Genomic DNA, 72,089 nt, shown 5'->3' with positions numbered 1-72,089 from the left:
ATATATACCTGATATTGTTTTTAAATTGAGTAAGCGCTTTTCACTATAACAAAAAATTCGATACATATCGCGATATATCGATACCCTGCCGAATATCGATACTTTTGCAGCTCTAATTCAACCTAGCTTCAACATGTTCTACACATTTTGTTTTTGCTAACTTGTCGCATGAGGAACATATAGTGGCATATATCATTAAATAGCGATTAGGTTCTAATTGCGAACAAATGGTGGCATGTCGGCTCTTAATTTCGCTATATCATCTATACATATGAATACGCTTGTGTATGTATATATGTATATAGAAATAATAACTATACTAACAATTTATGCAAAGGAGTTGAATACCGCAAAGGCGTTTACAAGTAAGTCCTTATTTAATTCAATTAAAACTACATTATCAAGCATTTATGGCTTCACTGCATCGCAGCCATAAATTGCTTGTTGCGCCTCAAAACACCAAATGCTAATATCTATCCACCTGTCTGCCTGTAGGTAATTTCACTCAGTCACTACTGTAGCCATGAAGTATTTTTTACATATATTTAATATTCGCTATACAAATTAATCATATGTTGTTGTACGACATAGTTTTAATGGTATCGAATACCCGCCAAAACCTATAATTAAACCAAAATCAAAATATTGAAATTCAATTTGCTACCAATTGTTTTACTAAAGCTTTAGTCAATTTCATTTAAAAAATTATTTCAAAATGTTTACTGAATTATTTGTGACGTAGGCAGTGACCTTGCTGCAATATGAAATAACTTATTTTCTTGATTTGGCGGCGACTAAATTAACTCGACACTTTTGAAATTAAATTTATATGCCCAAGGACTTTTCGTAATTTCATGCATACTTTTGAATAAGTGGCTAAATTATTTATCAAAAATGAAATCCCAGGCGCCACATCTGTATGTCTTTAATTCGTTCGTTCGAAGACACACATACCAAGCAACTACTAAGTGCTTAAATAAGCGTAAATGGTAGACGAATAAAGGGTGGTTTCTGAAGCTTTTTTTTTAAACGGTTTTATTTAGCTTGACTTGACAAGCAGGCCACACGGCTGTATGCACGGCCGTTGTGAACGAATTTTGTAATTGAAATTTAAGTAACTTCCCGATAAGCTACAAGCTCGAAACTTGGAATATAGTTCAGACCCCGATGACAATGCAATAATAAGAAAAAAATCGGCGCTAGGTGGCGCAAGGATCGAGATATTCACAAAAATCGTATTTGTGGTGCGATTTGGCTCATATTTGGAACGCATAATACATACAAGAATAGAAAGCTACCTATGGAAAAAATCGCCGCTAGGTGGCGCAAGGATCGAGATATTCACAAAAATCATATTTTTGGGCCGATTTGGCTCATATTTGGAACACATAATACACACATGAATAGAAAGCGACCTATGATGTCCGATTTGGCTCATATTTGGAACAAATATTACATACAGTCCGGTAGAAGTGACTTCAAAATATTTTGGAGTTGGAGGAGGGACAAGCATACGTGGCGCAGAGTCGAGTAAAGTCTTTGGAAGGATTATGTATTGAGGACTTAGATTGTAACAGATTGTCAGAAAGAGTCCTTGTAATAATGAGTCACTAAATGAACTAAATAGAATGAGAAATAATAGGCAATTAAATAAAGACTAAAAACTTTAACTTTAACTTTAATATTTAATAGTCTAATCAATGCCCTCGATTGATGAGGAGTGTGGTGATTTGCACCTAGGACCTACCTAATTATTTTCTAGCTTTTAATATTATTATTACTTCATGTAAGTATTGTTTTCAATAAAACCGTTTAACTTAAAAATTTTTTTTTAATTATTTTATTTACATGGTACAAGCGTACCCAGCACACGTTGTCCTGCGCTGTATTTGAAAAGTGAACTTCCCTTCCCAGTATCACTTTCTATATCATCAAATAGACGACAACTTCACTCAATTTTTTGTTATTTCTCCTTCTTATTCCTCTCCCTTCCTTATTGCCTTTATCTCTACTCCTTTCCCATTCTTATTCTCCATCTCACTCCCAATCCCATTCCCATTTCCACTGCCTCTCTCATTCCCACTCTCACTCCCATTCCCACTACTCCTATCATTTCCACACCCTCTCTCAATCCCATTCCCACTCTTACTCTACAAGAAAAAAATCGCCACCAGATCGCGCACGGATCGAGATATTCAAAAAAAAAAATCGCATTTGTGGTTTGATATGGCTCATAGTTGGAACACATATTACATACATGAATATAAAACGACCTATGAATAAATCGCCGCCAGTTGGAGCAAGGATCGAGATCGTTTTACCTCATTGAACCGTTTAATTTGAATTTTGTTTTTTAAATAAGTCGTATGATTAACAGTCATGAGTGTAAAACCTGGTTTCAATTGATGGCAGTTCATGAAATATGTATTTTTACGTCTTCACTTCTCACTTAAGACTGACAGTGTTAAGGTGGTTTTACAAAAAAAAAAAAAATACTATCCATAAAATTTTCCCGAATAATGATCTTGAAACAAAATCTCTATTCAGCACAACCTTTATAAACACCACTTGATTATTATATTCGGGTGGAGGAAGTGTGCGGATTTTCGAAGAGATGCCCAAGCTCTCAATGTCATTCATTGACTTCCATTCACTTTACTATACATTGACACTATTGCACGTCAACGATTGATCATATCCCCTCCCAAGCGGATTAGGATGCCTACTGTATTTTCGTCGCGTGCTGCACCCTCCTTTGCCAATTAATATGCTTTTCGTTACCTTCTACCCCCGCATATAATTAAAATAATAAAAAAAAGGTGAAAAGATTTTAAAAACGTTTCTAGTTTTCTAATAAACACAGTTATGTAGATCACCCTGTATAAACATATTGGCAATATGCCCCTGAGCTAATGGAATCGCTAAAGCGCTGACAGTGTGCTAAATGTACAATAAAATGATTTATAATAGCCCCACACTCCAACAAGCTATGGGAGTAAATTACATTTTACTCAATCTTCAATTGCTATAAAAAAGAGAAAAAACTAAACACGGGCGTACGATAACTTGCAAACAATTCACTAGGAAAATGTTTATATAAGCTAAGAAGACTGTGAGAAATTATTGAAAATATGTGAAAATTCTGGTAAGTTCAATTAGCTAGTTTACTTGGAAATTTCCAAAAACTCAAGCCATTTATAATTGGTTGAGAGCTACGCTACTGAAAAGGGTGTACTAGCTGTGCCAAAAAAATCGATTAGCCTTACTGGCAATTGACTTTATGAGCTTTCTTAATTTGACTATATGGCCATTTAAAAAGTTTCCGTTAGACCTTACTTCAGCATGTTCTTCTTATTTCAGTGGAATCCTCAAGGGGCCCAGTTTTTAATCCAATTTTGCGCTTTAATGAAATTAGAACTGGCAAAAGTAGCGTCATAGGTGAAAACATAGATCGAAAAATCACACGATTTCTTTATCAAAATTTTCACTAACCCTCATTTAAATAAACTATTCTCATTTCGAATAAGTCCACGCTAGACCAGTATTAGATCCGATTTTTCACTAAAATAAAACCGGAATATAGAAAGAGAGGCGCAGCAGACCAAAATTTGGAATAAAAATCAAGCGCCGTAATCGATAGTTTGAAACAAAAGAATTTCTCATTTCATATATGGCCAAAACAACAAAACATAACTGTAATTGAACCGTTTTAACATTCTAATACATGGATGTGTGGAAAAAATTATAGACCTTACTGCTTGGGAAAAAAAGTGTTAGCTTTATGACCATTTCGTAAAAGAAGTAGTGAAAATTACCACTTCATAAGGTCCATAAGGTCATAACTTTAGTTGAAGTGGTATTTAGGTCAATTGACGTTATGGTCGTTGACATAAGGTCACCCCTATTGATTTTCCAGTACTTGTGTCGAAATCTGACTGCCGTTGCTCATTCGCATTGATAACTCAATGTATTTGTAAGTGTTTCGCCTACATTTATTACCTATTTCGGAGGATATATTCTTGATCTTCTTTTTCTTGTAGCGAAAAAACACTTCCCGAAGATTTATGGGGGTACTATCGGTAGTGATAGTCGTAGAGAGAAAATCCGGGCCCGGGACTAAACAATTTACGGGCCCCCTATTAAAAATCCACTAATTTATTTGATTAATTTGAATTAATGACATCTCATTCATGAATCATTATTGATGGATTACATCAGAAAAAATGTTTGCCACATCAACTAAATGATTTTTGCACTAAGAGCTGAAAATAAAATTAACACAGAATATTTACTATAATTATACTATTTTATTGTAACGTAGAAATAAAATTCTCTTTTAACAGCCACATATTGTTTCATTAATCCTTTCTAGTTATTTGGCAACATTTTAATACATTTCTGATAAATTTATTGATGCTTATAAATATTAATTATTCAATATAGAAGGTTCGGATACCGTTTACAACTCAACTCTGTTTCAGTTGAAATTTTGCAATTTAGTATTACAGATTACAACTCAACCTGTCAAAAAAAAAAAAAAAATGTCGGTTGAAGTTGTCTAGCCTTACAACTTTGTGTTGGTATATTTGTCAAAGACATCAAAATCTGACAACTGATTACTAGCAGTTGTCTCATACAATTCCCTACTTAACCGAAAATAACTTATAAATCTGCAAAATAACTTCATTAGAATCTCATCGTTTTGCTATTAATAAAAAAATCACTTTTGCAAATGCTTGAATTTCCGCTACAAAATGATCAGCTGTTTATTTATCTGCCAAATCATCACTTTTTTATGTTGGCAGCATCAATTCAACTTCAACTGAAATAAGTTGTAATTCGTAATACTAAACCGGAGTTGAGTTGTCTTAAAGTTGATTTGTTGAGTTGTAAACCGTAATAGGGGTAAAAGAGTGGCTTTTCTTTCTTTTTTCGCTGCAAAATTTTTTATAATAATATCAAAATTTAACTACCTTAACGGATTCAACAAAAAGAATGGCAAGTCCTAAAACTCGCTCTTTAGATGAACACTACCTATGAAAGCTTTTGATTCTTAAAAGGACGCTTCTGGACGAACGTTCTGCACTAGCTACAGTGACAGGTATAGTGCAAAAGATACGTAAAGCAGCACAAATGTTGTTGAAAATTGTATACAGATTTTGAACATAGACGGCATTTAGCAATTCCAATGGTGACAGACCTTTATCAAAATTTGCTTCGTAAATGTGTTTCAAGTGAATTATTTCGCATTCTAAGCTTTGAGAAATGTCCGACTTGTATTTTTCGACCACATTTTGCTGCGGTCGCCCGAACCGTAGTTTCATCCGTGTCTTCAAATTGCCACAAAAAGGAAAAGGTCTCGCTCAAATTTCTCAAAGCTGCAAATCGTTAAGTAATGCCAGTGATTACCGAATCAACGATCACCAAGAATGCATTGTTTTTAAAATCAGACTCTGAATTATCTCATTTAAATTATCTTCAGAACGTCTTTTGGGTTTTCTCTTTCGAATGTCCGGAATTGATGTTCAATTGAATAGCAACAGTCTTGCATTCGTTTAAAATTGTTTTCCATTGGTTCCTGAACAACTTCAAATCAGCTAATAAGGCATCTGGATGTCGGACCTCAACATCTATGGTGGCGTCTCTGACTTGGAGGACCACGTTTCTTTCATTAATGGTAGTCAGTATTTTGAACCACATTGAGGACAGCAAGAAAAATTCGAACTTGTTAATATACTAGAGAATGTCGGTAAGATCTCCTTATGCTTGCGCACCCAAATTTGGCTTTTGTCTGAAAGACTATGAAGAGAACTCGGTACATTTTTTTTGAGGATGTCCCATCGTTGTGGAGTGCTGCTGAAGATAGTAAAACATTTCTGTACAACTCCGAAGAAGTAGTCATCGTGACTAGCATCAGGCATAGCATCAACGATAATAGCAAAATACTTGGCTTTTTTGCCTTGATCTAATATAGTTTGTGCTGCTGTTGTGAAATCCTAACTTTCTCCAAATGATCTCTAAGTATGGGATAATATTGTCTTATGAGATCTTAGATGCCCAAAAAATGTCCATCGTTCACCAAGATATATATTTTCGCCTTTGAAAGCTTGGCCTCTTTCACCCAAAAATAAAATAGTGTCCAAAATTCTATATAAAATTCTTTCCACTTTTGAGTTTCCGTGATTAGCTGTTCATTGATAAGTGTATCAATTTTAGCCTCCTTTTGAATTAGATTTTATAAAGATCGCCAATGAATATAACATTTAATGTGATCTTGAGTATTTTCGTGTGATGGCAACTTATCGTATAGCTTCTTCCATACCTGGAATTTCGAATATCCGCCAGGACAACAAAATTTAGGTCGATTTAAAGTATTGGTGCTTAACAGAGGACATGGTAGGCAATAAAAAGCATTGCTATGGGCACTCCACACTAACCAGTTACGCTCCACTTTCTCTCCATTTGGCAAGATTCTGTTTAACAACGAGGTAGGAAATGCCTCGTCATGACAACCACGTGGAGAAATAACAGGACACTTTTGATGACCTCGACGAATTATTTTGTCGACTTCTTCAGATCGCAAAAACTCATTATTCACGATACCTATACCGAAGTCATTTAAATAATCTGGATTTCAATACAGACTTGGTGGTATTGTTGGAAGACTTTTTGAAGATGAACCTTCATCAGTGTTACCACGAAAATTTTAAGATTTCGGATTCATGTAAACATGCATTTTTGTTTAATATTTTTATTGTCTCCTCGCTGTTCGAAGGCCCAGGCGAAAATTCATTATCAATATTCGTTGCTTTTGAAATTGGGCTTAAAATTTGCACATGGAACAACTAACGACTCTCCTGAATTAAACAAAAAATGTCTTAGTACCTCTAACGCGCGGGCCCCTTGAGAAACCCCGGGCCCGGGGGGAATCCCCCCTCCCCCCATTCACCCTCCCCTCTCGTCGGGCCTGGTGATAGTCCTTTGACGGATATTAATACGGTACGTTCCGGAAATAAGCAGCGTTTATGTACTAGCCCGACTGTATCGCGAACGATTTAATATGGGTACGGCGAGCCTTCTCGGTTGCTGTTGTAGCGATGACACTCTCAGAAGGTTTTGGAGAGTTTTATCGATGTTGATGGTCCAGCCCGATACGTTCCGGTAACAAGCACCACCAAGGTACTAGCCCCACCATCTCAGGAACGATTTGGTATGACCACATGAAACTTTCTGGGCCATACCGCCCTCCCACCCCAAGATCAGTGAGGAACTTGAGGTCGCCAGAGCCCCGGCTGCTAAAGAAACAGGATACGCCACGGGTAGGCGAGGTTGACAATTGGGTTGGAAAAGCTATAAACTGCGCTGGCAACCCCTTGAAAGGGTTGCGATATACAACTCCTTGAATCAATTTGGTATTTTAGTCGCCTCTTACGACAGGCATACCTACAGCGAGTATATTCGAAGCCCCCTAACACGCTGGGGGAGTCTAGGTCGTGGATTCCAGTCACCCATTACGTCAGGCATGCCTGAAACCTCGGCGGGAACATATCCTTGATATTTTAAAGTCCCTGTTTGAGGCTTTGCTTAACGGCTGACACCTGTAAGAGAATTAAACTTCCTTATTCACTAGAAAAGCTTTTGTATACACTGTATTTGCCGACACATGCATTTAGTCCCAACTAACTTTTTTAGTGGGCGTGACAATTTAGACTTGTATCTTCAATTTAACCTCCCTGACTTCAAGCAAATATAGGAAAAGTAGGTGGCGCAAAATGTAATTACAAAAACATTATTAAATTAAAACCTCTTTCAATTAAATGGTCACAAATGAGACGCACGTCCAATGTTCTATTTGCGCAAATGCGAAGTTAAATAAAATTAAACTAAGCAAAATCCAGCTTTACTCACCCAATAATTTAATTAAAGCCAATACCGCCCATTAGGCGTAGAAAATTCAATAAAGTTGCTACAACAAAGAAGAAAGTCGAATATGCGCCAATAAGGACGTATGTAACATAATCGTACATAGTCGACCGTGCATTCGCAAACTTAATAAAGCTCTACCACACGCGATGAACAGTAAATTTACTTCACGAATTACAGTCAATTTGTTGGGGCATTTGAAAGTTGTTTGGCTTGGGGTGCAGCGGGTGTAACTGAGACCGAATTACTGAGACTTCCGGCACTTTGCAATTCTTGGCCAACTAACTCAATGACTGACTGACAGACACATGTGGGCCTTTAGTACCTCTTGCACTTATGTACATTTATATGCATAAAGTGCAAAAACTACTTATCTTATGACGACGTTAACACCATATCCATTTTCCATATCGTTCTGGGCCTTTCAAGTCATCAACGCTTTGGTCGCCAATCATCATGTCGTTTGACTCCATGTGTGTTGACGCCTATCAATTTATCGCCGCGCTAATGACACCCTTAATATGCCTAAATATGAAAGTTTGTAAACCATTGTATTGACTGACAAATCAAATTGTTCTTATGCATGGTTTGGAAATAATGGCTTTTCTAAACTTACGTAGGTACATACAGACGATATTTCCATGTTCATACATTAGATCAGCAGAAAAAAATTAACATTTGTTTTATTTTTTTTGGAGGCTCAAAAAATTTGACTTGCATTAAGACGAAGTAAGTAGAACTCAGAGCAGAGGTCTTATTAAACGCTTTGAAGGAAAAACTCAAAGAAGTTTATGAACAAGATTGCTTTAGATTGATGCTGAGCAAAAAGTAGAGCAACTCATGATGCACACAAAACTTATATTATACGTCTTTAGAGTTTGCTGTATCTTGAAAACTGGTCTGAGGTAAATTTTCACGGTCAAAGTAGCGCTGATAAGAGGCAGTCGATTTGTTGACTTTTTCATCTACACTTCGCACAATACCGAAACTTGCATTTGTTAATCAGGCTGCTTCCGCTGTTTTAATGAAGGAAATTCTTGTGGATTGGGCAGATCACATTAGAATTGCAGTTTGCAGGCCTGTACGCGTCTGCCTAAAAGCTTTATGATTTCCTAGGAGGAATATTGCAATTCTGATATCGGATTTATAATCTTTTATGGTATTCCACTAAGAAGGGAGGCGTTCCCTTAATTAACTAACTTCTCCGATCAGCGAAGGTGTGTAAGCGACCTATCCCCGTCAATGTCATCAATAACATGACCTGCCGAAGAGACAGAGGGGATACGGTCAGCACATATGTGAGGCATATACATATCAGTAAACGAAAAGACGTATGCCTAGCCCATTAGCGTGAGAGTAGCCATAGAGCACACGTAGCGCGCACCCATACCCGAAGTAATGCTAAACGCGAGGTAAGGTACGGTGATTTGCGCGGGCCGTGGGAGGTTAGGTTTCAATCAGCCATTTATCAACGGTCTGTTTTCCTTGCAATGCGTTAGGGTAGGTGAGGTTGAGTGCTTGGTTGCAGGAATTTCCCTACTTTTACGCTCCGGAGCATTTGCCCATAATGAATGCCGCCGATGAGGAGCAGATTCTTATATGCTTCACACACCACCAACTTTCCCTTATGAACTTAAGTAGTATCGAAATATCAACTTTCTTTACCAACACCTGACTGTCAAAGAACTGTAGTGCAAAAAAAACAAAATATCGACTTATTTGAAGTTAGGACCATAGAAAGTGATGAATCGACTCCTATTTCTTCTCATCCTGACAGCTTCTAAAAATGAAGCTTGTAGCCTAATATAACACATGTAAGTACTCTCACTGCAGATTTGTAAAGTTTAGCAACTCAGATACTTTATTTCTTAACAAACATGGCTATAGGGGCCTTGAGACCGTACAATCATTCTGGTTTGTCCACAACAATTTTGTTGCCGGGGTTGGCTGAATTCCATATATTTGTTGCAGTATTAAACTAATTTTTATCTGCTTGGTCTAATGTACATACATATGTACTTATGCACATAATGCCGCCAACACTTAATTTATCTTCCGCCGGTTATCATAGTTGGATCGTAAAATTGTTTCCTGTGCACATTCACAGGTATCTACATATATACATATATACGTAAGAATCGCATTCATTGTTTTTACTATGAAAATAAATATGATTTTAAGTACCGAAGTATAAATTTATATAAATAAAGTGGATATAAAAAAGCACATATGCATGTATATATTAGTTCCGTCAAATCGTGACTAGGCATTGTCAGCGCCCACGTCTACATTAGCACATTCGTTGGTAGTAAAAACTCGATCCAACAAATCGTTCATATACGGATTACATAAGTGGCACGTTTAAGGAATGACAGTTGGCGTGTGAACTTATATTATTTGGTTAGTGTTACTTTTTCAACTTACTTAATGATCCTCACGGTTGATGTCATTTATAAGAATTATTTATTTACTTATAACTTTCACTTGTTTGTTTCTTTTCGCTTCCACTTGTGCTTTATTAAGTAAGGAGTTCATTATTATTGATATTTACGCAGTCTTCCGAGACCGTTTTTATGAGGGTTGGACTGTTTGCCCTCCTCCCATGTAATGTAGCGGCTTTTTAAATAAGATCACAACTCAAAGCGCTAGAATCACCGTACACATCTTCTAAAGCCGTCGATAACTGTAAGAGGGTGCTATGTGAAGCAGCCAACCAGGCAGCTGTCACTCTCAGCTGGGTAACCGGCCACAGGAACATTGACGGCAACGAAAAAGCGGATGAAATAGCAAAGGAAGGAGCATCGTTAGACATCACGGAAGCAGTCGCGGTGCATCGACCACTCACATCAGTTCAAAGAGACATTCTCACCTATCTAAGAAAAAGAGCAATCCGTGATTGGTACTCTACGGACACCTGTAGAATCACCAAATTAATATGGCCAGACTACAATCAGAAAAGAACCGATGACCTACTAAATAGGTCTAGGAAGGAAATATACATTAAAATGGCGCCTAGAACGCTACTTAGGCCCGTCGCCATAACCGGACAACACAGCAACCAATGCAACCACTGCATTGTCCGGGAATTGAACCAAGTAACTTTGGTGTGGAAGGCGGAGCACGTTACCACCACACCGCGTCGGCCGCCAGTCAATAAAGATTTCACATGGACTTGATGTGTGCTACCACAATTTTTTTGACAATCAAACGGAAAATAATGCAGTTTTCTTGGCAAATACTAGAAGTTTTCTAGGACCTATCTTTATTCCTGCATCGATATCTGGTAACTCTGCTGCCCGAAGTAGCTTGAGCCTTGTCATCGAGCGCGCAGAACACGAACACAATACATGCTACGTTTTTTCTTCCTTCAGCCCATATTTCCTACATCTGATGTTAATGCCGAGGCCCATTTTATGAGCACTTGACACCAGAAGGCAGTTTCCAGATAGTATATCTATTATGACCTTTAAGTTATCTTTCTTTAGAAATATGATCAACTTAACAGGTCTATTTTTTGCACATGACCTAAAAATTTTTAGCGCCGCGCTTCTATTCACATTTTTCCTGCTTTATGGATCATATGCAAGACCTGTCTGCTTTTGATTTCACCCCAAATGGATTGTGACGTCTACCGTCGATTCATCGAGTGCTGCGCCTTCCTTTTCCACCTCATACAGGTTAGATATATGGTCCCTTCTGAGCGAAGTCTATCCAATGCACTGTGTAAGATTGTTGCTTTGGTGGGCACCTGACTATCAATATATATTGACAAGACCACAGTTTACGCACACTTACTCCTGATTTTCTACTGCTTTCAGTGATCTGACATCCTGATTCAGTAAGATAACAGCCTCGACACCTTCTTTTATTATTATTAGCCTCGATACACTGCGATCTATTGTGATTGACCATTCAGCTAATTTGGACCTATGGGTATACACGTGTATGGTATTTTCTACCATTTCCGCACACTTGCACCAAACTTCCCACTCCATTGTGGCTCAAATCCGTAATAACTTTTAATTAGAAATGTAAGTTGCTAAGAATGAAATCGATGTATCATATTCTAAAATAGCAAGCCCTTGCGTCTCTGCTACTTCAGAGCAATGTCTTGCACAAATTGTAAATCCCAACTGATCCACCTCATGTCTATGTAGATGCCGACATGAATACCCTCCGGGACAGAGAATGGTCGACCATTCGAAAAATATAACTTTCTTACAGACCAAACAGTTTCTTGACAGATGGATTCAGTCTTTCGCACAGTAGCTACAGTATGCCAAAGAAAATAGTCCGCTGTGTCTTTTACTACGGACTTCCTTATTAAGGTTACCACAAGAATAAGTAATATGCCATTGCCTTTTGTTTAAATGTCAGATAAGGATCATATAATCATTTCTAATTTTCCTAAGATAGTTTTGCTGAAAACGGAGATGAAATCTGAGCCCGTATAACCATTTAGTAAAACTTTCTTGCAAACTTGGGATGCATAGACAAAAATGCATCATATCATATTTCGGAGGTCGAAATTAAGATTTGCATAAACATTTCTTAACGATTTTCTGATACAAAGCTTAGTATACGCGATTGCATTAACATTTAGTATTGTAACCACTTTTGGGTTCCTGATAACTATGCACCTTCTGGTAACGTTCGAATCGCTTTACCGTCAAATAAATTTCTCCAATAATCAGTATTGCAAAATAGTCTTTATTTATACTACTTTTCGAGTAGTACTTCACAATTATACTTCACTACTAGCGTATTTAAATCACACTGATTGACTGTCGCTTGCATCGCGCTAATTTTATACTCCCAGTTAGCCTCGTTCACCTATTTCTCCTAAGGTTTAGGCTTTTAATGAACATGCCTTCTGGAACAGTTTTATCTTATACTTGGTTATTTAGCTATATGCGTGTGTATGTGTGAGTAACAGCTTTTGATCTTATCTGCTGACTACATATGTGTATGTGACATAATCTCTTCATTTCGAGCTGCTGGTTATGCGTGTGGAATATTTTTCGTTGCCTTGTACATAAGTGTGGCTGCTTGCTTTAATGTATACATATACATAAGTGTGACTGCTTGCCTTTTTTGTTGTTGTGATTATTTACTAACATCATAGTGATGCTAATATTCTACGAAATATATATGTATGTTTATCTGTGTGTACGGCATGGTATAATTATGGCGCATAAGTAGTGGGTGTGGTTAACTGAATTTAATGGCAGTAATTCATAAAATTTATTGCATTTTTACGCCATATACACAAAAGCAAAAAATTGTTAAGAACAGAATCAAAATAAAAACTTATTTGAACTGCCCAAAAAGCACGAAAGTGTGCTGAAATGGCATGCACATAATAATAGCATGAAGCGGAATCAATGACTAGGTGGTGAAGAATGTGGAAACTAACAAAGTTTCAGTGAAGTACTGATCTATTTTTTGGAATAAATGAAATAAAAGTGTTAAGATTCTATAGAAAATTCGAAAACTTTGTACATTAATTAAATTTTCTAAGGTTCGGAAGTAACGTAAGCTCCGAAGACATATCCACGCAGGTTCGTATTGAAATTGGTGTGGGTATCGTTCTTGCTAACGCCTTGTTTGGTGTTAAAATTAAAAAAGTGCCAGTCGCTTCTTTTCTAGGTTAACTGGCCGCCAATTGGTCACCACACTAAGGGAATTTAAATCGTTCTCCACCTGTGGATTCCAGCGGAGTGGGGCCGCCTTCTTTCTCTGCTTCCATAGGCGGATTCCGATAAAAATACTATCTAAATCGGAGCGTAGTATGTTCGTATATTCATGCCCATAACATGGCATTTTAATTCACTGGACTATGTTCATATCTGTGCAAAGCTCGTAAGGCTCACGATTAAATCTTCTTCGGTGCTCGCCGAGGTCCGTAAATCTTTCAAAGAACTTCTCTTTCGAACACCCCCAGAGCCGCTTCATCTGATGAGAGAAGACTTTACTTTTCAATTGCCTTTCTAGTTCAAAGTAGTATTTATTACAAATTCTAGGGTCACCCCTGGTCCACTTATGGCGATATCTCGAAAAGGCGTCATCCTATAGAACTAAGGCCAACGCCCTTTTAAAATACTCATTAACAGCTTTCATTTGATACCCATATCGTAAAAACAAATTCTAGAGTCACCCCTGGTCCACCTTTATGGCGATATCTCGAAAAGGCGTCCACCTATAGAACTAAGGCCCACGCCCTTTTAAAATACTCATTAACAGCTTTCATTTGATACCCATATCGTAAAAACAAATTCTAGAGTCACCCCTGGTCCACCTTTATGGCGATATCTCGAAAAGGCGTCCACCTATAGAACTAAGGCCCACACCCTTTTAAAATACTCATTAACAGCTTTCATTTGATACCCATATCGTAAAAACAAATTCTAGAGTCACCCCTGGTCCACCTTTATGGCGATATCTCGAAAAGGCGTCCACCTATAGAACTAAGGCCAACGCCCTTTTAAAATACTCATTAACAGCTTTCATTTGATACCCATATCGTAAAAACAAATTCTAGAGTCACCCCTGGTCCACCTTTATGGCGATATCTCGAAAAGGCGTCCACCTATAGAACTAAGGCCCACGCCCTTTTAAAATACTCATTAACAGCTTTCATTTGATACCCATATCGTAAAAACAAATTCTAGAGTCACCCCTGGTCCACCTTTATGGCGATATCTCGAAAAGGCGTCCACCTATAGAACTAAGGCCCACACCCTTTTAAAATACTCATTAACAGCTTTCATTTGATACCCATATCGTACAAACAAATTCTAGAGTCACTCCTGGTCCACCTTTATGGCGATATCTCGAAAAGGTGTCCACCTATAGAACTAAGGCCCACTCCCTTTTAAAATATGTACTCATTAACACCTTTCATTTGATACCTATATCGTACAAACAAATTCTAGAGTCACTCCTGGTCCACCTTAATGGCGATATCCCTAAATGGCGTCCACCCATAGAACTATGGCCCACTCCCTTTTAAAATACTCTATAATACCTTCCATGTGATACACATGTCATACAGACACATTCCAGGGTTACCCTAGGTTCATTTTCCTACATGGTGGTTTTCCCTTATTTTGTCTCCATAGCTCTCAGCTGAGTATGTAATGTTCGGTTACACCCGAACTTAGCCTTCCTTACTTGTTTTCATTTTGTTTTGCCTATATTTGGTTTTTCGTCGGATTTTCTACCGTTGCGGTCACCATGGCGGGAAAATAAACAGATTGCTTAATACACATACACACAAACATGTATACTTTACCTCGCTGGCCCTCATACAATGGCAGTCAAAACCAAATATTTTTCGTATTTTCTTTGTTTTATAATTTAATTGAATATATGTAGGTATTATTTATAACATTTGCTTTTAATTTTAATTACTATACTGTAATTGTTAATCATAGTAAATATCTTATTATTACATGTCTAAGCGTCTAATTTACAAATTAATTAATACAATTCAGTTTTGTTGAATAATTTACAAAGAAAAACAATGAGTGAGTGAGACGAAAAGAAACCGAATAGACTAACGATGGAATAAAGAACTAAATGAACGCTGGAGGAACTAAAGGGCGCGGGCAGAAGTCATGTATGAATGGCGTAAAAAGTGTGTGGTATTTTGCCAACAACAACCAAGTACATACATACATACGTATGTATAAATTCAGTTCACGCCCAGTGGCAACAATTAGCTGCAGATAAATGAAGCCGTTGGTCGGCATTTTGAGCTTCACGTTTGACCGGTTACAATTATGGCTGCTGTTGTTGTTGTTGTTGCTGCTGTTGCTGTTGCATATGCAATCGTTTCTGTTGTTGTTCTTGTGCTTGCTGATGCAAATAAAGCTGATGTTGCATGAATTGTTGTTGTTGGTGTTGCTGCTGCTGATTTTGTTCTCGCTGCTCACGCTGCATTTGTTGCATATGCACTTGGGCTTGTTGCTGTTGCTGCTGTTGTTGCATATGCTGTTGAAGTTGTTCGTGATGTTGCTGCAGTTGTTGCTGAAATTGTTCTCGCAATCTTTGCTGCTCTTCTGCATCCATTTCGCTACCATAATCATCCATATCAATCACTTCATCCTCATCTTCTTCGATAAGCTCCTCATCATCTTCCTCCTGATCCTCGAAACTATTTTGTGAGCTATCATTTTTGAGCGCGTCATTGTCACCCGCCTGGCTGCCTTTTTGACTTTTCGAATCACTATCGCCTTCCTGTTGCATTCGTTTGTGTTTCGTGCGACGATTTTGAAACCAAACTTTGACCTAAAATAAAAAGAAAGAAATATTTATATGAATAAAAAATATTAGTTATGTACGTATGTAAAAATATTAATTTTATCAAGAAATAAGCGATATTGTGGCATTATTATTTCCAAGCACGATTTTAAGATTCTAATCTAAAACTAATCCCAGTATTGTACGTCCTGTACGTAAGAAGAGTTTATCACCGTTAAGATATCACACGCCTAGATCAAAAAAGCGATAAGCTGAATATTATCGTCGAGTTATCGGTTTGTTATCGGCTGGCGATGTAAGAGTCAACAGCCTCTTGTTGGATTCTAAAAAGCTTGTAATCGATGTGTTACAGATGTGTCAACGATTTTATTGAAGTTTTATCGATTGGGAACACTCCGAATACAAATCGATAAGTTTCCGGTGAAAAATTGATATCCTTTCGGTAAAAAATCGATAACACGAAGATAAAAATTTCATATATCGATAACGAACCCATACATTTTTTAAAACAAATCAATAACAAACCGATACTTCTTCACATCGATAACTTTTGAATGAATAATCGATACATTTTTGATCATTTAATGGCGTTTTTGAAAATTTATCGATATTAGAGCGATTTAATTTAATTATAGATAAAAATTTAAAACTTTTTCATTAAAATTTGATAGCACGCCAATAATAAGCTTATAATCTACCGATAACAAATCGATAAATATTTTGCTACATTTTCGATAAATTATCGACAAAATTTCGATGGAATATCTATAAAAAATTGACAAAAATCGATTAAAAATTATAGACTTTGTTATCGATTCAAAGTTTATAACACTTCGATGCAAATCGATAAGTGGTCTATACCTCTTCAGCAACACACCAATCCGCGATAACAAATGGATGACACGCCCACATTTCCTTTTCCCTTCTTCCATTTGCTTTCCTTTCCCTGCCTTGATATGCGGTCGGATTTCGCTTATATCAACTCTACCACGTGCAATGTTCCCACTACGCAGTGTAGTGACTTTACTTAACTACTAACTTACATTCTCTACTCTCCATAGTATACCACTTACAAAGACTACGCTTACAGCTACGATTACTCCTTAAACATGAATAAAAAAAGACTTCCATACCCGTTATTGTACCAAAATTGCCATCAACCACTTTATTTCAACGGCTGTTGCAATTTACCTGCCACGAATAAAACACAAAAGGGTGTTGGAAAGTCAATTGAGCTATGCGCAATTTTCCCACCCTTCCTGAAGTTGTCCAACACTCACTTCTAGCATTTAGCAGCCATTTGCCATATAATCCCCTCCAACTACTCTCTAGGTATTTTACCAACTGCTTGAATAGACGACTTGAGTATGAATACCTTGTATTTATTTACGCTTTATCCGCCACAATTGAAACAATATTAAGAATTACTTATAAAGAGCATGAGGGGGTAGTTTTACAGCTAATAACTCAAGTAGTTAGGCTGTTAACGATCAGTTGACATGCAATCACTTAACGGTCGGTCTACTTTATAAATACATATACGTTCGTTAAAGTGGTTGTTGTTGTCAGCTGTTTTGTTGGCACATTGAAAAAGGGTTGTGAGTTGAAAGCGTTTGTGTACGCATAATTTTGGGGTGTAGGCGTGATTAATATATGAAGTCATTCATTGAATTTGATGCCCCTTATTTAGCCCAATAAATAATTTGCGATAAGTATCACTTTGTTTTTGAAGGTGGAGTTCGTGTAGTATCTTTGACCTCTAAGACTTCTAAGTGGAGTCACGTGTCTGCATTTTTTGAAAGCGTGTAAATTGTTGAAACCATTTATTGAGCTTTGGAGTTTATGTACGAGTATAAAACAGCGCTTTGATATAACACCATCTCGGTACCCCTTAGAAGGCTCCTAAAGCATTCAGCTAACGTTTGTAGTTGGTGTAGTTTAGAGTGTGAGTCAAGGTTGTGACAATTCTATTTAGGACTAAATTAATTAACATAAGAATTATGCATCGTTATGAGGAAAAGGTGAAGATGCCAGGTTTTATGTTGAACTACAGTTCGCCTAGTGGTTGAAATTCAACCACTACAGGCCGTACAATATCTTTGCTTTCTCCTTACCTTTCCCTTCGTCTCCCATTATTTCCTTTACTTTCATTTTCATTTATTTCAATTTCCTTTCCTTTCTGTAATTTTCTTTTCTTTTCCTTTCTTTTCTTTTTTTCTTTTCTTTTCACTTTTCGACAAATATTTATACCTTAGAATTGTAGTTTGGCCGTATAAGGGGATCGAAATTTTCAACTTGCCTATTTATTTTTATAAGAAAGACTCCAGCTCTTATATCGGATCCGGATATTGCGCACCAAATCCCATGGAAACAAATGTCCGATCCGCAAACTTTTATTTTTACTCTACACAGAGGACTAAGGAGTGAGCTCTTTAAAAGCGATAAACTACAGAGCCGCTCTAAAAAAGGGCAGGATTTGGATTTGGTAATGTGACACATGACTGTGATGCCTCGAGTCCAAATCTACCATTAGAATTGCCCTTAAGGGCCGTGGGCCGATTGAGTGTGTTTATTTCATCGAATGTTTGATATCCAATCCAATATAACACTAAGTACATATTAGGGAACGTACCCAAACTACGTGACCGATTTTCTACAACTTTTTATCCCCCTCCCCCCCTCGGTGACCACTGGTAGTATATTTTAAGACCCCCTTCCCTCCCCCTTAATTTTTCACGTAGTAGCGCATAAGTATGATTTTAAATTATTTTTTGCTAACTTAAAAAAAATTTATTTGATTTATATTTGTTTTTATTAATTCGGCACCCGCCGCGTTACGCGAAGCTCGCGAGACACGTCATCCACTGCATTACCGTGCACGTTTTTCTGATCGATTTGACTACGTGATTGACTACGTGACAAAGTCTCAATCCCTTCCCTCTCCCCTGTGACCGAGTGTAATACCGAAAGAAATCCCCCCTCCCCCCTAAACTGGTCACGTAATTTGGGATACGTTCCCTTATATGAGTATGGTATAGTATGAAAATAAAAACTTATTTGTTTAAACTTTTTCGCTACAGCCCTTTCCTACATTTTGTTCCCGTTCTAGTGAATAACGGGATAATAAACTGGCCCAAAGAGGTACTCTCTGAGATAAGAAGAACTTATTCAATTAAAAATTGGAATAACAGTGCGACATCGGATTAAAAGCTGGGCCGGTGACGATTCCTTCGTCTACATATGCCATCATTCGAAAGTAATGTGACGAATATTAGCATCACTATGCTGTTAGTAAATAATCACAACAACAAATGCAGTAATTAGCCAATCTTATGTACATGCACACACATAACTAGCAGCACGAAGTGAAGAGATATCTCACACGCACACACATTTAGTCAACAGCCGAAATTGTTACTCACACATACACGCATATAGCTCAAATACCAAGCATAAGATAATACAGTTCTATAAGGTGAAACCTCTAGACCGTATGAGAAATATTCGGACGAGGCAACAGAGAGTATAAAAGCAGGAAAAGCTGAGGAATGACTAATCAGTTTGATTTAAACATGCTAATGTGAAGTGATGTAGAACATACTACTCGCAAATTAGTCTAATAAAGACCATTTTGCAATAATGATTATTGGAGTTATTTATTCGACAGTTCAGAGATACGAACGTTAGCAAAGGGTGCATAATTATCAGAAATACCCAGAATTCGTTACAGTATTTTGTTTTTGTAATCGAAATCGAAAAGGTCAAACAGGAATTTCCTGTATGGCCATAAAGTCAAACGAAAATTTCCTAAATTCTCATAAAGTCAAATAAGGAAAGGCCATAACATCAATTGACCCCTTGGCTTTTGACCATATGTCACCCTATCGTATTATTAGCTGCAAAGCGTTAAATATATGTATTTATATATATATATATATATATATATATATATTGTAGATATATTCACCTGTGTTTCTGTTAGACTCAAACTCTGTGCTAGTTGCTTCCGTTCAGCACCCACCACATAGTGATTATTTTCGAAGGCGTGCTCGAGCTTCAGCAGTTGAGTTGGTGAAAAGGCTGTGCGCACTCGTTTTGGTTTGCGAAATGGTTGTAGCAGGAAATCTGAAAAAAAGAATGGATATAAAAAATGTTTATAAAATCTAAATATTTTAGTATAATTATCTTATTAGATATTTAATAAATATAAAAAGTATTGATAAAATTACCAGCATTTCGCGCACTATTTTTTATAAGAATTTAGTTTCCGAAAAAGCTTATCTACATGCATGTATGTACCTATGTATGTGCATTTGTGGTTGAATTTTTACTTTTTACTGTATCGAACTAACAATCAGTAAAACTTTGTTGCCATTAACTTGTCTGGTACCTAATGTCGGAGAGAAGCATTGACAATTGACTGAAAGCTGATGTTCCATCTTTATCGACAACTCGCAATTGAACATAGAAACTAGGGATGTTGCAAAATAGAGTTTACCGGAACCGGAATCGAAACCAACCGGAACCGAAATCGAAAGTTTAAGCAGGGTGAAATATACACATAACTTGTTTCATGCAGTTACGATGCCAAATATAACAGATAATACAAATAATAACGTTAAAATAGTATTGAAATAGTGGCAATGGATGGTCTTACGATTGAGATAACGGGATAATTTAAATTGTGTATAAAACTGCCAGAAAATAGGTCCAAAGTGAAATATAGGGACGAAACCTTCTATTACAAACCACTACGGTCGAAACGCTGCTGTTTGTAGTAATTAAGCGAATAGCCAGGCGCACCCTGGTAATCACAGCTCACTAGGACATTAATAGAACCAAACCAGCCCAGTATCGCAAAACAGAGTTACAAAGGAAGCAGATACAACTCAACTGTGACTGACGCGCTAGGTTTCGTTAGGCCAAAATGAGTGATACCAAAAATTGCCTGAAAGGTCAGCGAGTCGCGATGATCGTTTTTAATATTTCCCATTGTTTCACACGCAATCGCATTATTTATTGATGGAACGCCAGTTGGCAAATGAAAATAAATAGCCAACATGTTTGGAAATTAAATCTTTGGCAATTACCGTTTTCACTTATTGGTCAGTTTAATTGCCAGTTTTTTCTCAAAAAGGGCGGCAAACACATTTGACGTTGTATGACAAGCCCTTTTCATTGAAATTGTCATGTTTGTGGTCAAATTTGACCTAGTGAAAACCGAACATTAGTCCGCAGAGCATTTCCTCCTCGAGTTCGATACCATTGCGAGAAGAAGGGTCAGATATCCCCGCTAACTATATATAATCCTGACCTTCCCAAGGGCGTGCGGTTTAGATGGAGCACTGTGAATATAAGGAAAGCACAATAAACCTATATGTCACAGTTCAAACAGTCGGAACCGCAATCGGAATCAAAAATGTAAATCAAAGTTTCAAAACGAAATCGAAGCTATGTAACATTTTGAATATGTTTGTGATGGAGTTTGAATTTTACTTTTAGCTGCAAGTTATGATTTTAGTTTAATTCATATGAAAATTAATGACAAAGACAATTTTGGAATTGAGCGTTTTTTGACGTTAGGACCAAAGTAGAACCCGCTAGACCAACTCTGATAGCAGATTAAGGGATTCGGATTCCGCATCAACATTTTTTTGTTTTTGTATTTTGTACATGCCTTTTGGCCACCTAAAATATCTGTTATATAAGCTTTAAAACAAAAAATAGTTCAAATAAGAAAAAAGATCTGCCAAAAACTTTATTTTGTTTTTTGATTTTTTAAACACAAAACTTAAATTACAAAATTGTATAGGAAGAGGTCAGATTTCGAACGTCTAAGGTCAATTTTTGGAGACTAATTTCGCAAATATACTCAAATAAAGTGGCGAAGAGTTGGTTGCAACAGCTTCTTTGCAAATTATGGTCGGACGAGTGCATGTCTGACGATTGGAATCAAAGTGTTCTTTGCAAACTGCGCCAACTATCGCGGAATCAGACTTCTTAGTATCGGCTGATTGGATCTTATCAGTGCGGCTATAGACCTGGTAAATCTACCCGATTTTCGCTATGCGCCAAATGTTGAAAAATCCGCGAAAAGTGATTTGACATACATAACCTCTTTATGGATTTTAAAACCGCCTCCGACAGCATAAAAAGGATCTGCCTATATGCCACTATGACCGAATTTGGTTTCCCCGCAAAGCTTATACGGCTGTGCAAAATGACGTTGAGCAACATCATCCGACCTTTCATAGCCGTTCGAGATTAAACGAGGTTTCAGACAAGGTGAACCACTATCGTGGTATTTCTTTAATTTATTACTGGAGAAAATTACACTAGTTACAGAACTTAGCCGCTCTGGAACAATATTCTATAAAAGCGTGCAATTACTGACGTATACTGACGAGATTGATATCGTCGGCCTGAACAACCGTATCGGCCTTATCAAAAGTCCTCTCTCTCATAAACGAAAATCATGCTCTACAATTCACATATCGTACCCGTCCTGCTATATGGTGCAAAAACATGGACCATGACAGCATCAGATGAAGCAGCTCTGAGAGTGTTCCAGAGAAGAGTTTTTCGAAAGATTTATGGACCTCTATGCGTTGGCGATGGCGAGTACCGAAGAAGATTTAATGATGAGCTGTACGAGCTTTACGCAGACATCAACATAGTACAGCGAATTAAAACGCAGCGGCTATGCTGGCTAGGTCTATTATGCGAATGAAAGATGACGCTCCGTCCCAAAAAGGATTTTTAACGGAGTCCGCTTATGAAAGCAGAGGAAGAGGGCGACTCCCATTTCGCTGGAAGAGGCATGTGGAAAAAGATTTAAATTCCCTTTTCGCGATTGGTGCAGGTAACCTAGCCTTGTTGGATGGCCGTAACTGCTTAAACGGTTAAGTGCCAATTAAGTAAGTAAGTATGACTTTTACCAAAAATTGTAAAGAGTTAAAAACCTTTGAGCAATTGGTTTTTGATGTATACTGGAATAATTTTCCGGCATGCCTTGTCAAATTTGGTGTGGAGACAAACCGGTCTTGGCGATTTTCGTTGTTATGGTGCTAGCCCGACCATATCGGGAACGATTTATGTGGCCACATTAAACCTTCAGGCCATTCCCACCCTCCCCACAACCAAGTTCCATGAGGAGCTTGGGGTCGCCAGAGCCTCGTCTGTTAGTGAAACAGGATTCGCCGCGGATAGGTGAGGTTGACAATTGGATTTGGAGAAGCTATATATTGCGCTGGCAACCTGAAGGTTTGCGCTACACAGCCCCTTGAATCTGGTATTTTAGTCGCCTCTTACGCCAGGCATACCTACCGCGGGTATATTCTGACCGCATAACCAGTGTTATCGACACTGGTGATGGCGCAACGCCGAAACCGGTTTGTCTTCAAACCAAATTTGACAAGGCATAACTAGAAAATCGTTCCAGTATACCTCAATCATACACCCTGTCGGATAATCAGCACAACAATTGTTTTTTTCTTCAACTCTATTGTGTTCCTAGTTTATTCTTTCCTATTCCCCCTGGGTAACGCCATTGCAGAGAACATTATATGTTTATTTTGTGTGCTGGCGTTATAACAGATGTATAAAGTGAGACTAATTTCGTCATATTTCTTCGAACTTTTGTTGGCAGCCCCGCCTGGATATAAGCTAATTTTGTCAGTAAACCAGCAAATCGATGTTGACACATGCATAAATAGTTGAATATGTACATAGTTTTTGAAGTAAGTTAATCACATATTTTCGCAAGCACAAGATACAATAACTACCAAATTTGTATGTGACAACCCGTGGAGTGTGTCTGATGATTTTTAGGTTTTTTATACTCAGCTGAGCAGAGCTTACAGAGTATATTAACTTTGTTCGCATAACGGTAATCCGTAACGGCATAAACTAATCGAGATAGATATAGACTTCTATCTGGCCTGGGCGAAAAAAGAAATTCATTTAGCCATGTCCGTCCGTCCGTAAACACGATAACTTGAGTAAATTTTGAGAGATCTTGATGAAATTCGGTACGTAGGTTCCTGGGCGCTCATCTCAGATCGCTATTTAAAATGAACGAAATCGGAATACAACCACGCCCACTTTTTCGATATCGAAAATTTCGAAAAACGGAAAAAGTGCGATAATTCATTACCAAAGATGGCTAAAGCAATGAAACATGGTAGGTACGTTGATCGTACGACGCAAAATAGAAAATTAGTAAAACTTTGGACAATGGGCGTGGCGCCGCCCACTTTTAAAAGAAGGTAATTTAAAAGTTTTGCAAGCTGTAATTTGGCAGTCGTTGAAGATATCATGATGAAATTTGGCAGACACGTTACTCCTATTACAATATGTGTGCTAAATAAAAATTAATTCGGATGACGAACACGCCCACTTAAAAAAAAAAAATGTGTTTAAAGTCAAATTTTAACAAAAAATTTAATATCTTTACAGTATATAAGTAAATTATGTCAAGATTCAACTCAAGTAATGATATGATGCAACAAAATACAAAAATAAAAGAACATTTCAAAATGGGCGTGGCTCCGCCCTTTTTCATTTAATTTGTCTAGAATACTTTTAATACCATAAGTCGAATAAAAATCTACCAATCCTTGTGAAATTTGGTAGTGGCATCGACTCGATGACGGTAACCGTTTTCCGTGAAAATGGGCAAAATCGGGTGAAGCCACGCTCAGTTTTTATACACAGTCGAACGTCTGTCCTTCCGCTAGGCCGTTAACAAGATAATTTGAGCAAAAATCGGTATATCTTTACTAAACTTAGTTCACGTACTTATCTGAACTCACTTTATCTTGGTATAAAAAATGGCCGAAATCCGACTATGACTATGACCCTGTTCGTGGTATTACATATATAAATAAATTAGCGGTACCCGACAGATGAAGTTCTGGGTCACCCTGGTCCATATTTTGTTCGATATCTCGAAAACGCCTTCACATAACTATACAACTAAGGGCCACTCGCTTTTAAAACCCTCGTTAACACCTTTCATTTGATACCCATATCGTACAACACACATTTTAGAGTCACCCCTGGCCCACATTTATGGCGATATCCCGAAATGGCGTCCACCTATAGAACTAAGGCCCACTCCCTTTAAAAATGCTCTTTAATACGTTCCATTTGAAATCCATGTCATACAAACACATTCAAGGGTTACCCTAGCTTCATTTTGCTAAATGGTCATTTTCCCTTATTTTGTCTTTAAAGTTCCCAGCTGAGTATGTAATGTTCGGTTACACCCGAACTTAGCCTTCCTTACTTGTTTTAGTAGAGTTTTATTGAGTGGAAAATTTGGGAAAAGTTAAATTTTGTGATTACATGCTCATATGTATATTTGCGACAGCTTCTTTATTTAGGCGCTATGCAGCTGCGCTTGTCATTAGCGAACATTTGCTTTTCAAATATGGCATTCAAGTCGAAGAAATTACTGTGATCAACAGCATGTTTATGGTGTAGTTTCCACTTGATTGTGTTAACGAGCCAATTTTGCGATGATAATAGTGGAAAAAACGTTTGAATTGTGAAAATTGGTCATAGCTCAAATATGTAAAACCCTTATTAGGGGAAAGATTTAGTAAAGTATTTTAGATTCACAGAAACTTTTTCTGAATCTGCACTGGAAAGTGTGGTGTTCGGGAGGAAGGTTTCAGGACCACTTGAGGTAACAAAATCAACAAAATTGTTCTCTACTACCGTCAGCTACCGTTTTCTGTTTGGACTCTTTATCCAAGTCTTCGCAAATAAGTCTTCAACTGCTACAAAAAGTTAACTTTCATCTTCATCACTTTTTCCTCTCAAACAAAAAGTGAACAGTAGCTCTTTATAATACTGATTTCTCCGCAAGCGAATTAATATACAAATAAAAACAACTATAAAGCCAGATATTCAAAACGATCATGCAAATTGGGTACCTTGCATCAAATAATAAAAGGGAATGCAGCACGTTGAGCTAATCGCATTACAAAAAATAAAATAAATAAAAAAAAACAAGTAAGGAAGGCTAAGTTCGGGTGTAACCGAACATAACATACTCAGTTGAGAGCTATGGAGACAAAATAAGGAAAATCAATCTAGGGTAACCCTGGAATGTGGTTGTATAACATGTGTATCAAATGAAAGGTATTAAAGAGTATTTTAAGAGAGAGTAGGCCATAGTTCCATGGATGAACGCCATTTAGGGATATCGCCATAAAGGTGGACCAAGGGTGACTCTAGAATGTTTGTACGGTATGGGTATCAAACGAAAGGTGTTACTGAGCATTTTAAGAGGGAGTGGGCATTAGGTCTATAGGTGGACGCCTTTTCGAGATATCGCCATTAGGGTGGGCCAGGGTGACTCTAGAATGTGTTTGTACGATATGGGTATCAAATGAAAGGTGGTAATGAGTATTTTAAAAGGGAGTAATCCTTAGTTCTATAGGTGGACGCCTTTTCGAGATATCGCCATTAGGGTGGGCCAGGTGTGACTCTAGAATGTTTGTACGATATGGGTATCAAACGAAAGGTGTTCCTGAGCATTTTAAGAGGGAGTGGGCATTAGGTCTATAGGTGGACGCCTTTTCGAGATATCGCCATTAGGGTGGGACAGGGGTGACTCTAGAATGTTTGTACGATATGGGTATCAAACGAAAGGTGTTACTGAGCATTTTAAGAGGGAGTGGACATTAGGTCTATAGGTGGACGCCTTTTCGAGATATCGCCATTAGGGTGGGCCAGGGGTTACTCTAGAATGTTTGTACGATATGGGTATCAAACGAAAGGTGTTACTAACCTTTTTAAGAGGGAGTGGACATTAGGTCTATAGGTGGACGCCTTTTCGAGATATCGCCATTAGGGTGGGCCAGGGTGACTCTAGAATGTGTTTGTACGATATGGGTATCAAATGAAAGGTGGTAATGAGTATTTTAAAAGGGATTAATCCTTAGTTCTATAGGTGGACGCCTTTTCGAAATATCGCCATTAGGGTGGGCCAGGTGTGACTCTAGAATGTTTGTACGATATGGGTATCAAACGAAAGGTGTTACTGAGCATTTTAAGAGGGAGTGGGCATTAGGTCTATAGGTGGACGCCTTTTCGAGATATCGCCATTAGGGTGGGCCAGGGGTGATTCTAGAATGTTTGTACGATATGGGTATCAAACGAAAGGTGTTACTGAGCATTTTAAGAGGGAGTGGACACTAGGTCTATAGGTGGACGCCTTTTCGAGATATCGCCATTAGGGTGGGCCAGGGGTGACTCTAGAATGTTTGTACGATATGGGTATCAAACGAAAGGTGATAGTGAGCATTTTAAGAGGGAGTGGGCATTAGGTCTATAGGTGGACGCCTTTTCGAGATATCGCCATTAGGGTGGGACAGGGGTGACTCTGGTATGTGTTTGTACGATATGGATATCAAATTAAAGGTATTAATGAGGGTTTTAAAAGCGAGTGGCCCTTAGATGTATATGTGAAAGCTTTCTCGCGATATCGACCAAAATGTGGACCAGGTGATCCAGAAAATCATCTGTCGGGTTCTGCTAATTTATTTATATATGTAATACCACTAACAGTATTCCTGCCAAGATTCCAAGGGCTGTTGATTTCGCCTTGTAGAACTTTTTCATTTTCTTCTACTTAATATGGTAGGTGTCACACCCATTTTACAAAGTTTTTTCCAAAGTTATATTTTGCGTCAATAAACCAATCCAGTTACCATGTTTCATCCCTTTTTTCGTATTTGGTATAGAATTATGGCATTTTTTTCATTTTTCGTAATTTTCGATATCGATAAAGTGGGCGTGGTTATGGTTAGATTTCGCCCATTTTTTATACCAAGAAAAAGTGAGTTCAGGTAAGTACATGGACTAAGTTTAGTAAAGATATATCGGATTTTGCTCAAGTTATTGTGTTAACGGCCGAGCGGAAGGAAAGACGGTGGACTGTGTATAAAAACTGGGCGTGGCTTCCACCGATTTCGCCCATTTTCACAGAGAACAGTTACCGTGATAGAATCTATGCTCCTACCAAATTTGAGAAGGATTGGTAAATTTTTGTTCGACTTATGGCAATAAAAGTATTCTAAACAAACTAAATGAAAATGGGCGGAGCCACTCCCATTTTGCAATTTTCTTTTATTTTTGTATTTTGTTGCATCATATCATTACTGGAGTTGAATTTTGACTTAATTTACTTATATACAGTAAAGATATTAAATTTTTTGTTAAAATTTGAATTAAAAAAAATTTTTTTTTAAAAAGTGGGCGTGTTCTTCATCCAATTTTGCTAATTTTTATTTAGCACATATAGAGTAATAGTAGTAACGTTCCTGCCAAATTTCATCATGATATCTTCAACGACTGCTAAATTACAGCTTGCAAAACTTTTAAATTACCTTCTTGTAAAAGTGGGCGGTGCCACGCCCATTGTCCAAAATCTTACTAATTTTCTATTCTGCGTCATAACGTCAACCCATCTACCAAGTTTCGTCGCTTTATCTGTCTTTTCTAATGAATTATCACACTTTTTCCGTTTTTCGAAATTTTCGATATCGAAAAAGTGGGCGTGGTTATAGTCCGATATCGTTCATTTTAAATAGCGATCTGAGATGAGTGCTCAGGAACCTACATACCAAATTTCATCAAGATACCTCAAAATTTACTCAAGTTATCGTGTTAACGGACGGACGGACGGACGGACGGACGGACGGACGGACATGGCTCAATCAAATTTTTTTTCGATCCTGATTATTTTGATATATGGAAGTCTATATCTATCTCGATTCCTTTATATATGTACAACCAACCGTTATCCAATCAAACTTAATATACTCTGTGAGCTCTGCTCAACTGAGTATAAAAAATAACAACGTGTACCATCAAGCGTGCAGGGCAATTTAAATGATTCAATGTTATATATATTCAAACAACAAAACAATAGCGCACTATCTGCGCAGGCGTAACCGCAGAACCGTGAAAACCAATCCAGCAACAAATGAAAGGGCTTGCGAAACTCAATATGGGATATAAAGGAAAAGGAATCACTGCAAAAAACATAAGAAAGTATGTTGCCGTTGTTGACCTGCATGTTATCACTGATTGCCGCACATGTAAAGGTGGTAGGCCGGCAGCATCAATACAATATCGTCATTGGCGTTGCTGTGATAATCCCGGCGCGGCTTTTGGTAAATTTGTTTACTGTCTTGTTAAATGTTATGGTGTGACTTGGGTTGCGCAGCTGTTAAAAGTTTTATTTGCTTTTTAACTTCTTCATTGTTGCATTTATTGATCTCATTGTTCTTTCATGCCACATGTGTGAAATGCGCTCAGGAATTTGTTTATTGTTTTTTAATGATCACACTTTTGTGTCAGGATGGAGCAGTTTTTAATTTCGCTAGCAATGTTAGGAATTTTTAAATGTTTGGACCTCAACATCACACACAACAAAGTTTTGGTTTCAAAACCGCCTTTTTGGTGTTCTTCTATAAAAAACCCAAAACAGTGTGACTTTCATTCCCAAAAAGTGCTGAAAAAAACTATTGTTAGAATATTGCCCCTATTACCGTTTACAACTCAACTTAGTTGGGTTGTAATTAAAACAACTCAACTTTAAGACAACTCAACTCCTGTTTGGTATTACGAATTACAACTTATTTCAGTTGAAATTGAATTGAGTTGCCAACTTCAGAAAGTGATGATTTGACAGATAAATAAACAGCTGATAAATTTGTGGCAGAAATTTAAGTATTTTCAAATGTGATTTTTTTATTAATATTATATGAAGTCTATTTTATGACAAAAATGTTGGTGATTGACATTTCGCGAATACGGAAAACATTCGCGTGATCATTCCAATCCCTTGGAACTACCAAGCACCAAGTATGAAAATGTTTAAGTGACAAACAAATAATGAGTTTCATATGAAGTTATTTTGCAGATTTGAAAGGAAGCATTTTACTCAGTACTAAACAAAATTAAGGACCATTTCCGCATACGCGTTCGTATTTTAAAATTATGCGCCATGCTCCGATTCGTTACTGACGGCAGCTATCAAATATGATGTGGAAATGATTTTGGTGTTGCGACTGGTTTTAGATATTATTGAGGAGAATATTTGTGCGAAGTAGATTAAAACCCAAATAGAAAAAACTGTATTTTACTCAAATAGGATTCCCAGGAGTAGTGATAAGTATCAATGGGACTCGCATAATTATTTCACCTATTTTGGCTGCATCCGAACTGCGGCCAGCCTCGTCCAACTAAAGTCAAAAAGTTATTCAATGTAATTCGTTTAAACGTTGTTTTTTCTAGAAATGTGTACAAAATTGTAGATTATTGTTTGATTAAAAAAGGTTTAACTACCGGCTTTAAATGTTTTGCTGTTTTTTTTGGTAACGTTTTATAAGCCCGTGTACCATCTAACTCTTATCAAAGGTGGTATCAAAAGACGGGTTTCCATCTCCGTTTTTAGGATTCGAGAGCGGAAATTAAAAATTTTATTTCTTTTGAAAGAGTTTTACAAAGACCCACAAAATGGCCCGAGAGGGTCCGAAATATGAGGCCCGTTCCACAGTTTTTTTTTACACAGAACATCTTTCTGCGTTGGCGGCCTTTGGCCGCGATTCGTAAAAATAACTCTGGTTGGGTCGAACACCTTTCTGCATAGCTGTGTACAAAAAATCTGGCAAAATACAACAACCCCATGAAATTAGATTTGATTAGAAATAAAATTTTTAATTTTTGTGGTAATTCTTTACGACAGCATGACACTGCTAATAAGTGTCCAAAAATATCGAGAGAGGTATTAAACGATGCGTCTTGGCATCAGTATTAATAATCCGAAGGCGGAAAATAAAAATTTTAACTCCTTCAAAAGATATTAAACAAAAACCGAAAAAAGACAACAACACTACAACAACCACAAGAAAATCGCCAACTTCAACTACAAATATCTCCGGACAAGAGATAAAATGTTTCTTTTCCGCCTTCGGATTATTGTTCTCGAGATTAATACGCGTCTCGATATTTTTGGACGCGTATTAGCAGTGCCGTGCTGTCGCAAAGAATTACAATTTTTGTTTTCGGATTCTTAAATCGGAGGTCGAAACGTGTCTTTTGATATCAACTTTGAAAATCTTTGTTAAAAATTAGGTGGTGAACCGTCTTCTAAAACGTAACATTTTTTCAAAACAACTGCAAAATTTCATGAGACAACTGTTAGTAAGCAGTTGTAAGATTTTCACGTCTTTGACAACTACACCAACACAAGGTTGTAAACGGCAATGCCACAAAAAGTTGTAAGACTAGACAACTCAACCGAAATTTTTTTTGACAGGTTGAGTTGTAATCTGTAATACCAAATTGCGAAATTTCAACTCAACCAGAGTTGAGTTGTAAACGGTAATAGGGGCATATGACTTAAATAATAATAATAATCAAAACAATTGGGTATTGCATCGGCCGCGACATGAACCGAGGACGTTCGATGTAAATGGAGAATCACGGCGGATTTTATTATAAAAGTCAAAAATAAAATTAAAACGTTGAGTAAGAGTCGAAAAGAATAGTTACAATTTGAATTTTTGTAAAAAAGTCAAAAATTAAGCTGGTTTATCGATTTTTTATAATAAGAGATAACGAACAAACCAACGACATTCAACCCAGACATAACAAAAACATTTATATAAAGCTTGCAAAATTGCGCCAATTGATCTGATCTTGATCAAAATATTTGAACGCTTTGTTAATGTTTGTCATATGTAGATAATGCACTAGTAATACAAAACTATTTACCACATAAAAATATTAAAAGAAAACAACCTTATATATTGTAACGAATTTTGGGCAAATTTCGCTTATTTGCACTCCTTCTACTAAGGTTCGAATCACTAAACTGTTGAATAAATAAGTCCACTAATCAAAATGCAAAATGGCCTTTATTAAAGTACTTCACAATAACACTTCTACTGCTCAACAGATAGCGTGCTTAAATCAAACTGATTCGTCGTGCCTCAACTGCTGCTGCTTTTATACTTTTTAGTTTCCTCGTTGACATATTTCTAGGCGTTTATATTTCTAGAATTTGCTACGAGCTATAAAATTACCAGCTATAACATAACTACAGATGCACGTTATAGCTTCTCATATGCGCGTGTATATGTGTGTGATACTTCCACAGATAATTGCCTACTTTTGGGAGCATCTCAGATAAGATATATGCATGTGTTTGTGCGTCTCTTTCCGCTGCGTGTACGTACATATATGTAGACATTATGATTGATTCGTTTATGTAGATACAAGTGACTGCCTGCTTTATTGTTGTTGTGGCTTCATTTACTTAGCATCAGACTAGTGATGTGAGTATCACTTAGTGTCACTAATATTCGTCACAATATCATAACAACAAAGATGTTTACTATCATTGGAGATACAATACCGATAACGTTAACCAACAAAACCTTGTGTATAATGTTGCACAATTAGTGGCAACAACACAACAACATAAATGAAATAGTCAATCACTAACAATTTTTACAATTTATAGCAGATAATGATATTTCTTTTAAGCCCTTTTTTGGAAAACATTAATTTTTTTGCATAAAACTATGATATTATTGTACAAAATTAAGTCATTGTTTTATACACAAAATAGTATGTAAAATTTTAAACTTCTAGCTAAATAAGCCGAAGAAATCTGTATTTACAGTTTGGGCAAATAAATATACTTTTAAACTATTTCATTGGCTCCGAACCGGGCCGAAAATCTACACGTTGTTTCTACATACTATCCCCTTTTTCGATAGTTCCGAAGTAGTGGGAAAGTGCTTCGCCCCACTCAATGGGCACGACCACTCAGAAATTGTTATCAAGATCCTCTAACGGTTGTCCAAGGAAACTGGCTGTTTCAACAGTGGCGGACCATAGGGAGATGGGTGTTAGAGGCGTAGGTTCCGCATTACAATTGAAAAGATGGTTGGTGTAATGTGGGGACACATCGCATGCAGGACATACATTAGGTATGTCGGGGTTGATTCTGTACAAGTAAGAGTTTAACCTGTTACAGTATCCAGAACGAAGTTGGGTCAGGGTGACTCGTGTTTCTTTTGGTAGTGTGCTTTCTTCTTCTGCAAGGGTGGGATATTGCATATTAATAACGGGGTTCACCGGGCGCATCCTGACAAATTCGTTTACCGATTCTGTGTGCATTTGGCTAAGGGCCTGCTTATGCTTGCCTGGATCAAAGGGCAGTGTTGGCAGGTGCCGGATGTCGTCATAGTACTTTAGGAGGTGTTCCCTAATCCCCGTGGAGGCGGTGCTAGATCGAGCAGTTGTTTGGTAGATGTCCTGGTTTGTGACAATTAAGCAAGAACTGTTTGTTCATTTCATTGTGCTCTTTCATATTGAGCTTTTTGGCCTCACTATGTAGATGGTGTTCGGGAGTCATAAGGAGATACCCGGTGGCAGTTCTGATTGCAGCATTTTGGCAGGCCTGTAGCCTTTTCCAGTGTTTATTTTTAAGACCAGGCGACCAGACTGGTGACGCGAAGCTCATGAGAGGCCGGCCAATTTTTTTGTACGTGGTTAATAAATTTTCTTTATCTTTTCCTCATGTGCTGCCGGCAAGCGACTTGAGGATTTTGTTCCGACTTTATACCTTAGAAACAATCCCGGTGGCATGAGCCTTGAAGGTTAGAGTAAGTATTATCGAACTGACAGTCGGTAGTGTGACACCATCGACGCGTACGTTCAATATTTGCGACACCTGTTCCTTCCACGTCGTAAACAGGGTGGCCGTGGATTTTGTCGGTGGTAATGCCAAGTTGTGCGAGGGGAAGAAACGGAAAGTTCGGGGAGATAGCTGTTTATTTTAGAAACGATTTTAGATAAGACTCGCCTTCGTTGGCAGGTTTGCCATGCTTTAATAGCGGGATTATCTTTGCCATTTTCCATTTTTCGGGAATGACGAAGGATTCGAGTGTCAGGTTGAAAACATGTGTTAGGTATTTTGTTCCCTCATCGCCAAGATGTTTAAGCATTGGCATAGCTATTGTGTCGGGGGGATGGCTGCTTCAACCTCTGTGGAGGTGATGGTAATTGGTGGGACGTCGTGTTTATGTTTATGGGCTCGTCTGTTTGTCCGAAGTCTGGCTTTGTCTACAGAAGAATGCATAATAAATTGTCTGCAAAAGCCGCTCGCCCATTTCTTCGAATCAGATAAAGTTTTATCACCGAAGGCTATAGAAACTTTATCATTGTATTTGGTAGGATTAGATAAGGATTTGACGGTTGACCACAACTTACCAACACCCGCAGAGAGGTTGCAGTTCCTTAGATGCTCCTCCCATTTGGTATGTTTATGTTCATTTACCAGCCGCATGATATCCAAATTAATACTCCTATTAAGGGGGTCTCTAGGGTTGATGTGTATCGCAAGGTCACATTCTCTTGCTAAATTTGCAGCTTCGGCCGGGAAATGTGGTATAATTTCAGGTATTCTACCTACGGGGATGAAGCGTGCAGAAGCTGAAGCGATGACCTTGTGGAACGCACGCTCGCCCTACCGGACATCGGTCGGAACGGAAAGAGCAGCAAAGGATTGGTTTGTAAAGGATGTGTAATTCTCCCAATTGGCTTTTTTAAAATTAATGAAAGACCGCTTTTTAGAGGTAATAAAATTGGCAGGTCGCTCATCTGAAAGGAGTATGGGCAGGTGATCAGAAGCTAATGTAAGGATCGGTTACCATTTAACGCAATTTATGAGCCCTGCATTGACGATTGAGATGTCAGGTGAGCTATGGCAATTTCCTGCAATTCTGGTGTGGTGCATCGCTGTTTATCGTGCAGAAAGTCGTATTGTCTATTTGCTCTGCTAGCTGCCTCCCTCTGCTGTTAACTGGCAAGCTGGAATGCCAGAGATCGTGGTGAGCATTGTCACTCTGGAAGTCAGAGATGGATTAAGGCGCTTTGAAGGATATAGGCTTTGTCGAGTGTGCTGTCCGATTGCTGCTGGTGTACCTGGTGTCAGTAAGTTTGTACTAGTGTTTCGGCAGCGAGGTGCAACGAATGTGCCGGTCGGACGATTTCCGTTTGTAAGCCCAGTGCATCTATGAAGGTGGCATAGGCCAAGGTATGAACTGCATTGGACCGATGCCGCGATCGTAAACACTCTGAGCCGGCACACGGAACACACGGTATGGGGGACAAGGAGTTGATGACTCCTTCTTACGCGAGTACGAGTGTCGGAAAGGGAGGGGAGGGACGAGGGTAAAAGCTGGTGCTTGGCATTGCTACTATCCATGCTACGTAGATTGTAGTGATGGGTTGTAGCAGCCGTATTAGGTGGAAGCGCCGTTGAGCGCGAGCAACAGCGCACGGTTAATGTGGGCTGCTGAGTAGCGTCGCTGCTAGAGGGTAGCGGAGGTACGATTGAGAGTGAACCGCGGGACGTCCTTGAACGTGAACAGCTGGGAGCCACAAAAGATGTATAGAAGTTCCGGGGGCGACAAACGTTGTGTTCGAACCCGGAACAGCCCGACCGATGCAACTATCTTTTACACGTGACACACTGACAAGAGTATGACCATCTAAGATAAATACTTTTCCGACATATGCAGCAGAACCACAGCCTGGGACCGGGGTTAGGTTCAATTCCTTCCCGGAGCAGGAGGATATGGAGCAGTCCAGCTGCAAGGAGCTGTTCCGAGAATGACAATTTGTGGGAGGGACGCAACAAATTAAATGGGATTATACTGAAATAACAGCCCTTGTTCGGAAAAAAAATTCCGAGTCGTTCCGGTACGTAGAACCGGCTGCCGTGGGAAGCGTGTCATACTCATAGTCGAAGCTCCTTACAGCTGTTAACAATTTTTTTCTTGGTTGCCCATTTCTCAAATATATATATGTTAAATATGAAATATATAAATCCAAACTGTCGATTTTATAACTGGAGAAAATCTAGTTATTAACGAACTAGTACTTATTTGGCACTTTAGGTTTAGTTCCGAACTAGAAATTTTTATCACTAGCTAATGCTTAATTTGGCTCTGTCTATATATGTATTTGGTATATAATGATAATTTTTTTTCAATTTTCTTTAAGCACTCAAAACATGTAAACGAGCATAAAATTTATATTTTTTGGAGCAACAAAAAAAAAAAAGCATCTGAAAAAAGTTATTTTTAACTTAATTAGAAGGTGTTAGCTATAACAAAGCCGAAAAAAGGTTCCCCACAAGTCAAGTGTTGTTTTGATGAATTACCTGAATCATATTAAAAATTCATAATTTAACAGCATATTATTAAAGTGGCCCTAATAGGAGACTAACTTAATATGAATGTACTTGTGTACATATAAATATACACACACCTGCATGTACATATACATACATACATATATAATATTTTTGATGTATTTAGAATCGATCTTGTAGTCTTGGCATTTTCAGGTGATACCCCGCAAAGGCGAAGCGAAGATTCACTGCATAACTACCATTTTCATTTATGATATGTTTTATGGCAAAAGAAAGGCGTTACGGCGGTAACAGCCCTAAAGAGGATATTAGAAAGGTGCTGCTGTGCATACGCGCGTTCTCCTATTCGAAGAATTACTCATATGATCAAGAAAAAAGGATTTTGTTGTTTTTTTTTTCTCAAACAAATATGTTTTTTTACGTATTTTTAATTTTGTTAATCAACTGACAGTCTCAAGGGACGAAATATTGCGCTCTTTATTTCTGAAAATTTTAATTAGATTTGTTTTTTTTTTTTATAACAAAAAACGCTTGGTATTTGTTCGGTGTTTTAATATGATTTTAATATGTTATGCGTGTGTATTCATTTAAAAATTTCTTGGAAAGTAGAAAACGCGTGTAAGCCTTTCTACAAATGCAGAAAAGTTCTGTTAAGGTGAAGGGATTGTGTTAAGAAGAAAGAAATATGCGATGAAACTGTGTTACAATTATACATATGTATATGTACATACATATATACGTTTTTAATTAACTTTTAAATACCTTCTAAATATCGAAATAACTTGCGTTACATAGTAGAGTTGAGATTTTTCGAATTTTTCCGAGACGAAATTTCGCGCGAGTCTCGGCTTCTCGAGATATTCTCGTAAACCTCGCGAGATTCTCGACATTCAATTAAATCGTTGAATTGGCGGTATTATACAGAGCTTACTACTTCTTCTGAACCACAAGCGAAAATTTCCACAAAACCACAAGTAAGGACAGGACTGTCTTCGGCTGTGCTGAAGACCTCTCACCTTTCATTAATGGAGCTAAACCACAACGAATTGAGTTTTCAAAAATTCATAAAATCTGAACAGTCAGCTGTATGGTTAATATAGTATATGTATATACGACCGATCTTAACGATTTTTTCAGATAACAATGTATGCTTATATGAAAGCATTGTGTGAAATATCAAGCTTCTAGCTGTTGTATTGAGGATGAAACTACATTAAAACGTTTATCTGAACAATCGGTTGTACAGGATATATATGACCGAACTTGAAGATTTTTCAGACAATAGCGTATGACATATAGTATATATAAGAATCTTCAGAAATTTCAAGCTTCTAGCTTTTAAAGTTAAGAAGAAATTACGTTAAACCTCTTATCTGAACAATCGGTTGTGCCGGATATATATTATATTGTTACGAATATTACTAACACTAAGGGGTAGTGCCATCTCTAAGCCGATGCTAAGCAGTGATTGTATGCACATCCATAAATCAATCATTATGTATCTACATAAACGAATCAATCATTATGTCTACACATATGTACGTACAAGCAGTGGAGAAGCAACGCACAACCACATGCATATATCTGAGATACTCCCGCAAGTATGCAATGAGAGAAGCTATAAAATCGTGCACCTGTAGTTACAGCTGAGAAATTTGATAGATGATGGCCAACTAGTAGATTCTAGAAATGGAAGCGCCTAGAAGATGCGAACGATGAAATCAGAGAGTATAAAAGGCAACAGCAGTAGAGGCGCAATAATCAGTTTTGATTAAGCACGCTATCTGTCGGGAAATGGTAGAGTTATTTATTGTGAAGTACTTTAATAAAGGCCATTTTGCATTATTAAGTATTGGATTTATTTATTCAACAGTTTAGTGATTCGAACTTAGCAGAAGTTTGCAAATAAGAGGATTTGCAGTAAATTCGTTACAATGACCGATCTTAAAACTTTTTTAGACAACAATAAATGCCTGTAAAGGAGGGTGGGGCCGTGTGTAGAAGTCCACGAAAGTGGGGAAAGCTTCTGACCGCCATTCACCTGGGAATGGCCAGAGCGATTCTTTTGCATGCGGTTCAAGCAGCTCACTACTGCCGGTCGCTTGCGGCCAAGTATCCTCTGGGTAGCCGCTAAACACCCGTTTAGCGGTGAGCTAATGTGAGAAGGCGACAACCTGGCTAGGCCACTCTGACATAATCGGTTTAAGGGCTAGCCGGGGGAGATTTCATCGGCAGCGTCTGTACACCTCTAGGTGCGGCTGGAAGCGGGCGTCTGTCTTGGAGCAAGCGGCTCGCTATATAAACGTGCCAAGTAATATTTTCACCCCCGCTGAGCGGGTTGTGCGCTGGGCTTGGGACCCGCCACGTAAAACCATACTCCAATGAAATATAACAACAAGCCTCGGATAAATACACTCTCTATTGATGACGACCATGGCAAACGTTTGAAGGACAATGAATTGAGGGCATGCACCTGGAAAGTCCGCTCCCTGAATGGGATTGGTGCAGATGCCCCGCTGGTTGATGTCCTCGTCAAAGCAAAATCTGACATCACCGCCATCCAAGAAATGCGTTGGACGAAGCAAGGAAGAAAGAAGGTCAAAAATTGTGACATATATTGGAGTGGCCATGCGAATAAGCGCAGTTTCGGCGTCGGATTCGTGGTGGGAGAGAGACTTTGTCGCCAAGTGCTGGCGTTCACGCCTGTGGACGAGCGGCTCGCCGCTATTCGAATAAAAGCAAAATTTTTTAATATATCATTCATCTGCGCCCATGCGCCGACAGAGGAGAAAGACGATGAGTTGAAAGACACTTTTTATGAACAATTAGAACGCACATACGAGCGCTGCCCCCGTCATGATATAAAAGTCGTGCTTGGCGACTTTAACGCCAGGGTGGGCAAAGAAGGTGTTTTTGGCCCTACAGTCGGAAATGAAACTTCTCCTAACGGACTGAGGCTGATTGACTTTGCCGGTGCTCGAAACATGGTCATATCAAGCACGAGGTTCATGCATAAAAAGATACATCAAGCTACATGGCTGTCTCCTGATCGAAATACTCGCAATCAGATCGATCACGTTGTGATAGACGGACGGCATGCCTCCAGTGTTTTAGTTGTGCGAACGATCCGAGGACCTAACATCGATTGGGACCATTATCTCGTTGCAGCCAAAATACGCACCCGCCTCAACGCGGCTAAAAACAAGGAACAAAAAACACAAGGAAAGCTAGACGTCGAAAAGCTTCAATCACAACAGACTGCCAATGATTTCGCAACTCGACTCTCACACCTGCTCTCTGAGGGCACAACTCATCCTGAAGGAATACAGGAGCAGTGGGAGCATATCTCCAAAGCACTTCATACTGCCGCCGAGGAAAAAATTGGTTACCGGCGGCCACGAAAAAACAACTGGTATGATGAAGAATGCCGCGTTGCAACCGAAAGAAAAGACGCTGCCTACAGGACTACGTTAAAAGCGAGCGCGACAAGAGGAGTGTGTGAACGCTATCGTGAGTTGAAAAGGGAAGCGAGACGCCTTTTCAGGAAGAAAAAAGCAGAAGCAGAAAGGCGTGAGTGCGAGGAGCTTGAGCTGCTAGCCACCAGAAATAACGCCCGAAAATTCTACCAAAAAATACGGCGACAGACGGAAAGTTTTAAGACCGGGGCAAACTCCTGTAGGAATGAAAACGGCGACCTTGTAACTGATGTCCACAGAGTGCTTAGATTATGGAGGGAACACTTCTCTGCTCTCCTAAATGGAGGCAGCAATTCACCGCGCAGAGATGAAGAACCCGATCCCGCAATCGATGATGATGGAATATATGTCCCCCCGCCCGATTATGACGAAGTTAGAATAGCAATAACCAGATTGAAAAACAACAAGGCCGTGGGCGCTGATGGAATGCCTGCGGATCTATTCAAGTTTGGCGGCGAGGAGTTGGTAAGGCGCATGCAGCAGCTTCTTAGCAAAATATGGGCGGACGAAAGCATGCCCGACGGTTGGAATCTAAGTGTTCTTTGCCCAGTCCACAAGAAGGGGGATACTGCAAAATGCACCAACTATCGTGGAATCAGCCTTCTTAATATCGCATATAAGGTCCTTTCAAGTGTATTGTGCGAAAGATTGAAGCTCACCGTGAACCGGCTGATTGGACCTTATCAGTGCAGCTTCAGACCTGGTAAATCTACCATCGACCAGATTTTCACAATGCGCCAAATCTTGGAAAAAACCCGTGAAAAGAGAATCGACACACATCACCTCTTCGTCGACTTTAAAGCGGCCTTCGACAGCACGAAAAGGAGCTGCCTATATGCCGCTATGTCTGAATTTGGTTTCCCCGCAAAACTTATACGGCTGTGCAAAATGACGTTGAGCAACACCATCAGCTCAGTCAGAATTGGGAAGGACCTCTCCGAGCCGTTCGAAACTAAACGAGGTTTCAGACAGGGTGACCCCCTATCGTGCGATTTCTTTGATTTGATGCTGGAGAAAATTATACTAGCTGCAGAACTTAACCGCACTGGAACAATATACTATAAAAGCGTGCAATTACTGGCATATGCTGATGACATTGATATCATCGGCCTAAACACCCGCGCTGTTAGTTCTGCTTACTCCAAGCTGGAAAAAGAAGCGGTAAAGATGGGTTTAATGGTGAATGAGGACAAAACGTACCTGCTGTCATCGAGCAAAGAGTCAGCGCATATGCGCCTTGGCAACGACGCTACTGTTGACAGCCTAGCCACACTAGCAACAACATCAGCACTGAAATCCAGCGAAGAATCAATCTTGCCAATAAATGCTACTTTGGACTAGGTAGGCATTTGAAAAGTAAAGTCCTCTCTCGGCGAACGAAAATCATACTCTACAAGTCACTTATCTTACCCGTCCTGCTATATGGGGCAGAAGCATGGACCATGACAACAGCAGATGAAGCGGCTTTGGGAGTGTTCGAGAGAAAAGTTCTTCGAAAGATTTATGGACCTCTACGCGTTGGCGATGGGGAGTACCGAAGAAGATTTAATGATGAGCTGTACGAGCTATACGCAGACATCAACATAGTCCAGCGAATTAAAACGCAGCGACTGCGCTGGCTAGGCCATGTTATGCGAATGAAAGATGATGCTCCGGCCAAGAAAGTGTTTCTATCGGAACCCGCCTATGGAAGCAGAGGTAGAGGGCGGCCCCACTCCGTTGGAAGGACCAGGTGGAAAACGATTTAAACTCCCTTGGTGTGACCAATTGGCGCCGGTTGGCGGAGCGAAGGAGCGACTGGCGCGCCTTGTTGGACGGCCATAACCGTTTAGACGGTTAAGCGCCAATTAAGTAAGTAAGTAAGTAAATGCCTGTAAATATGTAAGCATCCTGTGAAATTTCAACTTTCTAGCAGTTAAAATGAGGTATTAATGACAAACAAATTTTATTGTACGGGGACAAGCTATAGCGGTCCGATCCGGCCGATTGCGACAAATAATTAATCGGATACCCAAATATATTTATCAAGCTATCTCAAAAATTGAGGGATTTGTTTGCGTTCAAACCGACAGACAGACAGACAGACGTTCATGGATCTGGCCGGTCCATGAGGACCTCACCTAGACTGAATGAGTCCGTAATGTTACCAGAACTTTGTTTTAACGACCAAACTGAAAAACCGTGTCAAAAACCAGGACCAAAAATATAAAATAATTACGTCCTCTTGGCAAATACTAGAAACTTTCTAGGACCTATGCCACTTGCTGCCTCTAGATCTTACGGCTGTATCACTCCTAATAGCTGGAGTTTTAGCCTGGCAAGCGCAGGCACGAGGACAGAACATTCTCCATCGTTTCCTCCTTCAACCCGCACTTCCTACATAGCGGGCCTGACCAAGCCTAATTTAAAGGCATGTGACGCCAGAAGGCAGTGTCCGGTCAGAATACCCGTCATGAGTCTAAACTCCTCTCTTTTTAAGATCTGCACATAGTCATCGAGAATTTACAGCCCGGCGCTTGAACATACGCCTTTTCTGCTTGGTCGACCATGTGCACCTCTCGCATTCTCTTAATCTTGCCAAGTCTAATTGGAACGTCTACGGAGCAAGCTTCAAGGGATGCGCCCTTTTTAGCTAGTTCATCTGCTTTTTCATTCCCATCTAGCGCTGAGCTCGGTTTTTATATAATACTAGAAGACCTGGCAGACGTTGTCCTGCCCTAAATTTGGCCTATCTGCATACATTTTAATAAGGTTTTTCCGTCTGACCCTGCCCTCCCCCCTCTTTACTTTTTCCTAATCTTTTTTTAATCACTCCTCCCTCCGTATTTTTCGCTTCATCTATCTCCATCTTCGTCTCATTCTATATCTTTCTCAATCTCCTTCTCCTTCTCTCTTTTCTCTTCCCTCAATTTCCTCTCATTCCTCTGCATCCCTTATTGCCTGTCCCAGAGAATGGTATGTATTTTATTCCAGTCCCAGTCCCACTCCGAGTTTCAGTCCCAGTCCTAGTCCTAATCCCAGTCCCAGTCCGTCTTTGGATAATATATTACTCTGTACTAAAGCACTTATCAACAGCTTTCATTTGATATCCATATTGTATAAACACTGTCTAGGCATTCGCGGCCAAAAATGCCTATATCTCGAGACCCTAGTCACCAAGGGGTATGAAAATTATCCTCTGCACAACTAAATACTCTCCTGAATCATAAAAAAAAACAAAAAGTAAGGCGCGATAACCTCCGAAGAGATCTAAGGCCGAGCTTCTCTTCCAATTTGCGTCGTGCTCCTCTTGATTTTCCCTACAAATTGGCCGGACGGGACCTACATGTTTTATGCCGATTCCGAACGGCATCTGCAAGGCAGATGGGTTTTCACTGAGAGCTTTTCATGGCAGAAATACACCCGAAGCGCTTGCCAAACACTGCCAAGGGGCGACTCCGCTTAGAAAAATTTTCTTCTAATTTAAAAGCCTTATTTCTAAAATTTTGATGATGCTTTGCCCGGGGTGCGAACCCAGGGCATACGGTGTGGTAGGCGGAGCACGCTACCATCACACCACGGTGGCCGCCTGAATCATAGTACCTCTAAATAGCGCGCCCACTCAGAACCCCCCCCCCCCCCCCCCCCCCCAACGTCTCGGCGGTCCTGGTTATGTGCTATACTTGATATAATTCGCTATAATATTTTTTATTGATAATCAGGTTGTTTAATTAAACACCAAGCAATTACGCGGAAGTATATCCGCAACACCTGAAAATATGAGTGCCACTGCGTGTACGTAACATTTTATTATTACGTATAGACAAATAAAAAATTTGCAATAAAATAATATTGCGACTATAAACTGAGATATAACCTGTCCTATCTCTCAAGTTAGATCAAACTACATACGGGGTGCAAAACAAATTCAAAATCTGTTCAGTAGTTTAGGAGTCCATCGCGGCCAAAAATTTGGTTACACGTGTTTTTTATATATTAAGATTTTGCCTTTACAACTGGTAATACTAGCTCACTGCACAATTTTTATGTAACGCGCTTACGATTTTGATAACATCCACGGAAGTTTCTAAAGCAAACCGTAGATCAGAACGCATCAATTAATGAAATCCTTTTTTGTTTAAATTCACTCAAATGTATGTATATCGAATCGTAACTTAAGATACGACGAAAAACTGAGTTCGGAGGACTTAACTAACCGCTCTTGCTTGGGCTCTGTATGAGTATTTTGATGACAATCATCTAAGAGCTCTTGACAATTTGGCAGGGCAAAGTATTGTAACTGGTACAACAACCCTTTTTATTAACTTTGGTGCACCCTAATATGCATGCATTGATATCTGGGATGCATGATACATATAAAATTTACATTGATATCTGTTTAGAATTATTGGCACATATTTTTTCTTTTTTTTTTTTTTTTGTTCAGCCGCCATTATAAAAGTCATCATTAAAGCTAACAACCTGCCATTCCAAGCTAGTTAAACATTGTTGGTCACTAGCTTTTTCACATATATACATACATGTACATATATTTTATATGCTTTTGTTACATTCAAGCTTATAGACCCTTGGATGTATGCATGTAAAATATAATTTAATGGTGGTTGAATTTATCTGTTTTGCGCATGCGTGTCGTTTGTTCGTCAATGAATGGCTGCTTTCTGCATTGCTGGGTGCTATTAATTAAACTGGTTATTTTATGCTTCAATCATTCACACTTTTAACTGAGTTGCTTATGTAAGCATGCATGTATATTGGATAAGTATGCTTATAATATGAGTTTTTAAACGAATGCATTAAGCGCCATTATTTGACTTAATAAACACACTACCCTACTAGATTTTGTCAATTGACAGTGAGTAGATATAACTTTTTGAAGTAATTATGTAAACATACATATTTCAGGATATTTAGCATCGTTAATTTTGTTTTCACTCTTCTTCACATAACATTTCAGGGCCTCGCCTCTGTCACCGTGATTGATGTAATGCTCTTAAATAAACGTTTTTAACAATTTCTGCTACAGCCGAAACCGAAGAAAGATGACTACTCATACCGGGGTATCGGACATCTTCGGAAATCTATTGTTTTTAACTATATGTTCTATGTAGACACACAACAATTAATGTTATTGTCTAAGATCCACTATTTATTATTAGTTGTAGCCGGTCAATAAATTATTTTAAATATTTTTGTGTTATGATAGGCTTTTCTTGACCATAATGTTGCTTTTAGTGCAAGTAAAACTCCACTATTACGTCCCAACGTTTCGCTAAGCACCTTAGCTTCCTCAGGGGCGAAACTGCATCTCTGAGGAAGCTAAGGTGCTTAGCGAAACGTTGGGACGTAATAGTGGAGTTTTACTTGCACTAAAAGCAACATTATGGTCAAGAAAAGCTTATCATAACAAAAAAATATCCACTATTTATTATTTTAAAGTGTAGTCTTACAATTTCAACTTTTGTAATTCTTTTTTGTAACATAATAAATAACTATCTCTCGCTCTCTCTCTTCGGACATCCGTGGACATCTAAGGGATAAAATCTACATACTTGTAGAAGTACTTACTGGACACTGCTTTATGGGTAGGCGTGCAGAAAGATTACGAGCGCCAATTTGTCTTTGCTGCAGGAGTTGCAAGCACCATGAAATGGAGGAAACGGTGGTTCACCTTATCTGCAACTGGCCGGCGCTAAGCGGGACAAGACATTGGTCGTGGACATCAGATCGTGGACATTGGTAGCCTTTATCAGGTTCTCAAAATGGTTCGAATAGGAAAGGTTATGGTGTATTTGTCACTGGCCTATGTGTGCCACTTCAACCTTATACATTTTTGTTACAGGCTTTACTTTTTAATCCAGAATATCAACAGCCTCTCTACTACACTGGCAAACAAATTACGAATGCCAAGTGTTTTTAATATCCATAAAAATATAATAGGGGGGTTCAGAGGATTTTGTGTAAATGGTCCAGCATCATTGCATTGCAAATATGTGTATAGTATATTTACAATACCCTAACAAAGTACATGACTATGCATTTGCTACATCATTGCAAATACGCAACTTCGAAAGCCGTAGTTTATTTTTTCAATATTGAAAAGCAATTCAGCAACTGTGAATAAAAAATAAAAAGTGAAGAGATAAAATTGAGAATGAACAAAAGTTGTTCCCGATCCGTAGTTTATAATTGCTATAGCAAATACTAAACCTCTGAACTGCCTTAGTAAAGGAGCTCAGGATATTGTGCAAATGGTCTAGCGTCATTGCAATGCAAATTTCCGTAACATTGTAGAAGATACACTAACAAAGTACATGGCAATGCATTTGCTACGTCACACAGTGTGATATATCATCAACCTAGCTGATATAAATTCACGATTGGAGTAAATAATTAATTTTTCTAGCTCTACTCATCAACTAACGCTTTTACATAAAAATAAATATATTATTTGTAAACATTTATTATTATTTCACTACTTTTTAAGTTATCATTGAGCTAAATAAATTTAAATTAGAAAGGTTAATTAAGAAAGGTTATATCGAAGTTAAAAAAAATTCTTTAGAGAAAAGGTATTATCGTGAAGAAAAGTATATTTTTGTATGTAGTAATAAGGAATTGCAATAAACTTAAATAAATGTAATCAAAATCAAAAAAATCTAAGTCGATAACGTTAAGTTAATCACTAAAACTTGAGTCGAACCCTTCATCTAGGTCTGAGATGTCGGAGCCTTGTTCAAAATTTGCCTCTGGGTTTGAGAATAGCTTAAGTAATTCTTTGTCGAATGCCTCATTTGCCTTGAATTCATTCGAGTTCTTTTCTGAAATGGAGTATATTAGGGGATCGACGACATAAAACAAATATTGAATAAATCTTCCATTGTATATTTACGAGATATCTTTGTTATAATGTTTTGCCTGTATCTCTTAAAATCTTTATTTCTATTCTCCAGTGCTTCCTCTGAGAGCTTTCCTGTTGGAAGTAATGCTTTATTAATAATATTTGCCCCATGAATAAAAATTTTGTGAATGCTCGATGGCATGTAATACCATGGGTACAAATCTACAAACATTTTTGTGGTCAAAATGGCATACTTTCGAAATGCTTTGGACTCAACGGCGAATCCACATGACATTGTTTGAAGTATGAAAGCAAATCGCTTAATTAAATTTTCGTTAACTCCCGTTATTTCCGCAGCATTTGAAGGGCATTGGAAAAACGTGTGGCTATGTTGCCATCATTGGTCGTCCCAAAGCCTTGTTTTTGAAGATTTGCTAATGACCCCATGTCTTATTTAAATCTTTTTGTCTCTCTTCAACAATCTTTTTTTCGGTTCCTTCAAGAATTTTGTTCACCAACGCTTGCAGGTGGACTTCCGCTGACAGATCAATTATAAGAATGGATTCTTTTGGAGGATAGCATGCAATTTTTTTCTCTTCTAAGGAATTCATATGCTGGGTAAATGTCAGCATAACTTTATTTAGCCCTAAATCGTATTTTTAAATACGTTTTAACTGTAAGCTTTCGATTTATGTATAGAGCTACTGCCTCTTCTGGAGTATATTTAACTATCACTAAGGCTGGACGAGTAAGGGCGTGTGGCTTCTGCCATTAATGCTGCATCCCGCTGACCTGATAACCTCAAGCTAGAAGCAGTTGCAAAAGCCAACTCTTCTTTTGAATAGTATCTTATCAAATGTGATAAATTTTTCCTTTTGGACTGATGACTAGTCTCCGAAAAAGATATCCGTATTCATCGCTTCATCTTTAAAATTTGTCTGCAACTTTTCCACAAACAAATTTTGAAACGGATTTTTTTATTGCAGTCAACTTTGAGCTGTCATTTTTTGCTTTTACGTTATTTTGCTTATACCGAATCTTGAAAAGTCCGTCCTTTGAAATTGCCATATTTCTTGAAAACAATGTATTTTCCTTCAGCTAAAATTGTACTATTATTGTTATACGAATAGAAGGAAACAAGTTTAGATGAAAATTAAAGCGGATAAATGCGGATAACGAGATTGCTGGTTTTATGAATTCAAAACATTTCAAAAATTTTACTTAATTTAACATTATCCCACTTTAACATGAAAAACTAATTATTGTTCAATTAAAATCACAAAAATGTATATTAGTGAAAATTAACATACCTCAGAAAATAAAAACAATATAATATTTTAGCAATTGAAGTATAACTCACATCAGGCCAGAAATTTAAACTTTCACATTCAATGGCAAAAATTCGTGTTAAAACTTTTTCTCAATTGATATGCTTCCAAATAAAGCTACGTTAGTCGATTCAACTTAGTTAAAATTTCCTAGTTTCTTATTTTTTCGCTTAATTACACATTTCTAAATAGAATTTCAAAAGAATTTTTGAAATTCAATAATATACTTTTTATAATTAATATTTTCTAGAACTTGAAAATAATACACTGTGCGTCATGGCAAATGCGCAATATTCAAAACCGTATTTTATTTTTTCAATATTGAGTAGCAAATCAACAACTGTTAAAACAAAACCAAATATGCAAAGAAAAAATTTAAAACGATATAAGTTGTTCACGATCCCTAGCTTTCATTTGCTATAGCAACGTTTCCAACACCAAATACACAAAATTCTGAATTCCCTTAATAGATTCGAACCTAACCTTCAAAAAAGCAAATAAACGTCATCAAATTAGAACAAATAAATGAGGTGTGTACGAATTCGATAATCCGACATTGTTTTCCAATTTCCAGCGATAAATACCATACACATTTTTTGCCTGTTTTTCTGTAGAGGCAAATATAAACAATGCAATCTAAAGTGTCAACGTGACAAGCCAAGCTCCAAGCCAATATATAAACAGATAAAAAACGAACAGTTAACTACAATTAAATGACAGATTTTGGAAATTGCATTCAACAAATCTTTTATGTTTATTATTGTTAGTTCGTCTTTTCAGCATCGCAAATAACGCATGACACTTCTTTTTTATGCAACTTCCACCCATAACAACCATGAGATATAGTGATGGCTTAACAAGTATCTTCCACCGTGTGTAAAAATTACTCATGTTATTTTGGATACAATTATTATAACAATACATTGGGACTATGTATTCTTGTTTATCAGTTCATCAAACAGTAGCTCATTATTGTTCTAGAATCACTCTGGCCATTCAGCCAGACATACAAATATATTGAACAGACATAAAAATGTACTTAGAAGTATTTTCTTTCTTTTATTTATTTAACAAATTTATCCCCGTTTCGATACTAATAATGTTATTTTTGAATATTACGGATATTTTATGACACGCTAACTACGTGATATATGAGGTGGCTGCTGTGGTATGGTAAAGGCGTACGAACGATGCTTCAATCAAGACATACAAATCTTGGTTGTCTACTTTGAACAACAGAGTGAGCAAAGAAAAAATATATATCGTCGGTACAATGCTAAAGTCATGAATGTGCCATTTTTGTTTTAACGAAATATTATATATGTAAAATTTTGCAAAGCCAAAACAACAAATGTGCATTTTTTTGAAAAAAAAAAAAATAAAAAATTAAAAAATCATTTTTCAATTAACATTACTTAGTGGTTTACAAAATTAAACCTTCCAATAGTGGCTGAAAAATAAAAAATTAAATCTCTATTAATTAAATCTCTACTTTTAACAATGTCTTACGCGTTTTTCTCAAAACATCAAATATGCACATTCGTGACTTTGGCATTGGACCGACGATATTTGATCCTATAGGTAGTGTTAAAATTAAGCCTCGACTACGCTTCGTCTTCCACCATCCACTTCTCACCAGCTCGAAATATTGTTACTTGTAGAACCTGCCCTGTAGGGAAAGTGTATAAACGTTTTTCAAGTGTATTTCAGAAACTATAAAATGTTGTTTAGAAACTGTAAAATGTACTTCAGTAAAATCATTTGTAATTCAGGAACGGTAAACTAGACTTAAGAATAGTCAAATGTACTTTAGAATTTGTGAAATGTACTTCAGAGAAGTCAAGTGCACTTCGGAAAACGTAAAATATATTTCAGAACAGTCAGTTTAAATTCAGAAACTAATGTAATACTTCCTCAGCTATACATGTGTCATAAATTATTGTCTGAAGAAATCGTCAAGATCGGTAATATAAATATATGTATGTATTCTATGCAAACGATTGTCCAGATAACATGTTCAAGGTAACTTCCTCCTCATTTTAACAGCTAGAAGCTTGAAATTTCACAGGATGCTCAAATAAGGCACACATTTTTGTCTGAGAAAATGTTTAGATTCGGTCGTTTATGTAATTTATAGCCATATAACTGTTTTTTTTTTTTGGTTTTATAAATTTACTTGTTTTTACTTTAATTTTGCTGACCCCAAGCCGGTGCAGACACACAAGTACCTAAAACTTGATGCGACTGATTGAAGCTAATCTTAATATATAAAAAACACGTGTCACACAATTGAGGCCAATGGACTCCTAAACTACTGAACCGATTTTGAATTTGTTTTGCACCCCGTATGTAGTTTGATCTAACTTGAGAGATAGGACAGGTTATATCTCAGTTTACAGTCGCAATATTATTTTATTGCAGTTTTTTTATTTGTTTATACGTAATAATAAAATGTTACGTATATGTAGTGGTGCACCTCTTTTCAGTTGGTATGGATATACTTAAGTGTAACTGGTTGGTGTTTAATTAAACAACATGCTCATCAATAAAAAATATTATAGCGAATGATATCAAGTATAGCACATCACCAGGCCCGCCGAGAGGGTGGGGGTTTCTGAGAGGGCCCGCTATTTAGAGGTACTATGACATTTTTTTTAATTCAGGAGGGCCTTTGGTTGTTCCATGTGCAATTTTTAAGCCGAATTTCAAAAGCAACGAAAATCTGCATTTCATTTTAATATTACATTAAATTGTGAAAAATAAAAATCGATATATATAAAAAGAAAGGCTAAAATGTGTTAGTTGGTCGCCGGTGTTTTAAGAAATGTGTCGGTCGATTTTGTTCAAACTTTTACACAGGTTGCGTAAACCTCACGCGGAGGTTACTATATAGGTTTGGTTGCGATCGACGTACAGGGTTGTCGAGATATAGGCCGAAACGTGGACCCGAGTACCCCTAGAATGTGTTTATAGAATATGGATATCAAATGAAAGCTGTTGGTGAGTGCTTTAGTACAGAGTAATATATTATCCAGAGACGGACTGGCACTGGGATTAGGACTAGGACTGGGACTGAGACTCGGAGTGGGACTGGGACTGGGGCTGGAATAAAATACATACCACCCTCTGGGACAGGCAATAAGGGATGCAGAAGAATGAGAAGGAATTGAGAGAAGAGAAAAGAGAGAAGGAGACTGAGAAAGAGATAGAATGAGACGAAGATGGAGATAGATGAAGCGAAAAAGACGGAGGGAGGAGTGAATAAAAGGATTAGGAAAAAGTAAAGAGTGGGGAGAGCAGAGTTAGACGGAAACAGCTTATAAAAATGTATGCAGATAGGCCAAATTTAGGGCAGGACAACGTCTGCCGGGTATTCTAGTAAATTATAAAATTTACAAGAGAACTTGAACACACACGAAAGTAAATATGGATAAAGGTGGTTGTGATTGTATGCAACAGTAAATTCGAAATTAAAAAGTTATCACAACCAAAAGTTTTATAGAATAGATAATTACATCTGTATATATGTAGCAACATGCATAGATATGTTGTTAAATTAATACATTTTAACGATCATAAATCAACAGTTACCATAGACAGTAACAATTTACAATTTGGTTACAAGTACAAGTTAAAAAAAAAAATACTTAAATAATTTGTACGCAAGTACATAAATAAATGCTAAAATTAACTCAAAATTTGGTCTGTGTCCAAACATGTTTTTTTTTTTTTTCAACACGAGGTGAAAGGCGCTTCTAATATAGTAATTGGCTGATAATAAATGAAGCACTCTTGTGATGAGTGATCTGAGATTATGCAGTTTGAGGAATAATAAAAAGAGAGTCAAAATATAAATAAATAAGTGAGAAAAATTCAAGACCATCGATATGCACATTATATACCTAGTTGTGAGTTTTTGGGATCTTCAACATATTATATGGTTGAGTCGACTTACAAGATTTTATCTTGCCCTTTGCCTTTTTTGCGTGCAAAAAAATTTTATAAATTTTAGCGTGGAACAAATAAATGTGTCAAAATCTCCAAGGAGTTTTAAGGCGAGCTTCTCTTCCGATTTTTATTGCACTCCTTAAATTACTCCTGCGAGTAAGCGAAACCTACAGTTTTAATGCCGACTTACAATAGCAGCTCGGAGTGTTTCCGCGACACTGACGAAAGTCGTGTTGGGATTTTAACCTAAAGTCAAAACCCCTTGTTAGAAAATACTTTTCGGGAGAAATTTTATTTTCAACGAGGTTTAATGACTACCCTTGAGTTTAAACTTCAATTCAAGTTGACTAGAACTTAGCCACGGAATTTTTGTTTCTTAGGTCAAATTTTTCAGTGCAAATTTAAGCTGTAATATAAAATAAGGTCAATACAACCCTGCCACTATGGCCATTTACAAAAAACTTTACTGTTCATCTCAGTTAAAATGGCCAAAGTGGCAGAGTTAAGCTCTGTCAACGAAAACTTGCTCTGAAAGCCAAGCCTGGCCATAACAATTTAAAGCAATAACTGTTTTTAGAGTTTGTTTAATTTCCTTCGCACGTTTATAGTTCTTTACCGTGTAAAATTAAAAATCGAAACATAATTATTCTTGTGCGAGTGATATAAAAATCTCTACATATAAATATTATTTGTCAGTAGAAATGAAAAACTCAAAAGAGAATCGTTGGGTATTTTGTAAGCGAAAAAAACATTGAATCGAAAAAAAACTTAAAAAAAATATATTTTTTTCGGTCGAAGTGATTACTAATTTTCCAGCTATATAAGCCACTAAAAAAATTGCTATTATTTTCTAAGTCTCGTAAAATAACTATTATTTTCAGGGAATATTAACAAACTCGAAATAAAAAAAAAAAACTATTTTGATCGCTTGAAAAACAATAAAAATCTCAAAAAACATCTATTATATTCTGAGCGATCACGTATCGAAAAGCAATTTCAGTCAAACAATAAATCAGAAACCGTCAAAAGTTTCGTAAAAACGACAATATGTAACGGATCTAATCTAAATTGATTTCGATCACGGTTCGTATAACATGGTACGGGTCCTGAACAAATACCTATTATTTTCCGAGTGACAAAAAAACTGGCAAAATAATTAGTTTACGAGCGAAATAAAAAGTCCGATTTAAAAAAAAAAAAAAAAACACACTTATAACTGTAACAATCAGATATCAAAACATATGTATCTTGTGCTTTACCTGTCCTTGAAAACCTCTCTAGCCAGTTACTTTCTGGAGAATTATTCGTCCTTGAAACTTTTCAACAACGAACTTTCTCTAGCAGATAGTGGCGTGTTAATGTGAAAAGCGCCATAACACAGGCTGACCAATTCTAGAGTCAGAAACTAGCCTATTCCTTTTTGAAGCCTTGCGGTACGGTGAACCGGAATCCAGTTAGATTAAGTTCACCCTTAATTCAAGTTTGCCAGTGTTTATATGGGAAGTAAATGTGCTTTCAACCGGTACATTAAGATTTTTAATGAAAATAATTTTCGTGACAAAATTTCGCATTGCATTCAATGCCGGTAAACTTGATTTTGGTACCATATTTATTTTTTATTATATTAAACAAGCTCCCACCAAGCATCTTCAAGTTTTGAAATCAATGTTGGAAATTTTACTAAGCAAAATTATCAGCGGTGTTAGACTTTCACCGACGACATGTAAATCTGTGGACCAAATTTAGCCAAAACATCGCAACTTTTGAACAATTGATTGTACAATCTTTCTGCTGCTATTAATATTGATATATATACTACCAATATCTAACTTGATCCGTTACCTTCAAAACTGTGTCACCTTATATGCAAATCACACCTGGGTATAAAAAATTTTATTTGAAAATGTGCACAATATAACGTTGGCTCCGACGCCCGAAAAACCCTCAATTAAAAACGCATTAACTTTTGCGCTGCGTACACTGATATTGATGGTAAGAGAACAGATGCTACATAAATGCTGATACTGTTTTGATAATTTAAAAATTACAAGCGTATAAAAAGTTGAAGTAATGTGGAAAAGCAACGCCAAAAATAGGCCGGGCTCTTGCCTTTTTGCTGCAGCAAGCGCCATAATCTGGGGCAATGTTGCTTATTTGTACAGATGTATGTGCGCACATAGGTATTTATTTACTCAATAGAATGCATACTCATTAGGGCGGGTCGATTTAAAAATCGCTCATTGCTCTGTAAAAATCGTATTCTAGCGATCAAAATAAGAAACTTTGCCGAAGGAACCATACCTCTAAAACGAATTCTGATGTCCCCCCCCCCCCCCCCTCTTTGGGTCGAACTTTTGGGTAGGGGCAATTTCAATTCTACCTGCTGTGTCTTGTGGTGGCTTAAAAAAACCAACACAAGCAATTTTACGATCTGCAATTGTGTCACAGTGATACCTTCATTTTTTAAAACGGTTGAATAAAAAACCCACACAACTATGTTTACGACATGCAAATGCATCACAGTGATGCCTTGGTTTTAAAAGGGGGTTGTAAAAACGCTAATTTCTAATAATTTTTTTTAACTTCTTTTCTATCACTAAGTTAAATTCATTTTTTCATTTACATATGTTCTGACTGAATAAATTTCTAAAGAGAAAAATAAACTCCAAAAAGAAAAAACATAGGCATTTCAAAGTGGGATTTTTCAAAATTTGCCCCTACGACCCAAAGGGGGGGAGGGGGACATCAGAATTCGTTTTAGAAGTATTGGTCCTTCGGCAAGGTTTCTTATTTTGATCCCTAGAATATGATTTTCACAGAGCAATGGGCGATTTTTTTGCCTCCCCACAAATCGACCCGTCCTAATACTCATACTCGAAACTTGACTCTTTTACTCTTTATTTTACGTGTTTTGATATTTCGTTGTTGTTGCACGACATTAACATGTACTCATTCAAATTGACGATGTGTGCAATGTTGTTCAAACAATTTAATTAGAATGTAATTTATTTCAAATTGTTGAATGTATGTTGTTGTACACGAATGAAAATAAATTTTTTTGGGTTCGGCTGTTTTTAGCCTGTATTTTTAATTTCTTATTTTTTGCATCTATGATAAACATACAAAAATGGTTTGTTTTTGCTCGTAATGTTGGTTCATAAATGGCGTTAGCTAAGTATGAAGTTTTTATGTTGCAAGACGAATCCGAACCGTGGCGGACCGAGTACTAATTAACTTGTAATAAATGGAGCAGTTAGTTCACCTTTTTTTTTTTTATAAAGGTAGGCGTTTTCAAACATTTCGTATAATTATAATGTTTCTAATAAAAATGATGAATAGCGATAAAAGCCTGTTATTCCATTCGGAGTCCCAGTAATTATGATATGCAACTTTTGTACAGTAGGTTTCTTCGACCTACACATTTGTTTTAATAAAATTACTACAACTAGTATACTGGAATATTTTAGTGAACAGAAGAGACTTTCAAGTAATACCTTCTTGATTTTTCAAAAGCAGACTGCAACTGTCATTACGTAACGTCAGTTGAGAGCGTTGCAGAAACAACATAGGTATATGTATCTAGGTCTAAAATTTTACTTCTTTTCAGGATGTGAGTTGAACTGGTTTTGCAAAAAATCAAAATTTCCCTTTAAAAAGTGCCAAATTACCATTTTACAGATAAGGTTGGTTCTAGAAATATTGATTTCGTTTTTCTTGAATGGGGCACAGCATAACTTGTTACTACTTTTTATACTCAGTTGAGCAGAGCTCACAGAGTATATTAACTTTGATTGGCTAACGGTTGGTTGTACAGGTATAGGAGAATAGAGATAGATATAGACTTCCATATATCAAAATCATCAGTATTGAAAAAAATTTGATTGAGCCATGTCCGTCCGTCCGTCCGTCTGTCCATTAACACGATAACTTGAGTAAATTTTGAGGTATCTTGATGAAATTTGGATTGTGGATTCCTTGGCACTCATCTCAGATCGCTGTTTAAAATGAACGATATCGGACTATAACCACGCCCACTTTTTCGATATCGAAAATTTCGAAAAACCGAAAAAGTGCGATAATTCATTGCCAAAGGCGGTTAAAGCGATGAAACTTGGTAGATGGATTGACGCTATGACGTAGAATAGAAAATTAGTAAGATTTTGGACAATGGGCGTGCCACCGCCCACTTTTAAAAGAAGGTAATTTAAAAGTTTTGCAAGCTGTAATTTGGCAGTCGTTGAAGATAACATGATGAAATTTGACAGGAACATTACTATTATTACTGTATATGTGCCAAATAAAAATTAGCAAAATTGGATGAAGAACACGCGCACTTTTTAAAAAAAATTTTTTTAAATTCAAATTTTAACAAAAAATTTAATATCTGTACTGTATATAAGTCAATTAAGTCAAAATTCAACTCCAGTAATGATATGATGCAGCAAAATAGAAAAATAAAAGAAAATTTCAAAATGGGCGTGGCTCCGCCCATTTTCATTTAGTTTGTCTAGAATACTTTTAATGCCATAAGTCGAACAAAAATTTACCAATCCTTCTCAAATTTGGTGGAGGCATAGATACTATGACGGTAACTGTTCTCTGTGAAAATGGGCGAAATCGGTCGAAGCCACGCCCAGTTTTTATACACAGTCCACCGTCTGTCCTTCCGCTGGGCCGTTAACACAATAACTTGAACAAAAACCGATATATCTTTACTAAACTTAGCCCACGTACTTATCTGGACTCACTTTATCTTGGTATAAAAAATAGCCAAAATCCGACGATAAGCACGCCCACTTTATCGATATCGAAAATTACGAAAAATGAAAAAAATGCCATAATTCTATACCAAATACGAAAAAAGGGATGAAACATGGTAACTGGATTGGTTTATTGACGCAAAATATAACTTTGGAAAAAACTTTGTAAAATGGGTGCGACACCTACCATATTAAGTAGAAGGAAATGAAAAAGTTCTACAAGGAGAAATCAACAGCCCTTGGAATCTTGGCAGGAATACTGTTAGTGGTATTGCATATATAAATAAATTAGCAGTACCCGACAGATGATCTTCTGGATCACTTGGTCCACATTTTGGTCGATATCGCGAGAAAACCTTCACATATACATCTAAGGGCCACTCGCTTTTAAAACCCTCATTAATACCTTTAATTTGATATCCATATTATACAAACACATTCTAGAGTCACCCTGGCCCACCCTAATGGCGATATCTCGAAAAGGCGTCCACCTATAGACCTAATGCCCACTCCCTCTTAAAATGCTCAGTAACACCTTTCGTTTGATACCCATATCGTACAAACATTCTAGAGTCACCCCTGGCCCACCCTAATGGCGATATCTCGAAAAGGCGTCCACCTATAGACCTAATGTCCACTCCCTCTTAAAATGCTCAGTAACACCTTTCGTTTGATACCCATATCGTACAAACATTCTAGAGTCACCCCTGGCCCACCCTAATGGCGATATCTCGAAAAGGCGTCCACCTATAGACCTAATGCCCACTCCCTCTTAAAATGCTCAGTAACACCTTTCGTTTGATACCCATATCGTACAAACATTCTAGAGTCACCCCTGGCCCACCCTAATGGCGATATCTCGAAAAGGCGTCCACCTAAAGACCTAATGCCCACTCCCTCTTAAAATGCTCAGTAACACCTTTCGTTTGATACCCATATCGTACAAACATTCTAGAGTCAACCTTGGTCCACCTTTATGGCGATATCTCGAAAAGGCGTCCACCTATAGAACTAAGGATTACTCCCTTTTAAAATACTCATTACCACCTCTCATTTGATACCCATATCGTACAAACACATTCTAGAGTCACCCTGCCCCACCCTAATGGCGATATCTCGAAAAGGCGTCCACCTATAGACCTAATGCCCACTCCCTCTTAAAATGCTCAGCAACACCTTTCTTTTGATACCCATATCGTACAAACATTCTAGAGTCACCCTTGGTCCACCTTTATGGCGATATCTCAAAACGGCGTCCACCATTAGACCTAAGGCCCACTCCCTCTTAAAATGCTCAGTAACACCTTTCATTTGATACCCATATCGTACAAACAAATTCTAGAGTCAGCCCTGGTCCACCTTTATGGCGATATCCCTAAATGGCGTCCATCCATAGAACTATGGCCTACTCTCTCTTAAAATACTCTTTAATACCTTCCATTTGATACACATGTCATACAACCACATTCCAGGGTTACCCTAGGTTCATTTTCCTACATGGTGATTTTCCTTATTTTGTCTCCATAGCTCTCAAATGAGTATGTAATGTTCGGTTACACCCGAACTTAGCCTTCCTTACTTGTTCAGGTTTAGTTCAGAAAATTACAACTGAAGTTCAGAAATTTCAATTGAAGTTCCAACAATTACAAATGAGGTTCGGAAAAGTACAATTAAAGTTCCGAATTTTCAATTGAACTTCACTTATAATTTCAATTGTAATGATCTGAGCGTAATTTGAAAATTCTGAATTTCAGTTTTTAACCAGTGGCGTAGTGAGGGAGAAGGCGGCCAATGCAGCATCTTGCCCCGGGCGCTACAGGGGGTCCTAAATAGTCCGCAAAGCAGAATTCCCTGAATAATTTTTGGTTTTATTGTAACTTATTTAGAGAAAATATTGATTTCTGGAGACAAATTTCTGTACAAAAACAAGCATGTAGGTATATATCCGGAACACTTGCGACAGGTTGTGGAATAATTGAAAGCATTGCGTTCAATGTTACGATGGTAATTATTAAAAAAAGCTTTAGCAAAAACTGTCAAACGTGAATCAGAAACACGATGGACCTACAAAATACATTTAGCAGAGGACACTGACACCACAAGTAACACCAGAAGCGAAGCTACAAATCTGTTGCAAAATATACTAAATTTTAATTTCATAACATTAGTTCATTTCTCGTATGAAATTTAAAGAGGATTGATCGTGTGAAGCTCAGATAACAAGATCCGGGGATGAATTTTATAGAAGCGTATCATGATCTTAAATCAATAAGCAATAGAAAAGGCGAACTCTCTTTGTGATAAATGGGATATTGATATAGTAAAACGTGTAAGAAGGCGCCGAAATAGGGCCCGGAGAATCGGCTAGAGATGTTGGTCTTTCCACAGAATGTGAAATTTCTCGCGTTATGAAAAGTGTTCTCGATCGTCTCCAACAAGAAATAAGTACAAGATTTACACGACCAAACCACCTTAATTTTTGATTTGGATTTCTTTTAGACGTTGGAAATTTGTTAAAAACTTGGGTGAATTTAATAATACAGATTTCTATGGAACAGAACTTTTTATCGAAATATGTGACTGCAAAATATTACTACGCAGTAGAAAAGTAATTGAACTTAAAACTCCGTTAGGATTATTTATTTTTATAATCTTGTATGAAGAAGATGTTTTGGCACTTTAAATACTCTTGACTATGTCAGTACCTATCTATTGCTAGCTGCGAATATTCATTCAGCCAATTAAAACTGATTTTGACATATTTACGATCAAAGACGGGGCAAAAAAATAGTTTTCCCCGGGCGAAAGAAAACTTCACTACGCCACTGTTTGTAATTTTCTGAACTTAAAATGCAACTTTCTGAGCGAAAACTGAAAAAGGTGTAGTCAGCTACAGAATAAACTCACCAAGTATTAGTTTTTCTTATTAATGGAAATGATCTGCTCACGCTAGCATGATTTAAAGTACAATCCTTTATATAAGATTCGTTTCTTCTTTGTTCGCAAATTTCAGTACACTTCCCGTGGTGCTAGAGTCTTGAGTTTTGAAACATACTTCAAAATCTGATGACAATCCAGCATGCAGAAAGCACTTTCGCTAGGTGGCGCACGGTTCGAAATATGGAATCTTGTGATTGTGAAGCTACTTACAGTAGGAACTACCATTCTTAGGGTGTCAATAACTTGGGTTTAAATGACGTTAATCACAGTAAATGCATAACTAGCCATGACAAATTCCCATGTTTTAACAAATAGTTCAACCTTTTCACGATTTGGTTGAGCCTCGATGAGCTTCAGCTTTAAAAATTTCTGTTCGACCGCCGTGTTCTGCTGGTACCATGCTCCCACTACCACTCCGAAGTTCCTGGGTTCGAGCCCTGGGCGAAGCAACATGAAAGTATGTAGGTCCCGTCCTGCTAATTCCTAGGAAAAATTAAAAAGAGCACGAAGCAAATTGGAAGAGAAGCTCCGCCTAAAATCTCTTCGGAGGCTATCGCGTCTTGTACTTATGCATTTATTTATTTTATAAAAGTTTTTAATAATTGGTTGTAGTTCATAATGAAAATATTAAAAAAAATTCCAACTTAGCAATATATTCGACATCGGCAACTTATCGGAAATGGAATTTAAACCAACCAGACGTGAGCGACAACTTTTGTCCTCCTAGTATCTTCATCCGTCGCACTGTGTGGCGTCAAAAATGTAATCAAAATCCAGCTGATTCCGTGTCTAAAAGTTATCTAGATCAGCGGTTTTCAAACTGTGGGTCGCGACCTACCCCGTTCTTAAACCGTGACTAAAAACTGCTCTATAGTTTAACTGGAGTTTTAATTTGACTATCGTTAAAGCAAACCAAGTTACAGATTAACCAAACTACTAAAAAACCGGGTCAAACAGTGTTATTGGCAGGGAGTTTTAAACCTGAAAAAAGCAACCCATCAATTTCCTTAATCATACCTACATATATCTTAATATTATGTAAAAACTTACTACCAGGAAATCGATGAGGAAATATTCTTCCATGTCGACTCAGGAGCCATGGATAGAGTGGATAACTATCACGAATCAAATGCGGACCGCCAAAGTGATGATGATGTGGACCGGATGGGAACAGTGTCATTGGATGACCAGGTGGTAAATGCGCAGCTGGATGATGCTGTTGTTGCTGTTGCTGATGGTGATGATGTGCCAAAGCAGCTGCCATTTGAAACTGAGCAGCTAAAAAGTGTGGATTTGGCGGCGGAGGTGGTGGCACAACAACGCCAGATGAGCCTGGCGGCGGTGGTGGTGGTGGAGGAACACCATGTAGTTGTGGTGGGCCAGGCTGTCCAGAACCCGCTATCGTTGGCGCTAATGGATGCACAGCTGTAGGATTTGCAGGTGGATTGGCACCCTCTATAGAGCTAGGTATTCCACTTGGCGGTATGCCAACACCGACACTGCTAGCTTGTAATACAGATAAGCTTTGTGGTGGTGCTTGCAATGGTAGTGGGCGTAATAAACCAGCCGGTATGCCGGGAACATGAATAGGACGCTTATTGAGGTCACCACCAAGGCTACCATTACCGCTGCCTGGTGTTTGAGGTGATTGAGGTGTAGTACGACTGTGCGGCGGCGTCGGTAAGGGAGAAGGTGTGCGACTGTTATTTAAAGCAGTTTTGATGTGTTCACGCACTGTGCGCGCTTGTTGCCGTATGGTGGGGGAGTTCGATCGAGAACGCGAACGTGATCTACATCTATCCACCAATGGCGGACTGCTACAATCACGTTCAGGAGATTGATCCAGTATTGAACGTCGTCGGCAATAGATTAGCCCCATTGGTGCTCGTGCGGGTAGATACGACGCTGAATTCACAGTTAAGCTATTTCTTAATTCTAATGGCTGTTGGCAATGATGAGAATCTTCACTGAGGCTGAGGCTTATACGACTTGACGGACGTTCGTAAGCGTATACCAGACGATCTCTATCCACTTGCAGGCGATCATCGGGGCTTTCGCTGCGTTGCGAGGAGGAGAGTGATGGCGAAATGACAGATGGTCGCATAGGACGCGTTAATCCACCAACAATATCACGATTGTTGTTATTATTATTACTACCAACTATCGAATCGATACTAAACGCCAACTTTGGTTTCATGGAAGCAGTCGTTGCAGTTGCTGTAGCATTTGTTGTGGTTATTGTTGCTGTTGTACTACCACCTATAGGCCGTGATGTCGTTGTTTCGGCAACGGCAGCCGCCGCTGCAGCTGCTGCTGCCATCGATGATGGTGTTAGTCCAACGACAAATGGATTAATCGGCGCCATCGGCAGCATATTGAACGATTGACGGCCGCACGTGACCATTTGCGATATTGCGGTTAATATAAATTATCACTAAAGGATCAGGAACAAAGCGCGCACGCGAAGCAATGGTGAAATCGAAGCGGACGGGAAATTAGGAAAATAGCAACTGTCACTTAAAACCAATTGTTTGAACGTTAGCGAATTAATGAAACGCTGCGCTGCAGTAGCGCCCCAACACGACGACGCGAGCTTGTTTTCTTTTAATTTAATTGAACATTCGACAAAATGACAAAGCGCTTGAATCACAAACCGCAACGGGAAAAAATAATAACACTTTGAGATACGTTGTAACGCTTCAGTAACGGCGAAACGCACGATTTTCACTAACACTGTGGTGCTGCTATTGATTTGCTACAGATTGACACTGAAACATGGCGCATCCGTTGTGCGCGTTTCAAATGATTAGTGACATTGACAAACGAGACCGCAATTGTGACTGGTTTTTAACTGCCGCTGCAGTTGTAGTGGCGGTGAAGCGTTACGGTTGCGCTTGAATTGACTTGACAAGCTGTCAACGCCATAATGCGACTAACAGCGCTTAATTGCGCGCACACGCGTTTAGAAAAAAGCACAGCAGCCTCTTGCTGTATTTAATCGAAAGCGCTTTTGGTATCTGCACTTTACCGGTAGCTTTTTTTTTTTAAACGCTCACAAAATTATTTGAAATAAAGCTACGTACGTACAATTAAGTTTACTTCACAACACAATGTTATTTTTTATTCTTTTTTGAATGTAAATTTTTTTCTGCTTTTTCAAAAACGCGTCGGTAATTTGACGTTATTAAAACGCATACCCGCGCTCGCTATAAATTCTTGACGCGTTGCGATACAACAAAACGTATACGCCCGCTTTCAGTAGTGTCGCGTCAAACTATAATATTGCTGCATTACGAGAGCTTCTCGCACATTAATCCATTGCCGCTAAGAGGAAACAAAAATAAAAAGTAATATTGCCCGGCTCTCCCTTGATTGGGCGTCACATAGTTGTCTCACTCTCATACGCGCCATAAAGCGGCAACCCAAATACATGCAGACGAGTATGTGAGTAGTGCGAATCGTGCTCGTGCGCACGCTGCAAAACTTGCATTTCTGCTTTTTCAAAAAGAGGGTGGGAGAGGCAGAGTGATTATTTTCCTGTTGGGAGTTTGAATGTTTTCGAGTATGTACAAAAAAAAAAAAACATTTGTTCGGTATTTCCAACACCCTGTGTAGGAGTTCTGTGCGTTTGTGGATCAAATTCTTAAATACATACTTACATATATACCTGCACAAACAGATACTAATGCTTTTTTTTGTTTTTGCAATAAAAATAAATTTTGCCTATCTAAAGTATGTGCTAGTATATGAGCTTATATCCCATGTTTATGTGCTTGAATACTTACATATGTACATACATATCTACATACATATTTTATAATCCTATATAAGAAATCCTTAATTATAACTGATATTACAGTTAATGAGATACATTTATATATATAAAATTCAAATTATGTATGTATGCAGGCATAGATCGAGTTGCGTCCTAAACTGATCGATCGATCACAACCAAATTTGCACAACCCATTAGAAACCTTCCAAGGATGGTCATAGGCTAAAAACAAGTAAGGAAGGTTAAGTTCGGGTGTAACCGAACATTACATACTCAGTTGAGAGCTATGGTGACAACATAAGGGAAAATAGCCATGTAGGAAAATGAACCGAGGGAAACCCTGGAATGTGTTTGTATGACATGTGTATCAAATGAAAGGCATTAAAGAGTATTTTATGAAGGAGTGGGCCATAGTTCTATAGGTGGACGCCATTTAGGGATATCGCCATAAAGATGGATCAGGGTTGACTCTAGAATTTGTTTGTACGATATGGGTATCAAAATAAAGGTATTAATGAGGGTTTTAAAAGGAAGTGGCCCTTAGTTGTATATGTGAAGGCGTTTTCGAGATATCGACCAAAATGTGGACCAGGGTTACCCAGAACATCATCTGTTGGATACCGCTAATTTATTTATATATGCAACACCACGAACAGTATTCCTGCCAAGATTTCAAGGGTTTTTTATTTCGCCCTACAGAACTTTTTCATTTTCTTCTACTTAATATGGTAGGTGTCACAACCATTTTACAAAGTTTTCTCTAAAGTTATATTTCGCGTCAATAAACCAATCGAATTACCATTTTTCATTCCTTTTTTCGCATTTGGTATAGAATTATCGCATTTTTTTCATTTTTCGTAATTTTCGGTATCGAAAAAGTGGGCGTGGTCATAGTCGGATTTCGTTCATTTTTTATACCAAGATAAAATGAGTTCAGATAGGTACGTGAGCTAAGTTCAGTAAAGATATATCGGATTTTGCTCAAGTTATTGTGTTAATGGCCGAGCGGAAGGACAGACGGACGACTGTGTATAAAAACTGGGCGTGGCTCAAACCGATTTCGCCCATTTTCACAGAAAACAGTTAACGTCATAAAATCTATGCCCCTACCAAATTTCAAAAGGATTGGTAAATTTTTGTTCGACTTATGGCATTAAAAGTATCCTAGACAAATTAAATGAGAAAGGGCGGAGCCACGCCCATTTTGAAATTTTCTTTTATTTTTGCATTTTGTTGCACCATATCATTACTGGAGTTGAATGTTGGCATAATTTACTTATATACTGTAAAGATAAAAACTTTTTTTTTAAATTTGACTTAAAAAAATTTTTTTTTTAAGTGGACGTGGTCGTTCTCCGATTTTGCTAAGTTTTATTAAGCATACATATAGTAATACGAGTAACGTTCCTGCCAAATTTCATCATGATATCTTCAACGACTGCCAAATTACAGCTTGCAAAATTTTTGAATTACCTTCTTTTAAAAGTAGGCGGTGTCACGCCCATTGTCCAAAATTTTACTAATTTTCTATTCTGCGTCATATGTTCAACTCACCTACCAAGTTTCATCGCTTTATCTGTCTTTGGTAATGAATTATTGCACTTTTTCGGTTTTTCGAAATTTTCGATATCGAAAAAGTGGGCGTGGTTATAGTCCGATATCGTTCATTTTAAATAGCGATCTGAGATGAGTGCCCAGGAATCTACATACCAAATTTCATCAAGATACCTTAAAATTTACTCAAGTTATCGTGTTAATGGATAGACGGACGGACGGACGGAAGGACATGGCTCAATCAAATGTTTTTTCGATCCTGATGATTTTGATATATGGAAGTCTATATCTATCTCGATTCTTTTATACCTGTACAACCAATCGTTTTCCAATAAAACTTAATATACTCTCTGCTCAGCTGAGTATAATAATATCGATATAGAAAAGGGGCGTGTCACCTCCCATGCAAAATAAATATTTGGTACTACATAACTCTGAAGGCATTCATGCTAGAACATTGAAATTCAGTAAGGCGTGATATGAGAACAATCCCTAACACCACCAAGAAAATGTGGGGTGGGGAAGAAGGGGGCGTGGCACCTCCCATATAAACGGAATTTATCATACTGCATATCTCTGGATGTAGTCAATGTAGGATAGTGAAAATTGGTATGGTGCTATATGAGGTTAAGTCCTAACACCTCCAGTAAAATGTGGAATTGGAGAAAGGGGGCGTGGCACCTTCTTAAAATGGGATTTTTCAGAACTATGGCTGGCGTACAAACTTAGGTTATTTCAACACGTACAGGTTGATTGCAGAGTTGGGTTTGGCTGTTATTCCTGTAGTATTCTTTTCTGTTATCTTCAGGGTTGGTATTTTTGGATACGCCTGGAGGAACCGGAAATAAACAATTCTGTTTATTTTGATATTAATTGATGTAAGACCAAAAAGAGAAATCACTATGGCAGTTGCTTTCTCAGATACCACGGATACCCTTTGTGTGGTGAACGTACAACTCCGCATTTAAATGACCACTATCTGCAAATATCTGATACACCGATGTGCAACATAAGCAAACGGTCACGCCAAAGTGAGGGTGTGTGATGTGTGCACCATGACCCATAAACAGTCGGTGCAAATTTTAGACCAAACCCCTAAGAACTTAAGGTGTAATCACAATCCCAAAGGTGGTACTTTTCTGTTACTTGCTGGAACAGTCGCAGTTGAAGTTAATGCGTGCTTTTTCGTCTATGGACGGCTTTACGTCCAAACATTTACTCTCTTTAGAAATATGAGAGGGGAATTTGGCTTTTGCTAAACAACTTCTTGAAATTAATTATGTCAAAATTCCTATTTCTTTACTAACAGATATGATTTTTTTCCTGCAAGTTTTTGAGAAATTAAGACATCACCTGAAGCTTTAATTTAAGGTAGTTTAAGCACCTTAAAATGAGTTTATTTGCTCTTTTGAATCATCAGAAATTTCTCCTCAACGATTGATCTTTGAAAAATGGCCTATAATATCATAATATTTATGCTTCGTTATTTCGATTCTTCACAAGGAGTCTGGAGCATGCAGCACTTTCAGAAAGGCACTTCCTGCCGCAAAGGGTAAACAAGAGCGCAAATGACCAGGTTCATTCAAGGCAACCAGGAGCAGGTTAGCACACAGTCTGGATGACTAGCTGGTTCTCGATAGCAAGACCAGCTATACGATCATCAGCAAACGTGCTGCTGCAATCTGGATCGTGGACGCTAACACTCGGGAACGGCTACATACGGGTGACTGGCGCACACCACAGTAGTGAACTGCTAGCTGTCCCCGAATAATCTGATTCAAGAGATTAAGGATAAGCTAGAACTACTTGAAGAAGATCTGCGTTATTAAACCATGTTACCAATTCGTCGCTGGAGATTTCAATGCGAAAGCTGTCTTGCGAGCCAGGGTCTTTCCAACAAGGTGGACGATAGCGCACCTCGTCCTAATCCCCAAGGGCAAAGAAGACCTGAACCTCCCGCCATCTTTTCGGCCATTATGCATGCTCGACCCGGCCGTGAAAATGATGGAAAGCCTCTTAAAACAACGACTGATATCCGGCATTACAGATGTCCCATCGGAAAAGGCCACTCCGCAATTGAAGAGATAGTCAAGGTTACAAATACTATAAGAAAATCTGAAATCCGAAAGTAAAATCTAGTAACATAAGAGAATTTAAACACAAATTGTACAATTACTGTAGAACACTGCCATTCTAGTGTAAGGCCAATAGTACTCCACGCTGGAACTAGGAAGCTTTCCCACGTATGCAACAAGTAGCCGAAGCTCATACTGTAACGCATCACTCAACCTAATAAGTGCATCGCCGTTCAGATGTTGCCTTCGCAATTTAAATACAACTGGTCAAATCCTTGCGTTGGTGTCATTCGTCTGCTACCTATCTCTCACTCCATTTGGGCAGTCAATAGATTCATATACATAAATAACTTAAATTAGATTATATATTAATTACTATATACAGATATAAGCCAGGATTAGTATCAGCCGTAAGAAGAAATAAAAAGAGGGACAAGAGGGATGCAAACAACTATAGACCCATATCGCTACTCTCAGCTTTATCGAAAGTATTTGAAAAAGCAGTCAAAAAAAGAATTTTAAATTTTCTAGACAATTCAAACTTTTTCAGTCCTATGCAGTTTGAATTTCGTTCCGGTTTATCAACAAAAGACGTTCTGCTGAGTTTCTGCACAAATATTTACAGAGCTCTAGAATGTAAAAGAAACTGCGCCGGACTATTTGTTGATATAACAAAAGCCTTTGACATGGTCGATAGATATATTCTCTTGGATAAAATACACCATGCAGACTTCCCAGGCTTTATTCATAACTGGTTTAAATCCTATCTTTCTAACAGAATACAAAGAGTAAAAGTAGATAGCAGTTACAGTAGCCCACTGTTTGTAAATCTGGGAGTACCGCAAGGTTCTGTTCTTGGTTCAATACTGTTCCTAATATACATCAATTCAATATTTTCCCTGCCATTTAAGGGCAAAACCACTGCGTTTGCAGATGATCTGGCCATTGCGTATAGTACAACTAGTGAACTAGAATTAATATATGATATTAACTTTGATCTGCATTTGCTGAGAGCTTGTTTCAGAGTTGATGTTGTTGAGAATTTTAAATATCTTGGTATAATAATTGACAATCGTGTGAATTGGTCTGCTCACATCCATACATTGAAACAGTATTTTCTCTATACTACTAGGCAGTTCTATCGTCTCAAAAAGTATTGCATTGTATCTACTTTAAATACTGTTTACTACGGCATATTCCAATCTAACTTCAATATGGTATCAGCTGCTGGGGTGGCGCCTCGGCAAATAAACTGTCACCACTTGTAACGATTCAAAAGGGAATTATTAGACGTATCTGTAGTGCAAACTCTAGATCTCACTCTATGCCGCTTTTTAGGAGACTGGATATACTACCGTGCCGTCATTTGTATTTATATAAAGTCTTGAGTATTTTCTTTATTCGTTCAGGTTACTTGGTGAGCTTTCCCTCAGAAGTCTATAACTTACGTAGGAGTATACTTCCAACTGTATTATTATTATTATTATTATTTATTTATTATTACGGCGTTTTAAGCCTAAAACTTGGATTATTACAAATTTTAACTACATTTTAATAATAATAGCATTTCTAGCGTTTGGGGTGTCGGAATGCATGAGATTCCGATCAGCACGGGAACTGGTGGTCCCAACGGGCGAGTCTTGGAGTCATATCATCGGTAGGTTGGAAGGACGTGTTCTCAATCCTGCCCTACTCCAAGACGTATGACAGTTTTATTATTTATGCTGTCGGAATGCATTTGATTCCGGTCAACCCAATAGCTAGCAGCTCAGCAGAATAAGCCACTCTTATCGGACGGTTGGAAAGAACGTGTTTCCAATCCTCCCTGTACCAGCTTTTATGTAAACATAATTAATTATAATATATCATTGTTGTAGGAATATACGTGATTCACATGAACACTCCAACTGTTTGTCTGAGACGATATTTTCAGGAATTCTTTCCTAATTTGATTGCGAGCAATATATGTATTTGACCTGATGCATAAGGTTCCCCTGTGTCTATTTGGATTGCCGTGTACGCTCAAGGATCAGTAACATGAAATACAGCTACAAAATATTTTATCTTATTGGAAGGGTTTTGCAATATTCAAATAAACTTTTTTGAAGGTGTTTAAGTTTTCACAAATTTTAACATGATTAGGTAGTTCATTAAAACATTTCAGGCCTTTGTAAAATATATTTTGCTTGTTCATTTCTGTTTTGAGAAGAGGTAATCTAAAATTATTATTTTCCCTGCTTATGTAAGAATGAGTTTCATTCACATAAACAAGTTTTTCACTTAGGTAGGCTGGTAATTTACCATGCTTGATATAAAATACAAATTTCATACTATGGTAAAATATCAACTGTTTCACGCTCAGCCAGTTTAGTGCATCAAGCATACTCTTTATGGAAATTTCGTACCTCACTTTCAATATAAATCTCATAGCTTTGTTTTGCATAATTTGTAACCTGTCTACTTGTGTTTCATTGGCAATAAAGAATATTGTAGGGCAATATAAGAAGTGCGTTTCTATATTTCTTACTAATCAGTTTACACGATCTCTTCCAAAATCCAATTTTTTTGCCCATTTTGGCAACAATATAATCAATATGATCTGTAAACCTCAGTTTATTGTCAATCAGGATCCCTAAGTACTTAAATATTTTGACATTCTCAATGCTCGTATTCATTATTTTTAGATCAAAATTAAGTGATTCTCTATTGGTCGTCCTAGATAAAACCATGAACTTAGTTTTGTTATCGTTAAGCTTGAGTTTATTAGTGCAAAGCCATCTATACAATGAGTCCAAATCTTCTTGCATTTTGCTCCTTGCTATTGAAATGTCCGTTTCATTTACTTCAAGTAGCGCATCATCTGCAAACAACCTGACTTTACTATATTTCAGTGCTGATGATATGTCGTTTATGTAAATGTTGAACAGGATTAGTGCTAATACCGACCCTTGTGGTAAACCTATGTCCACTTGTGCCTCCGATGAGACTACTGACTCGATGGTTGTTCTTTGTTTCCGGTCTGATAAGAAGCTTCTAAACCACTGCAATTCATTTTCCCTAATACCAATTTTTTGTAGTTTATCGAGCATTATATTCCTATCAATTGTTTCGAATTCCGTATTCTAGAACGTCACACTTTAGAAGCTTTTATATCTACACGTCGCGCAAATTCTTCAACTCCCTTCCTAACACTGTACAGGTTATTAGAAATTTTAACTTCTTTCAAAAAACAGTTAAACTGTGTCTGCTTGGACATAATCATTATGAACTGGAATCGCTGCTGAGGGCGATATTATAAAAAATAAAAAATATTATAAAAATAATTTTTACCTGAAGTTCTTTTTTATTAAATTTTTTAGTGTATTAGTAACTTTAAGGGTTTATGAAAATATTTAATGTTCACCCCACACAAAAACAGTATATCATTATTGAAAATGGCATTAGTACTATTTTAATTCTTAAAATATTGTCACGGCAATTAGCATCACTAAGTTATCCCATCACTAAGGCGATGCTAAGGCCACGATAAGCAGTATTTACGTCAATAATCAAATCATCTATACACTTATATAAGGCAGCCGAAATAAGTCACACACAGATGCATTTACTTATACGCCTATGTATGCGCGAGAGACTGTAAACTACAAACATTCACATCAATAATTCAATCATTATGTATCTACATAAACGAATAAATAATGCGTCTACATATATGTACGTAAACGAGCAGCGTAGCGGCAATGCACAAACACATGCATATATCTTATCTGAGTTGTCACAAGAGAGAGCAATAATTTGTGCACGTAGTTGTGGCTGGCGATTTTGTAGCCGAAACAACTAGTAAGTTCTGGAAATCGAAGAGCCTAGAAGTATGCAGCGTAAACTGTAAAAGCGGGGCAGGCGAGTAAGAAGTAGTTCAGTTTGATTTGAGTTGTCAAGCAGTTTGATTAAGACGATATCTAGCGAGCAATAGCAGTGTTATTTTGAATAGTAGAGTTTCATTGAGCTATCAATCAGTGTGGTTATTAAGCAAGCTATTGGTTGCACAGTTTGTTATTTTGAAAGTACTTTAATAAAGGCCATTTTGCATTATTACAAATTGGAGTTATTTATTCAACAGTTTAGTGATTCGAACTTAGCAGAGAATTGCAAATAAGAGGATTTGCAGCAAATTCGTTACAAATGAATGAATGAATGAATGAATAAATATATAAATAACGGCGAGCCGCCAAGCAAGTCTTACTGGTCACGTTAAAATCTTTAAAAACACACTCTCAAGGTATAGGGTAACTAAGTCAATTGTTGGCAAAGATAGGTGGGACAAGGCCATGTATAAGAAAGCTGCTTGCATCCGCTTCGGATTCTATACTTCATACGTTGCGCAAATTTGGGCGGATACAGTGAAATTCCGGAAGTGCCTAACAGCTATTACCTTGGTTCACAGAAGAGGGGTGCTACGAATCGCCTCAGCTTACCACACGGTTTTCGCAAATGCAGTCCTTGTCGCTGCGGTAACCCTACCAATACACCTTCTCGCTGAGGAGAGGAAATCAATTTATCACCCCGAGAAGAAGTAGGCAGAGATGTTGCTGGCGTGCGGGCGCCAAAAGAATCTATCCGACGCCCACAACCTCAATGAAGTTGGAGTGCTCTAGGCAAGTGAACCAGGAAGAACTGATGCCCTAGCTGGAGCTGTGGTTGGAGCGGTGGAATTATACCTGACACAGTTTTTATTTGGCTACGGCTACTTCCGGGAATGTCACTTCAGATTGGGAAAGGATTAAAATCTTATATTGTGGGCTCTTAGACAACTCATGCCACACCTTTTTCGCATGCGATCACTTCGCACAGCACAATTTTGGCAGACTCTGTTCGCCAGAAATGCGGACACAACTATTCCTGCAGCAATCTACCCCCGTCTTGGAACCTTTCGTCATCCGTCGGATTTTA

At 37.9% G+C, this 72,089-nt stretch overlaps 1 protein-coding gene across 1 annotated transcript; it reads right to left on the bottom strand.

The window, feature by feature from the left end:
* Positions 1–15,338: 15,338 nt before the first annotated feature.
* Positions 15,339–62,936, bottom strand: E5 (empty spiracles homeobox protein E5). Its single transcript, XM_067774288.1, has 3 exons — positions 60,786–62,936; positions 20,156–20,313; positions 15,339–16,215 (listed from the first exon to the last, which is right to left on the bottom strand). The coding sequence occupies exons 1-3, from the start codon at positions 62,137–62,139 to the stop codon at positions 15,706–15,708; spliced, it is 2,022 nt and encodes a 673-aa protein (XP_067630389.1). The 5' UTR covers positions 62,140–62,936; the 3' UTR covers positions 15,339–15,705.
* Positions 62,937–72,089: the final 9,153 nt, after the last annotated feature.

Source organism: Eurosta solidaginis, chromosome 1, assembly GCF_040869045.1.
Source record: "Eurosta solidaginis isolate ZX-2024a chromosome 1, ASM4086904v1, whole genome shotgun sequence".
Classification (NCBI taxonomy): Eukaryota; Metazoa; Arthropoda; class Insecta; order Diptera; family Tephritidae; genus Eurosta; species Eurosta solidaginis.
This window is presented reverse-complemented; position numbering and strand designations above follow the sequence as displayed.

Coding starts and splice junctions, on each gene's coding strand:
- E5 (XM_067774288.1), bottom strand. CDS start 62,139: ATGGTCACGTGCGGCCGTCAATCGTTCAATATGCTGCCGATGGCGCCG. Junction 20,314..60,785: donor TCCTCATCGATTTCCTGGTA/GTAAGTTTTTAC, acceptor TCTTTTTTTCAG/ATTTCCTGCTACAACCATTT. Junction 16,216..20,155: donor TGAGTCTAACAGAAACACAG/GTGAATATATCT, acceptor TTTTTATTTTAG/GTCAAAGTTTGGTTTCAAAA.